Consider the following 72,089-nt stretch of genomic DNA (forward strand, 5'->3'; position numbering starts at 1 on the left):
AGTGATGTTGGAAATGCTTTGGGTGTTAAATAAAAAATTAACATTAATATATTTTCAATGGTATTTTATACATAACAAATGACAAGTTTATATCCTTAATCATTTCTATCCCTGAAAAAAGGAATTAGGTATGACTTATTGGCAGTTGTGTCATTGAATGGGGTAACAAGGGCTGGAGTCCAAGAGCTGTTGGTGAATGAGCATCCATATAACTATGCAGTGCAGTTAACGGACCCTTATTTTTATCTCTGACCAAGGATATTACTGAAAGCTGTGCTGGCTTTGAGGCCTCCAACATCTCTTTTTTTTCTTAAAATTTTTAAGCTTTGAGGATTCCTTAGTGAGATGGCAAAAGTGTTTAAGTGTCATTAAAGAGAAATAGGGCTCACTTCCCTAGGCTTCACTGCTTCTCAACTTTTCAAGTACATTCTCTCTTTGTACTCCCTGTGCATGAGATAGAATTAATTATTAAGAATTTTCTTGAGTCTCCAGACAGCCCACATACCTATATAATTTGAGAGAAAGATTATCACTTACATAAGCAAATTCCAGGTGGAGTAGGGTGGGCACTAGCTGGAGCAGGCTGGGTTGAAAGAGGCAGAAGTTTGGGCTCTTAATAGGGTTGCGAAGGGACTTGGTAAATTCACCTTGTGTGGACTTGGGTTTGTGAGTTTTGAGTGTCCCTGTGGCTGTTGGACAGATATAGGGCAAAGTGGATGTTGGAGAACAGCCTGAGAGGTGTCGCTGATCCCATTTTAACAATGGAGTCAGACTCCTTGCTATCTGGAGCCCCTCTGATGTCTATATAAAGACTCTGCTTGCCATTGCCAATGCAGGAGATCAGGTTCAATCCCTTGGTCAGGAAGATCCTCTCAAGTTGGAAATGGCAACCTGCTCCAGTATTCTTGCCTTGGAAAGAATGATGGGCTGTAGCCCTTCCTTTTTTCCCCAAAATTTATACACTTCTTGGTAGGTTATAGAAAATACGATACTCCACCACTTAACAAAGTTGGAGTTACCAAAGATAAAGAGAATCTAAGGAATGATTCGAAATTAAGATACTGTGCAAAAGACCATATCTCTCTAAGTACAAGATGAAGCAAACTGACAATGGCAACAAGTATTTACTGAGTGAGAACCTGGAGAATTCCATGGACAGAGGACCCAGGCAGGCTACAGTCCATGGGATTGCAAAGCCATGACTGAGCGACTCACACTGCCACTCACTTTTCATTTTCACTTACAAACTTTGCCAGTCATATGATAACTATTTTGTATGAATTCATCTATTTAATTCTTATAACAAGTTTTAGCATTTTTATTGCTAAAGAAAATAAAATCTTTTCATTTCCTTCATTACCGATCAATAAACCAAGGGGAAAGGGCTTTCCTGATCACATTAGTGGTAAAGAACCCTCCTGCCAATGGGGAAATATAAGAGATGTGGGTTCGATCCCTGGGTCAAGAAGATCCCCTGGAGAAGGAAATGGCAACCTACTCCAGTATTCTTGCCTGGGAAGTCCCATGGACAGAGGAGCATGGCAGTCTACAGTCCATGGTGTTGCAAAGAGTCAGATACAACTGAAGTGACTTATCATGCATGCAAACCAAGGGGAAACGGTTCAATAAATCTCCAAATATATACAACTATTAAATACAAGTCAAATTCTGAAGAAGAATGCATGGTTTCATCCTTTTTGTCTCAGATGGCAGTAAATACCATTGTTATGTTCGTTTCCTTGAGCTTTCCTCCATATCACCCCAATGAGACAATGGGAAACTGGGTGAGAAGAAATCCCTGACCTTTCACTCAGCCCTCCTTTCACAGAACTGGCTGCTATAGGACACAGGACCCCTACAGTCCCTGCTGCTTCTGCCAGGACCAGGCTGTGCAGCTCATGGGACCTTAACATGTGGTGCCTGAAGAATAGCTAAGACACTCATGATCCAGAGCCCTCACTGCAACCAATTCCCCTGAGACTGCCACCTCTTGTACAGACTCAGAGCATTCGCTGTCAGTTCCCCAGAGAAGCTGCACTTCGAGCAGCTGCGCCACCCAGGCAGGGCGGTTTGTGTTCAGGGCTGTATCACTGTGCGAGGATCATGTGTCTCTTGAACACAGTAATAGACTCCAGCATCCTCAGCCTGCACACTGCTGATCGTAAGTGTGAAATCTGTCTCTGACCCACTGTCAGTGAACCTGTCTGGGACCCCAGTGTTACGATTGGAAACCTGATAGATCAGACTCTGTGGTGATTGGCCTGGTTTATGTTGAAGCCAACGCAAATAGGTTTTTCCATCACTATATTTCAGACTCTGAGTAGACTTGCAGGAGATGGAGACCGTCTCTCCAGGGATGACAGACAGGGAGAGGGGAGTCTGGGTCAGCACAACATCCCCACTGGATCCTAAAGAAATGATAGAAAATTATCAAGTTACATGCAAATATTATGAGCTCTACTTATCATTTCCAATTTCTTATTTATGTTAGCTAAAATATGACTTCTTTTTCCTCTCATTATCAATACTTTTCATCCATACAAAAAAAGGTACAATCACGATAATGAACCTGACATCCGTGAAGTGTACAGAAGCCACTAAACATCCCCTACATCATCCTCACTTCCTCTGTCACCGTCCTGACCAGAATCCAGGTCCTTCTTCCTTCTGGAACTTTCCTCACTCTCTCAGATCTAAACATCCTATGTTCGTCTGCATGACAAGCCATACACATCGAACACACAGATAGAACGCACGTGGAGAGCTGAGATGCCCCCAGAACTGAGGCCCCCATCCTCTTCTCATGCCCCCTCTGTCCTTACCTGGGACCCAGAGCAGGAGGAGCCCCAGGAGCTGAGCAGGGAATCTCATGTTCAGAAGTTTGAACTGAGGAGTCCTGATAAGTCAGAGCAAGATCAGAGCTGAGCTTTTATCTCAGACTTGCAAGGGAAGGTCCTCCCTGGGGAACCACATGCAAATCCCCTGGTGGGGCAGCGGTGTAGACAGAGCCAGAGGAGGGTGGGAGGGATCAAGCTCAAGCAAAGTGAAATAAAGCTCTTGTGTGTTTAGATGAATACCATTAGCTAAAGTTTATACTGCTTGGAACAGTAGGAAGAATAATCTCACTGAGAAAATGCAGGACACAGTGTACAAGGCCTGGAGCTCTAAGAAAGCACTGAAGACCCTGACATGTAGACAGGTGTATCCAGGGTCAGTATTCGGAAGGGGACCAGCATCTTGCTTTTCTTCCCAGGTGATCTAGATAACAGAACAGCTAGTACTGACCTTCAGAAATTTCTCCAAACAAGAGTATGAAGGTTGAGCTGGTTCAAGATCTGTCCAATAACTTTGGTCTCAGGTTACCTGTTAAAGAATATTGAAATCAGGTGTTAGGACTGCTCTTTTCCTGGCACCTAGTGAATTAAATTTCAAAGACAATTAAGTCAAATGAAATTGACAGGGGAAAAATGATATAGCTTGTGCAGAAAGTTGATAGTTCAGTTTAAGATAAGGAAAAATGTGTAAGAATTTTATGTAAAATGAAATGTCAAATGAAATATCAAAAACCCAGCAGCTTCAACCTAGTGCATATGCTATCACGATTCTATCTGAGTCTGTCTTTGTCTCTGTTTCTGTCTCTCTCTCTCTGTCTGTCTCTGGATATATCTATATGTATATATGTTGCTATTTTTCTTTAGTTGCTGAGATGTATCAAACCCTTTGCAACATCGAGAACTGCAGCCCACCCACCAGGCTCCTCTGTTCATGGGATTTCGCACTCAAGAATACTGGAGTGGGATGCCATTTCCTTCTTCAGGGGATCTTCCCAACCAGGAAGCCACATATATATATGTATGTATATATATACATATGTATATACATATATATGTATGTATGTACATGTGTGTATATATATATATATATATATATATATATATATATAATCAAAGAAGTTCTTGAAGAAAAAGTTCACTTGAGATGATGGGACAACATGAAAAATGTATGACCGTGTTTTCTTTTATTCCCAGTGGTGCTTAAAGAGAGCTCTTCCTCTGTTAACTCCCATTAGGTAGAACCAGTTTCCGCAGGATTTCCTGGTTTGTCAGTTCTGTGTGAAAAACTAAGGTTCTCACTGCCTGTATGTTGGAAGCCACAGTCATGAGCCTGCATTTCAAAAGGGGATGGTGTTTGTGAGAAGAGCGATGACTGGATTCCTTATTTGAATGTCTCAGGGAGGCCTGTGTCTATCACTGTCACCTTTCTGGGCTTTTATTTCAGTCCAGTTCTTATGGAATCAGGCTCCAGGCCACCAGTGCTTAGGGGGTCAGTCTGTCACACCAGCTTTTATTAAATAGGAAAACTACAGGACTATTCTCATGGGTCAGCCTGATGCAGGTCATGGTGAACTGAACTGTTCCTTAAAAATAATGACAATGTCAAATTCCTTTTGTACTGAAAACAGAATCTTGGCAATTATAAAAGTAGACTTTGCTTTCTTAGACTTTGGGCAATTTAAATCCAAAATCAGACTAACCTAATCAAGAGAAATGAACTAATAGAATATCCTGCAAGATTCCATAATAATATTTGGTCTGTATATTCTTTGAGAAATACTCAAGAATAAAATTTTGATAACTGAGCAAAAATGATGCTTGCCTTTCAACTCTGAACTTTATGGTAATAATCTCACTCACTCAAAAAAAACCACGGTGTAGAGGGAGATAAAGAATTTTATATGTTCTATAGTTCACTGAAGTGTGACTCACCCTTTTACTTATTTATTACTTCTTTAAGTTTTTGCTTTCTTTGATCTTGTCTTTTTTAAAAAAAATTCTCCTGGGTTTTCTTCCTGCTTTCTGAAGCTACCAAGACTAATAGGGGTTTCTAGCAGGCGGCAGGCAGGCTGCTGTTCTGAAAATTCCAGCCCTCTAATTAACGATGCAGTGAACGAAGTCAAAAGATAAGCATCTGAAAGAAAAGCAAACCAATACAAAACAAAGGGAAGAAGCTATTAGAAATATTAATACTAGTTTTATATGAGTCCTTTAGCATCTATTAAAGTCAGAATTGCTTTTGTGTACTATTACTGGCTGAATTCTGTTCCCCTAAAAATTATAGTGACATTTTAGACTCGAGGACCTCTGAACACGACATTATTTAGAAAATAGCCAGTATTGATATCATTTGGTGATCATGGTGTGGTCATACTGTGCTATGGTGGGCCTTTAATATAAGCGGCCTTCTAAGGGAGGAGAAAGGACACAAAGACAGAGATTCAGAGAAGAGACCATGTGAGGACAGACGCAGTGACTGGACTTATGGTGCCAATGGTTAAGGAAAACCTGGGGCTCAAGAAAGGGAAGAAAGGTGAGGAGAGCCTTCACCTCAGAGGGTAGCTGCCCTGGACAACACTTGGTTTCATTACTCAGGGCTTCAGTCCTGACAGAATACCTTTCTGTTGTTTTAGCCCATCAATCTCTAGTACTTTCTTATAGAAGTCTTAAGAAACAAATAAATTCAGTCCTGAGAATAGAAACATAAATTGTGGGGAAAAGAATTAAAGTGAGAATTCTGTGGTATTTTCTTTTATGACAAATCAAGTGTTCAGAAACTCCTTTTACAAAATATTCTTTAAGATGGGTTAATTTCAGAGAGAATTTGTCTTTTTTGTGAACTTACTAGAAAACTTTTAAAGGTCTCTATTAATACTTATCTCATAGACAACTATCCTAAAATCTACAGAAAATGTAAAATCTCTTAGAAATTGATCCTCTGTCAGGAAAAAAGTCTTTAAAACATTCCTCTCCTACTTCAGACAGAAAGTATAAGATTTCTCATTTTAAAAAACACTCTCTGCCTCACGTATATTAGCAAACCAGGCTGAGGCCTGTTAACAAAACTAAATAGCAGCCCACACTAGTCACTTCACACCACGCAGCAACAAGGAGAGTTTGTCAGGGTTGAATGTATAAGCTCTATGAGTTCCAGGTGAGGGGCAGGCCTCTGTGAGCCTCCAATCTTGACTGTAGTCAACTGGATGAGGAAGGCCTCAGGCAGGCAGGTTCACTGCACTTTTGACTCTTGTCAAATACTATTAGTTTCAGTTCCTCAAAATCAGAAGCCACTGTGTGATATGCATGACCTTGGAGACTGTGCTGTTGGTGTTTGAATTTGTGTTCCTGCTGTCATTTTCTGTGGAATGGTGACTGTAACATTGTGACACCCTCTGTGTAGCGTTTTCTGTGGAACTGGCCACCCTCTCAGACAAGCCCATGCTGTCATGGGCAAGGTTAGAGACACATAGAGGCCTGTTCACCTCCTGGATCCAAACCCAGATCCCTCATGTGAACAGGTGAGAGATTGTCATTGAGGAGGAGTTGGGAGCAGTCCACCCAGCAGAGGGCGCTCCCTGCTGCAGATCTGCTGGGCTAGATCCTGCACCCAAAGGCTTTTGTGATGTCTAGGGAGCTGATTGCCTTTTAAACTTGAAAGCAAATTTGTCACCCACAGTCTTTGGAAAAGCGTTTTAGTTTCTAGGAAATAAAGACAAGTCTATGTGAATGTATTTATCCTCTGACTGTTGCAGGAAGGGGGACCCCTTCCAGGGCCCAAAACTGGGCTCTTGTCTAACACTTGGAAATGAATTGTTTGAGGAGACACATGTGCTGACAAAGCAAGAGATTTTATTGGGAAAGGGCACCTGGGTGGAAAGCAGTAGGGTAAGGGAACCCAGGAGAACCGCTCTTGCGCGTGGCTCACAGTCTCATGTTCTATGGTAATGGGATTAGTTTCCAGGTAGTCTTTGGCCAATCATTCTAATTCAGAGTCTTTCCTGGTGGCGCACACATCACTCAGCCAAGATGGATGCTAGTGAGAGGGATTCTGGGAAGTGGATGGACATGGGGTGTCTCCTTTCGACCTTTTCGAACTCTTCCGGTTGGTGGTGGCTTATTAGTTCCGTATTTCTTATCGGGATCTCCTGTCATAAAACAACTCATGCAAATGATTACTATGGTGCCTGGCCAGGGTGGGCGGTTTCAATCAGTGTGCTTCCCCTAACATGACTGTATAAGCTTTCTCAAAACACAGGTGAAACAGGTTTGATCCATGCCCATTTGTTTCACATCATTAAAACCTTGCTTTTCATGGTCGTGAGAGAATCGGTATCTAAATGTTTGACTCATTTTTGTTTCCTTTCTCTTAAAATAAGTAAAAAATTCTGTCGATCTACACAACTGATCAATACGATGAGAGAGGAAATCGTGTGCTGGAGATGGAGCCTTTGTCTGTAATAGTTTTACTCTGCACTGTATCCCGCTCACCCGTAGACAAACTGGACAAAGTAAGACAATAATTTCACTGCATTGCCCGCCCAAGCTTTCTCTGCCATATAAGCTCTTCATGGCCTCTGGGATCTTCACTCAAAACTCACCCTTGTACTCAAAATATATTCTCCTACAAAAGCACAGATTCTCTGAATGTTTAATATTTTTCCACTGTCTACATGTGTTTTTTTCTTTGGCCTCTAAGAATGTGTAGTTCACTTGAGAAATGGGGAGTGGAGAACACTGGAAGATTTTAGGCAACAAATCACAGATTCTAGTCCCTTAAGTTTTAGTTGAAGCTGTCTTTGAATGAGAATTTGTATGGTATACCAAGATTGCAAAGGACGTAATTTTCTCCAATTTTTCATCCAGATAAGCAGGTGTACCTGAAAAAAAAGGAAACTATAAGCTGAGAATTCTCAAATTTAATGCTTTTTTTTAAGCTACTCATGATTTCAGGAGTTTACAAATCCTAACACAGAAGGGATATTCAAGATATTGTAGGGGAAAAAATCAAGTTAAATCACTTAAACTGATATTTAAAATCAACTGAATTCTCTATAACCATTTCTTTTCATCTCCCATTAACTCAAATATAGGGTTTTGAACAGGAAAGACACAGGGATGAATAAAGTATTTTGTGGCCATTCCTTATCTTAAAATGAAAATACTTTGCCTTCATGAGTAAGTGAGAGTGGTTTTTCTCTGCCGTGAAGTTCGTGTCTACCTAGTCACTTTGACCAAGACCAGGACTGAAGTTCAAACGCTCTCTGAAGCATTAGCTGACCCCATCTTTTGGTGCTTCCGGAAATTTGCATGTTGGCTTCTTTAAAACAGTTACCAGACCAAGGAGAGAATAAGAATCAGATATTAAAAATAAGTACATATGTTGAATATTAAATAGGAGAACATTTGCACTCCCTGGAGGAGTTAAGAAGGTATAAGATTAAGGAAGAACTATAGTGTATGATAAATTGCTGGAAACTTCCTCGTGCAGATGTTACTCACATTCCATAACCTTATCCTAGACCATCAGAAACCTGATCCCACAGGTTGTTTCTCTGTTCTGGTATCCCCACAGCCTATGTGAATTATAAAACCAGTTATTAGAATGTATAAAAATCTATTATTTCAGGTAATTCCCCGCAAATAATTTATTATTTTATAAGGAGGACAATTTGTTTATTCTATTATATAAATATACCAAATAATTACTGGTCACAATCAACCTAAACATACAAAACCTCTTTGTTTGAAAGAGACAATAATGTTTCAAGATTCAGTCAAATCATTTCTCTTGATATAAACTAAAGTTCTGGACTTCCCTGGTGGCTCAGTCAGTAAAGAAACCAGCTTCAATGCAGGAGATTCAGGATCAACCCCTGGGTCAGGAAGATTGCGGAGGAAGGCATGGTAAGCCCCTCCAGTATTCTTGCCTGATGAATCCCATGGACAGAGGAGTCTGGTGGGCTACAGCCCATAGGCTCACAAGAGTCGGACATGACTGAAGCGACTGAGCACTCATGCACAAGCTAAACTACTAGTGTTGGTCGCCACACTTCTAGTGTTGGGAGTTCATGACACTTAGAACATGGAGAAAAAAGAGAGAAAGAGAAGCAGGTGAGAAAATATGTCTATGTTAAAGAATTGCAGAAATAAAAGAAAACAGAGATTTAGAGAGAGCACGAGAGAGAGAGAGGAGACAAAAAGTGAATTTCCAGCCTCGCAGCATCAAAATATTCAAGGTCATAGGTAAATAAAGAGAAACTTAGGAATGAAACACCCAACGTGTATTAGAAAATGGACTTGACTGCCTCCTGGTGTGCTTTTGACACAAGGACCAGGTGACAGTAGATACACGTGAAGATAATTCCAATTTAAACCCTCCTAACTGGAGCACCAGTTCAGAAATTGTGTCAAAACAAAGTCGTCTGCAGTGAGTTGGGAATCTTTTCAGGCTGCTTGGTGATTTTCTGGTCGTTGTGTAGTTGATGATCTCCCTTGGTTGGACGTACTGCCCAGATTATATTTCTGGACAAGAACACTTGATACCAAATTGCACAGAAAGTTTTCCCCTAATGGTAAGAGAGTTTTCAAGGGTGTCATAAACAAGACTGGGATGTGCATCATTTTCCAGGGTTCTGAACGTGTGTCTTTTTCTTAAAGGAATTGTCTGACAGCCTCTGTGACTTTTGGACACTACATAGTCTATATGTAGGAGGACTGGTCTGGCTCATGGACCAGGTGACATTGACTCTGCCAGATTTCAGAGGGCTGTGCAGTAGGTTCAGCCTGCGGTGCGAGCAGCCCTGCCTCTGGGCCAGTGCGGACAGAGAGAGCTGATCAAAGACATCAGCCATCTGGACATAACCGACACTCAGAGATCAGCCTGCTGAGCAACAGGAAACTCATCAGGGAACCTAGTGGATGCTCCAGGGGGGACATGGCAGCCCTTCCCTGGAGGGACTGTGGGACGTGAGGCTGCCTTAATCAGAAGGAAGGAAGAGGCTGTGGGAGGCTGTCCTAGTGATGCTCTGATCTCTGTTTACAAAAAGAGGACTCAATGCCTGTGACCAAGGTGCTCATGGTCTCTTTCTCGAGGCTCCAAGGCCATTTCCACTAGAGCCCATCCTGGTGTCAGCTCATCCTCTGGACACTGCAGCTGCTCCTGCCACCATGAGAAGCTGAGTCTCTCTATGGTAAGTTTGTGTTTGGATCTTTATACACCATTCAAGGTCCAGTGAGTTTCCTGCTCAGAGAAAAACATGTAGCATCTCCAGGCTCCTCATTGATGATGGTAATAAGAAGTCAACTGAATTGGTATAAAACTGTTCCTCCTGTGAATATGTGTAGAAATACCTCCTGAAGTCCAGCGGTTCTCTGCATGTGTTACAGATTCTCTGTGTATACCATTTCTTAAAATTTCTATTATAATCAAGAATCCAGCTTTAATTGCACTTACTATGAAATCCATTGTGTGGAAAGGAATGACCTCTAATAAGTCTTATCCCTTTAACCATAAACAGTATTATGTAGTCCAGGTGGATTTGAAATTATTTAATGCAATCCACGCCATGTCAGAGAATGTGACTAGCATGCCTGTGATAAACTCAGATGTATTTTTAGAGCATTTCTAAAAATGGGATCATTTGAAGTATTCATATTCTATACAACTATCACTAGAAACAGGAATCAGATGTACTTTTAGAAAATGAACATTCATGTGAACCCAAAGTATTTATTGTTTGAATTTTTTGTTTTTATGACAATATACTACCAAGTTTCTAACCTCCTGATAAAGTGATCCTGATAGAAATGTGAAATAAATTGTAAAAATAAATCTCCACACTGTTGCTGTTGCTGCTGCTGCTAAGTCGCTTCAGTCCTGTCTGACTCTGTGACCCCATAGACGGCAGCCCACCAGGCTCCCCCGTCCCTGGGATTCTCCAGGCAAGAACACTGGAGTGGGTTGCCATTTCCTTCTCCAATTCATGAAAGTGAAAGTGAAGTTGCTCAGTTGTGTCCGAATCTTCGCGACCCCATGGGCTGTAGCCTACCAGGCTCCTCCATCCATGGGATTTTCCAGGCAAGAGTACTGGAGTGGGGTGCCATTTCCTTCTCCAAAATCTCCATGAATGTTGGACAATTTGGAAATCTAGCCACTGAAAAACTTACCAGTATAGAAAATGTAATGTGGAAAATTCATATTTGTATAGTATCAGGGGAAAATGGAAAGTGTAAGAATTGGTTGACTTGAAATACTCCTTTCTTGTTGAGCCAATGTTTACCCAACACTTTGCTCTTATATTGTTTTCCAAAATTTGATGTGGACAGAAGTTCTGACTTGGGTCAAGTGCACCAACCCAGCTGGAAACCATAAATCCACCTGAGGTTTGAGGCCTCATAAGGTAACTTCCATGAGAGAGGAGAGTCCTGAAATCTGAGTCAGCAGGCAGGCTAGGGGTGCTGGGTCAGAAAATAGAAAGCTCCTACTTTTTCAGACATTTTCTTTTTCTTTACTCAAGGCTGCTGTGTGCATCTTTAATACTTGTCTGACTGCTGGAAGTTGGTCTCCATCTCCTCGGCCTCTGCTGGACCACGTTCAGGAGCAAGTATGTCTGGAGACTGCTCGGCTGAGTTAAGGTGACAGTGACTAGGTGACATGACCTTGGGTCTCTGCCCAGGAACATCACTGAGCCCTTGATGATGGAAGATCTCAATCCCTGGCCACACACTTATTTCCTGTGACATGTGCAGTGGCCGAGACACAGCAGGGGCTTCCCAGGTGGCACTAGTGGTCAAGAACTAGTGCCTGCCAATGCAGCAGACATAAGAGACGTGGTTTCAATCCCTGGGTTGGGAAGATCTCCTGGAGGAGGGCATGGCAAACCACTCCAGTATTCTTGCCTGGAGAATCCCACGGACAGAGGAGCCTGGAAGGCTACAGTCCACAGGGTCGCACACAGTCGGACATGACTGAAGCGACTTAGCAGCAGCATACACAACCCAGGAAACCAGGCAAATGGCCCTTCCTCCCCGTGATTCCAAAAGGAACATACTGGGTTTTCTCTCTGGGTTCTTCTTATCAGTCCTCCACAGCACCACCATTTTTAATCCCACTGAATAGAAGCCAAAGAGCAGTATGCTCAGCTGTGTGTGTCGACTCGATTCCATTCATGTTTCCATTCCTGCAGTCTCCCAACAGCTTAAAATTCTTAACTTTTGAGAAAAAGAACTTAGCATATTATTCTGTATCCTTCCAATGTTCCTTGGTGTAAATTCTATACCCTACCCCGTCTAGTTTATGTTATTAAAAAAAATTTTTTTAACCCAGGTTAAGGAATTCTAATCCTCATATTTTTTTTTCTCTGAAAGTTAATTGAAACAATTAATGTTAGCATTAGGATATTGTGCTTGCTATCATTTCAAAAAAATTTGAACATTCATAACTCAAAATTTTCACTAAATTTTCCCCATTAATTCTGTCTGGGAACTCCTTGTAGAGACTGTGATCTGACACATGATGAAGAAATAGGAAGATATATAGGAAAAAGAAGATTCAGAAAGTGCATAAAGTGGAAAAAACTACTTTTTAATATTATGACATTTTATCTCCCTAAAAATCCCACCACCTGTTCTGCTACAAATCTGCCTCATTGTCTCGCTGATATACGAACTGTATTGATTCTACATGTCACTGTACACAAGGGGGAAAGTATGATGCCTCTCACTCACCTCTCCCTCCTCAGGTCTGTTGGTTCAGAGGGCACTTAGACCCCCCATTGTCCTGCTGGTGCTGTCAATCAAGAACCCCCATGGCCTTAACCTGTGTTGTCTGAAGTTGAGCAAAGACACTTCATCACCTTCCTGAGTCCTCAGACATATTCTGTTCCCTTGGTTCTCCAGCATCTTCCTCCTACACAGACTCAGAGACTCTGCCCGCCTGCTCACCACACAGTCAACACATGTGAGCAGCTGGGCCACCAGGAGAGGGGGGCTTATGTTCGGGGCTGAATCACTGTGGAAGGAGTTTCTTTACTTTCCTGCAATAATAAACTCCAGCAACCTCAGCCTCCACCCTGCTGGTTTTGAGGGTGAAGTCTGTCCCTGACCCACTGCCGGTGAACCTGTCTCAGACTCCAGAGGCCTGGTTAGAAGTTCCATAGATCAGGAGCTGTGGAGACTGGCTGGGCTTCTGCACATACCTGTGCAAAAGATTGTCTCCATATCTATTTTGAACGCTCTGACTGGCTCTGCAGGAGATGGAGGCCGTCTCTCCAGGGATGACAGGGAGCGTGGAGTCTGGGTCAGAACAATAGCCCCATTGGATCCTAAAAGAATTAGAGAAAAGTACAAGATTTCAGACAAAATTGAGAAGTTATTTTCACAATTTCCCAGTTTACTTCAGGCTAAATTATTATTTCTTTTTAATTCTGATTAATATCCCAAATATCTAGTTTCAAAATAATCCAAGATTCACAATGTAAAAAGAGATTTCTAGGAGTCATGCACAGTTGCCAACATTTTGTATCTGTCAGTGTTTGCCAGAGCACACCTACTTGTTTCCTCTGTATTTATCCTGATTCTCATATTGCTGGATATCACATGCCCTTAACAGAGAGTGAGGTGTGTATCTAACATGGGGGCAAAGACACATGGAGAGCAGTGCTGCCCCCAGAGCTCACCCCCCATCTTCCTTTTCATGCCCCTCCATCCTTACCTGAGACCCAGAGCAGGAGGAGCCCCAGTAGGTGAGCAGGGAACCTCATGTTCAGAAGTTTGAACTGAGGAGTCCTGAAAGTCAGAGCAAGACCAGAGCTGAGCTTGTATCTCAGACTTGCAAGGGAAGGTCCTCCCTGGGGAACCACATGCAAATCACCCGGTGGGGGCAGTAGCATGGATAGAGCCAGGGGGAGCGGAGACTCGTGAGAGCAAAGGGAGAAAAAGTGTCTCTGTGTGGAAGAAAGACCTTCAATCTCAATATGGATGCAATTCACAATTTTTAAGAGTAAATGGCACAGTTAAATGTGTCTTTGCATTTACCCTCCCTCTTTAGTTTCTTACAACTTTTGAATTCATGTTGTTGTAGTTCAGTTGCTGAATGGTGTCTGACTCTTTGCAACCATATGAACTGCAGCAAGCTGGGCTTCCCTGTCTTTCACTATCTCCCAGAGTTTGCTCAAACTCATGTCATTGAGCCAATGATACCATCCAACCATCTGTCGCCACCTTTTCCTCTTGCTCTCAGTCTTTCCCAGCATCAAGATCTTTTCCAATGAGTCAGCTCTTCCAGTCAGGTGGCCAACGTATTGTAGCTTCAGCATCAGTCCTTCCAATGAATAGTCAGGGTTCATTTCCTTTAGCATTGATCTGGTTACATCTTCTTGCTGTCCAAGGGACTCTCAAGAGTCTTCTCCAGAACCACAGTTCAAAAGCATCAGTTCTTTGGCGCTAAGCCTTCTTTACGATCCAAATCTCACATCTGTACATCATATTACACTTCTGCTTAAGAATGCTGAGCTTCCCTGAATATGTGCTGATTTTTGTTCTTTTCAAAATATTTGCTTTAAACTCTGGATTTGTTCTTTTTCAATTTAATTGTGATATTAAAAAACATACAGGAAGAATGGGCAGATATATTAAGTACACAACACATGAAGGTTGACATATATCACTATCTGGATAAAAATATAAACCATGTCACACTCTACAGATGCCTCACTCTTACACTTTGAAAATCACTAACTACTCCAGCCAAGGACACGGGCATTCTGAGAGTTAGGGGAGAAGATGTCTACCTTCAAGGAAACCTGAGGTCATGGTAGTCTAGGACAGAAGCAGGAGCTGAGATGGGTGGAGCACACAGAAGTCAGGAGCACGATTCAAAGCCAGGAAGTTCAGAAGCAGATTTAAGTTAACAAACTTAGAAGCTGTGGCTACATGATACCCACATGAAGTTTAAATTTCATCATGGTATTTGTTTCTAATATGAGGATAATTTCCAGATTTTAAGAGAATATACACCAGGATGATTAAGATTCTCCAGACTTGGAATTTCCACCAGAGAGACTGAGGGAAAGAGTTTTCTCAGAACCACAGACCAGTCCCTCCCTGGGGCCCTGACCCTGTCTATGAACAAATGTCTTTGAGTCTAGTGGTGAAGTCACAGTGGGCCAGGCCTGTGCTCCTGGGGCTAGAGGGCAGATGGCCGGTCCTCTAGGATCAGTGATGCTGAGAACTAAGGGAGAGTCAGCATGGAGCTGTCTGTGAGCATCTCAACCAGCGGTGCAGACCCCAGGGAGCTCATGACAGAGACTCCTGGGCTCGGGACCTGAGGCTATTCCCTGGGAGTCCTTCCAGGGCTCCCCATCATTTCCTCCTCCCCAAGCTTGTCCTGCACTGAGAGGAGCAGCTGCTCTGACCCTGATTCCCTGGAGGAAGCAGCTGCTCAGCTGAGCCCACAGGGGAGGGGTGTGTTTAGGAACGTAATGTACAGTTCCCATTGAAGGCTCTGTGCACAGAAGTCACATTCAGGGTCCCCAGTCTCCACAGTGGTGAGTGTGAGTATGAAATCCATCCCAGATCCATGGCCACTGAGCCAGGATGGGACCCCAGGAGCCTGGGGGACCCCTGTGTCAGTGGGTGAGGAGAGTGTGTGGTTTGTTCTGGAAGGAGGGAGGACAGGTGTGTTCATTTCTATGGATGAGATGGGATGGCCTTGCAGGAGATGGAGATGCCTCTTTCCACGACTGCAGACCAGAGGGAGGGGACGGAGTCAGCACAGCAGCCCCAGGAGGAACTGGGGAAGAGGGGAACTTAGCGTGAATACAAATACGGAAGAGTAGTTATGAAGGAAAAAAGTGAACGTGCCTTATTCAGGTAGGTTGTTTTTTACCTATATATAGTTCCATGTAAAATTTTATACAGTTTTAAGTATATGTAACCTGAACAATGACTGAAATATCCTTAGGGTGCAGCTAAACCTAAGGATGTGGGCATGATGCAATTATAACCTGGTGTGATGTTAACATTTTGCAGAGTATCTACCACTGACTGGACCCAAAGCAACCAAGCGCTGGAAGAAGATCAGTCAAGTCTCTTGTTAATGCAGGTATCTAATTCTTCTTGGTCATTTCTAAAAGTTTGTGGCTTCATGAAACTATTCTGCATCTTATCACTTAATATGATAAGCATACAAAAGTAATTTCCCTCATAGCTACAGATCCTTTGGCTCTGTCTCAATGTCTATTTTATTCCACCTATGTTGATTACCTTCTCTCAAACTGAGTATTTTTGCCCTTGATAATATATGCCTCAGTGTTTTAATAAAAGTGAGGCTGTAGCGTATACACTTAATGTAAATGTAAATTAATGGACATAATTTCCCTAAAAATATTAAAGATGATTTTAGACTCTGGAATGATTTTTGTCACTCATAAATAATTTACTTTTGATTCTGGCAAAACGTTAGGTGTTTATCACTTTCATCCAATCAGGGAGACATGACTTTGAGGCTGGCCCTCAGCCTGGTGATTCCTTGCTCTTCCTGGTTCATTTCCTCTCCCAGGTGTGGCCCTTCCCCCATTCTACCTGAGGACTTTGTGCTAATCAGGATCCAACCTTCTCTGTGGTCCTTGGAGACTAATTTTATTGCTGAGAAAAATGTGCCCAGTGTGGAGACTGGGGACCCTGCACGTGACTTCGGTGCACAGAACCTTCAACGGGAACTGTACATTACGTTCCTAAACACACCCCTCCCCTGTGGGCTCAGCTGAGCAGCTGCTTCCTCCAGGGAATCAGGGTCAGAGCAGCTGCTCCTCTCAGTGCAGGAGAAGCTTGGGGAGGAGGAAATGATGGGGAGCCCTGGAAGGAGGTGGGAATAGCCTCCCTGTACTTTCCTACACATACCCCTCCCCTGGGGGCTCAGCTGAGCAGCTGTTTCCTCCAGGGAATCAGGGTCAGAGATACTGTTGAAAGCTGTGTTTGACTTGAGGCCTCCACCTTCTCCTTTCTTTGAGGTGTTCGGTTTGTGAGCAGCTGTTACTGAGACAGAAATGTGTTTAAGGGACATTAAAGAGGGTTAATGGAGAAGGCAATGGCAACCCACTCCAGTACTCTTGCCTTGAAAATCCCATGGATGGAGGAGCCTGGTAGGCTGCAGTCCAGGGGGTTCCGAAGAGTTGGACACAACTGAGTGACTTCACTTTCACTTTTCAGTTTCATGCATTGGAGAAGGAAATGGCAACCGACTCCAGTGTTCTTGCCTGGAGAATCCCAGGGATGGCGGAGCCTGGTGGGCTGCCGTCTATGGGGTCGCACAGAGTCGGACACGACTGAAGCGACTTAGCAGCAACAGCAGCAGCAAAGAGGGTTAAATTAGGCTCAGGTCCCTAGGCGTCACTATTTCTTAGCTTTTCAGTACATTCTCTCTTTACCAGTATGCTGTCAATCTCTGGAAATGAGATAGAATTAATTATTAAGAATTATCTTGAGCTTCCAGACAGTCCCCACATCTAGATTTTTTGAGAAAGATTATCACTGACATAAGGAAATTCCAGGTGGAGTAAGATGGGCACAAGTGGGGCCAGGATGGATGGAGAGAAGCAGAAGTTTGGGCTTTTGTAGGGCTGTGGAGGGACCTTGTATGGACCTGGGTTTGTGAGTTTTGAGTTTCCCTGTGGCAGTTGCACACATATGAGGCAAAATGGAAAAAAGGAGAATAGACTGAGAGGTGTTGATGAACAAATATTAAAAATGGGATCAAACTCCCTCTTACCTGGAGCCCCTTTGATGTCTATGTAAGGACTCCACCTGCCAATGTCAGTGCAGGAAGCATGGGTTCGATCCCTGCTAAGGGGAAGATCCTCTGGAGAAGGGAATGACAACCCACTCTAGTATTCTTATCTGGGAAATCCCTTGGACAGAGGAGCCTAGTAGGCTGTAGTTCATGGTGTCACAAACAGTCAGACATGACTGACCAACTAAACCTCACAACAAATATATATATTTCTTTTTCCAAATGTGTACACTTCTTTTTAGGTTGTAGGAAATAAGCTATTCCACCACTTGACAAAGTGGGAGTTTCAGAAGATAATGACAATCTATGGAATGATCTGAAATAAAAATATGATGGGAAAGATTGTATCTACATAATTACAAGATGAAGCAAATTGACATTGATAACAAGTATTTACTGAGTGAGAGCCTGGAGAACTCCATGGACAGAGGGGCCGGGCAGGTTACAGTTCATGGGGTTGCAAAGAATCAGACACGAATGAGCGACTAACACTTTCACTCATGTTTCACTTTCATTTATAAACTTAATTAGTCATACGGTACTTTGTATGTATTCATTTATTTAATTCTTATAACAGGCTTTAGCATCAGTTCAGTTAAGTTCAGTCATTCAGTTGTGTCTGACTCTTTTCGACCCCATGAATTGCAGCACACCAGGCCTCCCTGTCTATCACCAACTCCCGGAGTTCACTCAGACTCATGTCCATCCAGTCAGTGATGCCATCCAGCCATCTCATCCTCTGTGGTCCCCTTCTCTTCCTGCCCCCAATCCCTCCCAGCATCAGAGTCTTTTCCAGTGAGTCAACTCTTCACATGAGGTGGCCAAAGTACTGGAGTTTCAGCTTCAGCATCATTCCCTCCAAAGAAATCCCAGGGATGATCTCCTTCAGAATGGACTGGTTGGATCTCCTTGCAGTCCAAAGGACTCTCAAGAGTCTTCTCCAACACCACAGTTCAAAAGCATCAATTGTTCGGCTCTCAGCTTTCTTCACTGTCCAACTCTCACACCCATACATGACCACAGGAAAAACCATAGCCTTGACTAGACGGACCTTTTTTGGCAAAGTAATGTCTCTGCTTTTGAATATGCTATCTAGGTTGGTCATAACTTTCCTTCCAAGGAGTAAGTGTCTTTTAATTTCATGGCTGCAATCATCATCTGCAGTGATTTTGGAGCCCAAAAAGATAAAGTCTGACACTGTTTCCACCGTTTCCCCATCTATTTCCCATGAAGTGATGGGACCGGATGCCATGATCTTAGTTTTCTGAATGTTGAGCTTTAAGCCAACTTTTTTACTCTCCTCTTTCACTTTCATCAAGAGGCTTTTGAGTTCCTCTTCACTTTCTGCCATAAGGGTGGTGTCATCTGCATATCTGAGCTTATGATATTTCTCCCAGCAATCTTGATTCCAGCTTGTGCTTCTTCCAGCCCAGCGTTTCTCATGATGTACTCTGCCTAGAAGTTAAATAAGCAGGGTGACAATATACAGCCTTGACGTACTCCTTTTCCTATTTGGAACCAGTCTGTTGTTCCATGTCCAGTTCTATCTGTTGCTTCCTGACCTGCATACAGATTTCTCAAAAGGCAGGTCAGGTGCTCTGGTATTCCCATCTCTTTCAGAATTTTCCATAGTTTATTGTGATCCACACAGTCAAAGGCTTTGGCATAGTCAATAAAGCAGAAATAGATGTTTTTTTTGAACACTCTTGCTTTTTCCATGATCCAGAGGATGTTGGCAATTTGATCTCTGGTTCCTCTGCCTTTTCTAAAACCAGCTTGAACATCAGGAAGTTCACGGTTCATGTATTGCTGAAGCCTGGCTTGGAGAATTTTGAGCAAACTTTACTATCGTGTGAGATGAGTGCAATTGTGTGGTAGTTTGAGCACTCTTTGGCATTGCCTTTCTTTGGGATTGGAATGAAAACTGACCTTTTCTAGTCCTGTGGCCACTGCTGAGTTTTCCAAATTTGCTGGCATATTGAGTGCAGCACTTTCACAGCATCATCTTTCGGGATTTGGAATAGCTCAACTGGAATTCCATCACCTCCACTAGCTTTGTTCGTAGTGATGCTTTCTAAGGCCCACTTGACTTCACATTCCAGGATGTCTGGCTCTAGGTCAGTGATCACACCATCGTGATTATCTGGGTCGTGAAGATCTTTTTTGTACAGTTCTTCTGTGTATTCTTGCCAGATGTCTTCTTAATATCTTCTGCTTCTGTTAGGTCCATACCATTTCTGTCCTTTATTGAGCCCACCTTTGCATGAAATGTTCCCTTGGTATCTCTAATTTTCTTGAAGAGATCTCTAGTCTTTCCCATTCTGTTGTTTTCCTCTATTTCTTTGCATTGATTGCTGAGGAAGGCTTTCTTATCTCTTCTTGCTATTCTTTAACTATGCTTTAGCATAGTTACTCTTATTTCCCTTCAGTAAGGATCAATAAACCAAGGAAAAGAGGCTTTCAGGTGGCACTAGTAGTAAAGAAACCGCTTGCCAATGTGGAGATGTAGGAGATGTGGGTTTGATCCCTAAGCCTACGTCTTCTGCTGGAGAAGGAAATGGAACCCACTCCAGTATTCTTGCCTGGTGAATTACATGGGCAGAGGAACCTCGTGGGCTTTCAGTCCATGGGGTCGCACAGAGTCAGACACCACTGAGCAACTAACACTTCACACTTAAAGTCAAAAGTGATTCCTATAATTTTGAAAAAGATATTCAAGACACTCTGGAAAAGAAAACATCAAATTAAATCACATATACTGATATCTGAACCAACTAAATTCTCAGTAACTACTTCTTTTCCTCTCTGGTTAACACAAATGGAAAATTCAGAATAGAAAAGACACAAGAGATGAATGAAGTATTTAGTGGCCCTTCCTTATCTTACAATAAAAATACACGGCTGCATAGGTAAGTGAGAACAGTGATTTTCTGCCTTAAGGAAGCATTGGCCTCACAGGAGTGAACTCATGTACTTAGTTACTTTTGGCCAGAAGCCAGGGATCCCCAAAGTCCAAATGCACTTTGAAGTACTAGCTGTCCCATCTTTCAGTGCTTCCAGAAATTTGCATATTTATCCTTCTAGAGCAAGGCCTGATCAATCAGAGAATAAGAGTCAGATATTAAAAATAAATACATGAATAAAAAATAAATGCTCTCACTAGGAATACTTATCCTAGTCAATTACGAATACTTTCCCCCCATAGATTGGCTGTCTATTCTGGAATCCTTACAGCCTTATGTGAAGTCTGAAGCTGTTTATTAGAATGTTTAGAAATCTATTATTCCAGGTAATAGCACCAAATATTTTATTATATTATAAATATAAAGAGGAATCGCCTCTTGGCCTTTTGGCTAAGATCAAGTGTATAAATAAAAGAGGAAACATCTTTGGTTCTATTGTGTTTCTTTATGAGTAGGTTTCTTACTTGTCATTATCTCCATAAATCACAAATTCTATGACCTGTTTGATGAAGTTATCAATAAGATTGTGCCTCAAATGAAACAAAAATCTACTTGGAATTCAAGGGATCATTGTCAACACACCATGAATGTGAATTTCACAGGATGCAAATATTTAACTTTTAACATTAGAAAACTTGTTTCCACTCATTCCCTCTGGATTCCTACAGACTTAGAAATATTTTAAAGACAACATATTAATTTGATGGGAGTTTTAGATACAAGGAATAAAAAGAAAATTCCCCTAGATGGAGCAAGTACTATATTTAGTCCTACACACTAATGTTAGGATGGAATATAATCAGATTCCTGTCAGTTTATTTAAGTTACATGTCTATTCTGTGTAAATGCTTATAATGCCTGTATGTGTGTCCAAGGGAGTCACAGACCCACTGTTGGACTTGAATTCATGATATATAATATGTGCCAAACATCAATATAGCAAATAGGTACATATGCATCTGCATATAGATTATATAGGACTATTTTTCATAAATCAGTAGCTTGCATATGTGGCTGCATTTGAGAAATGCTCTGAGCAGATGAAGGTACCTAGAGGAGCTAGGGCAGCCCAGCCTCACCCATCTGCTCTCCTGGTTGGTTTATGTTTGGGTGTGTAATACTGTGGGAGGTCTACTGTTATCCTGTTTACAGTAATAAGTTGCAAAATCATCAGCCTCCAGGCTGCTGGTGGTGAAGGTATAATCTGTCCCAGATCCACTGCCACTGAAATGGGATGGGACCCCTGTGTACACACTGGTTCTGTCATAGATGAGGAACTTAGGAGCTTTCCCTGGTTTCTCTTGTTACCACTGTAAATTATTTCTAACGCTTTGACTGGCCCGACAAGTGATGGAGACTCTGTCTCCTAGAGATGCAGACAGGGAAGATAGAGACTGAATCATCTGGAGGTCACACCTGGCAGATGAGATTGGAAACACAAAAACATATCTCCACAGGATTAATCAAGTTATAAGAGGACTTCCCTGAAGGGCCAGGCAGTACTGACCACACTGGACTGAACAAACCCCCAGTGTTCTCCCTCCTTTCCTGGGAGCCAGAGCAGCAGGAGACCGAGGAGCTGCCTGGGGGCCCTCATGTTCACTGTGCATTCTGATCAGGACACGGACTCCTGCCCAGGCTGTGACCAGACTATGAGGAAGTGTCCAGGGCAGTGGGCTGTGCTCTGAAAACATGTAAATCAGCAGGGAGTGGCAGGGCTGGACGAGGCTGCAGGGCTGGCTGAGCTCAGTAACAGCTTAGGGGCTGGGAGTGCCCGGGTCTGGGTCCCACAGGCAGCACACACTTGCCTCAGAGAATTACTTCCCCCTGGGGGTCACAGGACACAGTCAGTCCATTGTCCAGTGAGTACAGGTTTCTTTTGATTTCTTCAGGATCCATGACATGCTTTCTTGGTCTCTCTCCTTCTAAGACAGGGTCTGGATCAGGTACGACACTCAAAGGAATTAAACAGGCTCCTTTTATTTGATACCAGTGGATATTATTGGAGCCACAGAGGCTTCCTCTTGCTGGATTCCCTGATATTCTTGGTGGGAGAAATTGTCATCACCACCAGTCAGAGAGGCAGTGAGGTAGAAGAGCAGTAAAATGTGTGTGTCACAATTGGTTAGTAAGCGCCCAGATTCCAAGCATCTCCATTGCTTCCTGTTATCCCAGCTGAGCACTGTGACCTCCATACTGACTGCTCTGTCCCAACATGTCCTCCAAGGCCACCAAGGCAGGGACTTAGTCCCTCCATACCTGACAATTTTCAGCTATGTTCTAACTCTGAACACCTTTATACACATCCATGCTCTGTGTGGCCTAACCTCCTTGAAGGACTGTTCATGTCTTTCTTTCCCTTTAACCCAAGCTACTGCCTTCAAGGGGGCTTCCCTGGTGGTTCAGAGGTTAAAACTTCTGCCTGCAATGTGGGAGACCTGGGTTCAATCCCTGGGTTGGGAAGATCCTTAGAGAAGGAAATGGCAACCCACTCCAGTATTCTTGACTGGAGAATCCCATAGGTGGAGGACCTATGGTCCTCTCCCGGCCAATGATTGATTTTATGTCTCTGAATCCATTTGTTTCCAGCTCTGCGTGTTTCCCCCACCCCCACGTCCTAAGAGCTGGCAGCTCTCAGGGCAGGTACAGGGTGATGGGGCTCAAGAAGTGGGAGGAAGACAACCTTGGGAAGGTGAAGATGGAAGCCTTGCACACGAGACTGGAGCCACACAGTGTGGGCAGGGCATGGACACAGGCCTGATGGGAGCCCAGGATGGGATGTTGCAGCAAAAGTGGTGGGTGTCCATCCTGGGGGTGGAGCCACTGCTGGATCAGAGCAGGGTGTTGAGCTGGAAGGAGCTGAGGAAGCCATTCATATATCCAGGGACGCCAGTCCTGGTCATCTCACCAACAGTTACCAATTCTTTCTCCAGTTAGAAAGAATGTCCCTGGGGTTGGAGTTTGACCAGGATGAACTCAAAAGCCAGGATCAGTCCAAATCCAGGAAGATCAGCGCTCTCCAAAGTAGGATGAAGACCGAGGCCACATCCTCTGGAGTTGCTGTGAGCTGCAGAGAGGACAGGCAGGAGGAAATGGTGGATGAAGATGAAACCACCTCTGCCATCAGTGTTACGAGACGAGGGAGTCCCCAAACCCTCCTGTTGTGGCTGCAAAGACAGAGAAGCTGTGTCTACAACACACAGCGGGAAGCCAGTCTGCTCACAGTGGTTTTTGTGTTTTCTATGTCCTTGAGGACTCGGAGATCAGTTGTTACATAGACCACTGTTAGATCAGAAAAGTGTTACTTGGTAGAGTTTAGTACCTTTTATTCCCTAGGAATTGTTCTCTAAAATTCCCATGAAAGCACTACTCGGTCTCTACAGATGATGAAAATCTTATAGTGTAGAATATGGAAGGGATTTTGAAATGTATGTTAATACAGCATGTAGACCATTTCTGTTACCAAATTCGCCAGTATTCTATTTGTTAGATAATGCTTGAGAGACTATGTTTGAGTGTGTGAATGTGAGGGTTGAGTGTGTGTACGTTCTCTCATCCTTTTTTTCTTCTTCTCCCATTCCTGAACAAAATAATATTCAAAGTTTCATCACAAAGATTATTTACAGATTTAATTTATGCTTCAGGTTAAGGGGTTTTAATTATTTCAATTTAAACTTTTGGAAAATTTTATGAAATTATGAACTTTCATGTCAGAATTGTGCTGAGTTAGACAATCTGAGGCCTACAATTGTTATGTTTATCCAGTTTTAAAACCTGATTTATTTTAAACAACGATTCCTTAATATTTCCTGTGATTTGATGGTTTTTGGGGTGAAATGTGTTATTTTCAACTTTCTACCCATTTATATTGATTCAAGTTCAAAGAATCAAAACTTAAAAATTTTAAGTTCAAATGATCAGAAAAGTCCAGAGCTTAGGCCTTAGGAAGGCTTCACACATTTACTCATGTACCATGCACATGCAGGCTCCATGCACAGCAGGGCAGAAGTGGGGATTGAGCAGAAGGGGGAGGCCGCTATGGCTGTGACCAGAGTTTCTGCCACATTTTTAGCTTCACTGTGGATTGAAATTAGATGGGAAGGACAGATTCCAAAGTTATCTTTACAAGTGGGTTGTGATTAAATTGTACCTGAGGATGTCCATGAAGTCCAGTTTCAAATCTTTAGCCAACAAGGTCAGCATCAGCAGCTCTGGAAATATGGTCTCCTGAGATTGATCCTGCTTAGAAGGTAGAGATGGGCTCTGAGGACACAACCATCTCAACGGGGCGGGGCCAACGTCACCCTTATAGCCACAGTGCGCAGGACACACGGAGGGTTTCTGCACCACTCAGCATAGCTGCAGCTCTTCCCCAGGTCACATCTGAATCCGTTCAAGCATTGAGGGCTTCATGTTGAAAATGGGACAGTATCATTGTTAACTTTCTTAGTATTTCCTACATCTAGCCAAGGACATGTGTTTATTGTGGTGTTTGTCTGCCATCTAGTGGCAGTTTGTGACATAATACCTTGAAAGAGTTCTGTCCTTACTTGATTGCATACATTGGCAAAGCAGCAGAGTGAAGACATAGGATCTAAGACATCCCTGGTATAGTCTGTATTCACCTACGATGCACCTGAAATTGATCATATCTCCAGTACTGTCTCATTGTGTTGTTAACTGTCTTTGTCTCTGTCACAGTGTAGGCTGAGGAAACCTTGATGATCTGAACATTCTACACTGAATTCCACTACACAAGCCTTATTGAACAATACACTAAGTAGACCTGACCAGCAAGAAATTGCTAAGACTCAGGTTGACTTGCAAAAATATATGTCTTCCACAAGGTGAAATGTAAGTCTCCAAAATTCATGAGCCTGCCACATTACTATGTTGGGGATCCACATGTCTAAGGCATGCTGGCTTATCCTTTTAGATACCAACAAGCTATATCTTGTTCCTAGGGCCACTAACAGTGAAATACAGTATTTTTGATGCTTCTGTGGAGTGTTGAGACAACACATGACCTCAATGAGTACATCACTCCATCCCATCCATCTGCTGCTGCGAGTGCTGCTCCATCACGTGGGTGCAGGGCAGGAAAGGACTCTGCATCAGGCTCAGGCAGCACTGTGATTGGCTCCACCATTTGGACCACATCACGTGGTGAGGCTGCATCTGTGTTAGACAACGATGCTGTGTGCACAGTCTGAAAATTGCTGGTATATAGTCACATCATAGATTTCTAGGGTTCTAGTAAAAAACCATACTGTGATCAAAAACAAACAGAAAAACTAGCATTGATAAAAAATCAGATCCCAGAATGTCAGAGACCTCTATACACTAGTCTATAAAACAATAAGTAGCTATGTGATTGAGCTGCCTGTTAAAACCTTTGAATTTCAGATCCAACAGAGTCTCAGTATGGATGGGTCTCAGTGGCAATCTATCTTAGGCTGGAGGTGGTTCTTATAGGATTGGATCTAAGCAAATTCAACAGGCGCACTTCATCTTAATGGACAGGTATCTCAGGTTCCCCTATCACCTTATATTTGGGCTTTATGGGAGTGGTGAATCAGCTAATTCCACACGGGAAAACAAAGTGAAAAGTATCCAGGCTTTCTCCAAGGCTAAGTTGACATCATGTGTTGGTTTGAACAAAGATGTATAATTTCCAAGCTACAGCCCAATTAATGGCAGGTGTGAAACAAGATGTTAAGCTAGCAGGTATTTCAACAGTGCACATAGACATCATCTTAAACTGGACAGAGAAGTGGCCCAAGATAAGAGTTTACAGCAATTTCAGGGTAGCTGGTTAATCAAAGAGAAGATTGGCAGATCAGAGATCAGCAGTCTGGGGAAAAGGAATGTAGATAAACCCAAGGAAGTGGGCATGATGTAATTGCAACTCATTTAATCAACGTTCTACAGAGCAGCGACCACAGACCAGACACCTAATAACCAAGCACTGAAAGGTTTTTACATCTCTGAGCAGATGAGTTCTTACATCTCAGGCAGCTCAGTCACTGGCCCCAGAACAGGACATAACTATCACAGTATTTGCTCTTCATGTCCATGAACACAGAGGTCCAGGTGACATGGATGGAGGCTGTGCAAACATCCAACAACAGGAGCCCACATCCACTATGTACACCACCTCCACATGCCCCGCCCCCACCATATCCATTGTGTCTGCCACCCCTATCAGTACAGATCCAAAACTGTCACCTATCAATGTTCTCAGCTTTAGGGATCAACACCAGCAGCCACATGGTGGTACTTTGTTTCCGTATCACTTCCTCCTTGAGGAGTTGTGATGCATCATTCCTGGGATTAGCTGTAATCTGTGTAGAGTTTACCCTTCCCTGCCCTTCTAGCCTCAGCCAGTATTACGGTCTACAGATTCACAGAACCTGTGGTTTGCCCATAAGAGAGGCCATTGGATCAAGGAACTTATTTTGTGAAGAAAGTCATAGGTAACAATAGACATGTATTCAGAGCACCCCTTAATCCTCCCAAACACGTGATGCCTGAGATGTAGACAAGACACTCATGGTCCAGAGCCCTCACTGCAAACTATTCCTCTGAGATCTCCACCGTCTTCTTCTTACACAGACTCAGAGCATCTGCTGTCAGTTCCCCAGAAAAGCTGTACTTTGACCAGCTGAGCCACCCAGGGAAGGAGGTTTGTGTTCAGGGCTGTATCACTGTGGGAGGATCATATGTATGCTGAAAACAGTAATAGATGCCAGCATCCTCAGTCTGCACTCTGCTGATTCTAAGTGTGAAATCTGTCCCTGACCCACTGCCAGTGAACCTGTCTGAGACCCCAGTGTCACAGTTGGAAACCTGATAGATAAGTCACTGTGGAAACTGGCCTGGTTTATGTTGAAACCAGTTCAAATAGGTTTTTCCATCACTATGCAGGAGGCTCTGACTTGACTTGCAGGAGATGGAGGCCATCTCTCCAGGGATGACAGACAGGGAGAGTGGAGTCTGGGTCAGCACTACATCCCCACTGGATCCTAAAAGAAACAGAGAATTAGAAAGTTACAAAGCAACTGTTTAAGAAAGCAACCATTTTCATTATTTCCATTTTCTTATTTATTTTAGCTGAAATGTTAGTACTACTTTGTTTTACTCTCATTTTCTGTGATTTTGAGTCATACAGCAAAATTGTACAATAACAATAGTTAATCTGACATCTGTAAAGTTTAAAGAGACCACTAAACATCACCCACGCCATCCCCACCTCCCTGTCACCAACTTGACCAGAACACAGGACTTTCTTCCTTCTGGAACCTTCCTCACTCTAACAGATCTAAGCATCCCATGCCCATCTGCAGGACAAGTCACACACATCTAATATGCAGAGAACACACACGGAGAGCAGTGCTGCCCTAGAGCTCACTCCCATCCTCCTTCTCATGCCCCTCCATCCTTACCTGGGACCCAGAGCAGGAGGAGCCCCAGGAGTTGAGCAGGGAACTTCATGTTCAGAAGTGTGAACTGAGGAGTCCTGATAAGTCAGAGCAAGACCAGAGCTGAGCCTTTATCTCAGACTTGCAAGGGAAGGTCCTCCTTGGGGAACAACATGCATAATTTCCATGTGGGGGCAGCAGTGTGGACAGAACCAAGACGAGGGTGGGAGGGGTCAGCTTGAGCGTAGTGAAATAAAGGTCTTCTGTGTTGATATGTAAGCTATGTGCTGTATCCCGCTCACCCATAGATGAACTGGACAAAGTAAGACAATAAATTCACTGCAGTGCTTGCCCAGGCTTTCTATGCCCTCTAAGATCTTCAACTCCTTCAGGATCTTCACTCAACACTCACTCTTGTACTCAAAAAATGTTTTCCTAAACAGGCACAGCTCCTCTGAAGGTTTAATAATATTTCCACTGAACACATGGGAAGTTTTTCCTGCTTTGGCCCTATAAGAATGTCTAGTTCACTGAGAAATAGGGAGTGGAGAACATGGGAAGAATCTGGGAACAAATCCAGATTCTAGTCCCTTAAGTTCTAGTTGATGCTGCTGCCTTTGAATGAGAATTTGTATGGTATACCAGGATTGCAAAGGAAATAATTTTCTCCAATTTTTCATCTCGGTAAGGAGGTGTATCTGAAAAAAAAAATGGAAACTATGAACAGAATTCTCAAATTTAATGCTTTTTCTTACATAGTCCATGATTTCAGGAATTTAAAAGTTCTTATAATTATATGAAAGGAATAGTCAATGCACTATGAAAAAAACATCAAATTGAATGACTTAAACTGATATCTAAAATCAACTAAATTCTCTGTAACCATTTCTTTTCATCTCCCATTAACTCAGATGAAAGGTTCAGAACAGGAAAAACATAAGGGATGGATAAAGTATTTTTTGCCTTTCCTTATCTTATAAAAGAGAAATACACTGCCTTCATGAGTAAGTGAGAATGGTGATTTTCTGCCTTAAGGAAGCACTGGGCTCATAGGAGTGAACTTCGCATCTCAGTCACTTTTGAGCAGAATCCAGGGATGACCTGAAGTCCAAACACTCTCTGACACATCAGCTGAACCCATTTTTCAGTGCATCCAGAAATTTTCAGGTTGGCTTCTGTAAAACAGTGATTAGACCAAGCAGATAATAAGAATCAGACATTAAAAATAAATACATACATTAAAAATAGATAATATCTGAGCTCCCTGGAAGAGATAAGAAGATATTATAAGTTTAAGAAAAAACTATAGACCTTGATAAATTGCTAGCAACTTCCTTGTACAGATGTTACTCACATTACATACCATTTTCCCAGTCAGTCAGAAACATCTTGAACCCAAGATTGCCTCTCTATCCTGGAATCCTCACAGCCTATGTGAAATATAAAACCAGTTATTAGAATGTATAGAAATCTATTATTTCACATAATTGTGTCAAAATAATATTATTATTTTATAAATATAAAGAGAAATACAAATAACCTTATATATGCAGATGACACCACCCTTATGGCACATAACGAAGAGGAACTAAAGAGCTTCTTGATGAAGGTGAAAGAGGAGAGTGAAAAATCTGGCTTAAAGCTCAACATTCAGAAAACTAAGATAATGGCATCTGGCCTCATCACTTCATGGCAAACAGATGGGGAAACAATGGAAACAGTGAAAAACGTATTTTCTTGGGCTCCAAAATCAGTGCAGATGGTGACTTCAGCCATGAAATTAAGATGCTTGATCCTTGGAAGAAAAGTTATGACAAACATGCTGCTGTTGCTGCTGCTGCTAAGTCACTTCGGTCGTGTCTGACTCTGTGCGACCCCATAGATGGCAGCCCACCAGGCTCCCCCATCCCTGGGATTCTCCAGGCAAGAATACTGGAGTGGGTTGCCATTTCCTTCTCCAATGCATGAAAGTGAAAAGTGAAAGTGAAGTTGCTCAGTCATGTCCGACTTGTAGCTACCCCATGAATGGCAGCCTACCAGGCTCCTCCATCCATGGGATTTTCCAGGCAGAAGTACTGGAGTGGGGTGCCATTGCCTTCTCCCTATGACAAACCTAGACAACATAAAAAGCAGAGACATTACTTTGCTGACAAAGGTCCATCTAGTCAAGGCTATGGTTTTCCAGTAGTCATGTATGAATGTGAGAGTTGGACCATGAAGAAGGCCAAGCAATGAAGAATTGATGCTTTTGAACTGTGGTGTTGGAGAAGACTCTTGAGAGTTCCTTGGACTGCAAGGAGATCAAACCAGTCAATCTTAAAGGAAATCAATCCTGAATATTCATTGGAAGGACTGATACTGAAGCTGAAATTCCAATACTTTGGCCACCTGATGCAAAGAGCTGACTCATTAGAAAAAACCCTAATACTGAGAAAGATTGAAGGCAGGAGGAGAAGGGAACTGCAGAGGATGAGATGGTTGGATGGGATCATCAACCCAATGGACATGAGTTTGAGCAAATTCTGGGAGATGGTGAAGGACAGGGAAGACTGGCATGCTGCAGTCTGTGGGGAGGCAAAGAGTCGGACATAACTGAGTGACTGAGCAACAACAAAGAGGAGAAATCTTTAATTCTCTTATAACAATATAGCAAATAAATGCTTGTCACAATAACCTTAAGCATACAACACCTTTTTGTTTGAAACATACAATAATGTTTCAAGATTGCGTACAATCATTTGTCTTGGTATAAACTAAATTTCTGGGCTTCCCTGGTGGCTCAGTTGATAAACATACTGCCTGCAATGCAGGAGACTCAGGTTCAATCCCTGGGCTGGAAAGACCCCCTGGAGGACAGCATGGCAACCCATTCCAGTATTTGTGCCTAGAGAATCCCATGAACAGGGAAGCCTGGCAGGTTACAGTCCATAGTGTCAAAAACAGTCTGACAGTACTAAAGTGACTGAGCATGCATGCACAAGCTAAACTTGTGGTGTTGGTGACCACACTTCTAGTGTTGGGAGTTCACTAAACTCAGAACATATATAAAAAAAAAAAGAAGAGATAATGAGAAACATGTGAGAAAATATATCTGTGTTAAAGACTTGCAGAGATAAAAAAAAAAAAGAGAGAGAGAGAGATATTTAGAGAGAGAATAAGAGGAGGAGAGAGGAGTCATGATATGAATTTCCAGCCTCTCAGCATCAAAATCTTTAAGGTGGGGGGGGGGCGGTCCTAAGATGGCAGAGGAATAGGATGGGGAGATCACCTACTCCCCCACAAATTCATCAAAATATCATTTGAATGCTGAGCAAATTCTACACAACAACTTCTGAATGCTGGCAGAGGATACCAGGCACCTAGAAAAGCAGCCCATTCTCTTCGAAAGGAAGTAGGATAAAATATAAAAATAAAAAGAGAGACAAAAGAGTTAGGGATGGAGACCCGTTCGGGGGAGGGAGTCATGAAGGAGGAGAAGTTTCTAAACACCAGGAAACCCTCTCACCAGCGGGTCTGTGGGGAGTTTTGGAATCTCAGAGTGCAACATAACTGGGAGGAAAAAAAAACAAAACCCACAAATTACACACCTAACCGCAATTCCCAGAAGAGAAGTAGCCCAGATGCTCACATCCGCCATCAGCGAGCAGGGGCTGAACAGGGAGGCGCGAGCTGCATGCTTAGGGTAAGGACTGGGCCTGAATGCCCTGAGGACAATCTGAGGAAGCTAATGTGAGATAGCAATCCAAACTGTGGGATAGCCAATGAGAAAAAAAGAGAGAGAGAGAGAGAACTTTCCCGCAGAAAGCTCTAACCTAAGGCACTGCCGGGCCCGCTAGCAGAACAAAGGACTGAGCAAATACCAGAGGAGAGCTACCCGGCTGCGGACTGGCCCATCCCCCAGCTGGAGGCAGGGAGGCAGGCAGGCAGCAGCCAGAGCCGGAAGGCAAGGGGCAATCTCGGCCCCAGAGACGGCATCCTCCACCAAACTGTGAGCAGGCTCTCAGTTACTAACCAAGTCTTCCTGAGATCCTGGACGGTTGACATCCACCAGGAGGGTTGCAGTCAGAGATCAGCCCCCCAGAGGAGACACATGGCACACCTGATATGGCACTCTTGCTGCACACCCAAGAAACCGAGGGTCTGGGACTGGGGAGGTGATAAGATGCACCACTCAGCTGGGAGAGCACACTCGCCAAGCACCTGGTTGCCTGAGCTGCTCGGACCTGGGAAGGGCACAAAACGCAGGCAAACCAAGTCTGTGCCTTTGTGGAGTACCCGAGAACCTGAACCTGAGTGGCTTAGACCTGGGAAGTGCATGCAACCCAGGGCCCGCTTTAGACAGTTCCTCTGCAGAGCAACCTGGAGCCTGAGCAGTGTAGACTGGGAAAGCACACACACCGTGAGTGGGGGCAAACCCAGTGTGGCCCAGACACTGTGAGCACTCTCCACACACACCAGTGATATTTGTTTGTGGTGTTCCTCCCTACCCACAGCACAACTAAACAAGTCAACCTAAATAAGTGACCACCTTCGCCCCCTTGTGTCAGGTTAGAAATTAGACACTGAAGAGACTTGCAAACAGAGGAAGCCAAAATAAACAAAGAAGAGTGAACCGTTTTGGAAGTGACAGGTGCAACAGATTAAAACCCTGTAGTTAGCACTGACTACATTGGAAGGGGCCGATAGACCTTGAGAAGAAGTATAAGCTGGAACAAGGAACTATCTGAAACTGAACTGACCCCACACTGCCCTCAACAGCTTCAGAGAAATTCCTAGATATATTTTGCTATTATCATTTAAAATTTTTTAAATTTAAAAAATGTTTAAGTTCTCTACTACTCCTTTAATTTTCATTTTTATAACCTACTATTACCTTGCAAAAGAGAAAGACCCTATTTTTAAAGCAAATTTCATATATATATATATATTTTATAATTTTTGTGATTTTGTTTCATTTCTTTAATATTGTATTTTTGAGAGTCTAACAGAGATTTTTAATCTCTGCTTTTTGGTTTTTGTTATCAATTTTGTACCTTTAAGAATCCAATCTTCAATACCCATTTTTACTTAGGAGTGTGATTACTGGCTTGATTGTGCTCTCCCCCTTTTGACTCTCCTTTTTCTCTCCCAGGTCACCTCTATCTCCTCCCTCCCCCTTCCCTTCTCTACTTAACTGTGTGAATCTCTCTGGGTGTTCCAGCCTGTGGAGAACACTTAGGGAACTGATTACTGGCTAGATCTGTCTTTCTCCTTTTGACTCCCCCTCTTCTTCTCTTAGTCAACTCTATCTCCTTCCTCCCTCTTCTCTTCTCTATGGAACTCTGTGAACCTCTCTGAGTGTTCCAGACTGTGGAGAGCACATAGGGAATTGATTACTGGCTAGACTGCTCTCTCCCCTTTTGATTCTCCCTATTCTGCTGGTCACCTCTATTTCCCTCCCCCCTCTTCTCTTCTCCATGTAATTCAGTGAACCTCTCTGGGTGTCCCCCACTTTGGAGAATTTTTCACCATTAACCTAGATGTTTTATCATTGGTGCTGTATGGATGGAGAAATTTTGAGGCTACTGTAAGAATAAGACTGAAAGCCAGAGGCAGGAGGCTTAAATCCCAAACTTGAGAACACCAGAGAACTCCTGACTCCAGGGAACATTAAGCAATAAGAGCTCATCCAAAAGTCTCCATACCTACACTGAAACCAAGCTCCACCCAAGAGCCAACAAGTTTCAGAGCAAAACATATCAACCTAATTCTCCAACAACACAGGAACATAACTCTGTGCATTAAAATATAGGCGGCCAAAAGTCACACCAAACCCATAGACACCTCAAAACTCACTACTGAACTTCATTGCACTCTAGAGAGAGGAGATCCAGCTCCACCCAGTAGAACACCAATGCAGGCTTCCCTAACCAGGAACCCTTGACAAGCCACTCGTCCAACTCCATCCACAGGGAGGAACCTCCAAAATGATGAGGAACCACAAACTTCCAGCATACAGAAAGGCCATCCCCAACACAGCAATCTAAACAAGATGAAAAGGCAGAAAAATATTCAGCAGGTAAAGGAACATGATAAATGCCCACCAAACCAAACAAAAGAGGAAGAGATAAGGAGTCTACCTGAAAAAGAATTCATAATAATGATAGTAAAAGTGATCCAAAATCTTGAAAACAAAATGGAGTTATGGATAAATAGTCTGAAGACAAGGATTGAGAAGATGCAAGAAATGTTTAACAAGGACCTAGAAGAAATAAAAAAGAGTCAATCAATAATGCATAATGCAATAACTGAGATAAAAAACACTCTGGAGGGAAACAACAGTAGCATAACTGAGGCAGAAGATAGGATAAGTGAGGTGGAAAATAGAATGATATAAATAAGTGAAGCAGAGAGGGGAAAAAAATAATTAGAAGAAATGAGGACAACCTCAGGGACCTCTGGGACAATGTCAAAAGCCCCAACATTCAAATCATAGGAGTGCCAGAAGAAGACAATAAGAAAGGCTGTGAGAAAATACTTGAGGAGATAATAGTTGAAAACTTACCTAAAATGGGGAAGGAAATAGCCACCCAAGTTCAAGAAACCCAGAGAGTCCCAAACAGGATAAACCCAAGGTGAAACACCCCAAGACACATATTAATCAAATTAACAAAGATCAAACACAAAGAGCAAATATTAAAAGGAGCAAAGGAAAAGCAACAAATAACACACAAGGGGATTCCCATAAGGATAACAGCTGATCTTTCAATAGAAACTCTTCAGGCCAGAAGAGAATGGCAGGACATACTTAAAGTGATGAAAGAGAAAAACCTACAACCCAGATTACTGTACTCAGCAAGGATCTCATTCAAATATGAAGGAGAAATCAAAACTTACAGACAGGCAAAAGCTGAGAGAATTCAGCACCACCAAACCAACTCTTCAACAAATGCTAAAGGATCTTTTCTGGATAGGAAACATAGAAAAGGTTTATAAACTCGAACCCAAAACAACAAAGTAAACGGCAACGGGATCATACTTATCAGTAATTACCTTAAATGTAAATGGGTTGAATGACCCAACCAAAAGACAAAGACTGGCAGAATGGATACAAAAACAAGACCCCTATATATGCTGTCTACAAGAGACTCATCTCAAACCAAGGGACACCTACAGACTAAAAGTGAAGGGCTGGAAAAAGATATTTCACATAAATGGAGACCAAAAGAAAGCAGGAATAGTAATACTCATTCAGATAAAATAGACTTTGAAAATAAAGGCTATGAAAAGAGACAAAGAAGGACACTACATAATGATCAAAGGATCAATCCAAGAAGAAGATATAACAATTATAAATATATAAGCCCCCAACATAGGAGCACTGCAATATGTAAGGCAAATGCTAACAAGTATGAAAGGGGAAATTAACAGTAACACAATAGTAGTGGGAGACTTTAATACCCCACTCACATCTATGGATAGATCAACTAAACAGAAAATTAGCAAGGAAACACAAACTTTAAATGATACAATGGACCATTTAGACCTAATTGCTATCTATAGGACATCTAACCCCCAAACAATGAATTTCACCTTATTCTCAAGTGTACATGGAAACTTCTTCAGAATAGATCACACCCTGGGCCATAAATCTAGCCTTGGTAAATTCAAAGAAATTGAAATCATTCCAGGTATCTTTTCTGATCACAATGCAGTAAGATTAGATGTCAACTACAGGGGAAAAAAAAAAAAAACTATGAAAAATACAAACATATGGGGGCTAAACAACACGCTTCTGAATAACAAACAAATCACAGAAGAAATCACAAAAGAAATCAAAATATGCATAGAAATGAATGAAAATGAACACACAACAACCCAAAACCTATGGGATTCAGTAAAAGCAGTGCTAAGGGGAAGGTTCATAGCAATACAAGCTTATCTCAAGAAACAAGAGAAAAACCAAATAAATAACCTAACTCTACAGTTAAGCAACTAGAAAAAGAAGAAATGAAGAACCAAGTTTTAGTAGAAGGAAAGAAATCATAAAAGTAATGGCAGAAATAAATGAAAAAGAAACAAAGGAGACCATAGCAAAAATCAACGAAGATAAAAGCTGGTTCTTTGAGAAGATAAATAAAATAGACAAACCATTAGCCAGACTCATCAAGAAAAAAAGGGAGAAGAATCAAATCAACAAAATTAGAAATGAAAATGGAAAAATCACAACAGAAAACACAGAACTACAAAGGATCATAAGAGACTACTATCAGCAACTATATGCCAATAAAATGGACAACTTGGAAGAAATGGACAAATTCTTAGAAAAGTATAACTTTCCAAAACTGAATCAGGAAGAAATAGAAAATCTTAACAGACCAATCACAATTGAAACTCTAATCAGAAATCTTCAAACAAACAAAAGCCCAGGACCAGATGGCTTCCCAGCTGAATTTTACCAAAAATTTAGAGAAGAGCTAACACCCATCTTACTCAAACACCTCCAGAAAGTTGCAGAGGAAGGTAAACTTCCAAACTCATTCTATGAGGCCACCATCACCCTAATACCAAAACCAGACAAAGATGCCACAAAAAAAAAGAAAACTGTAAGTCAATATCACTGATAAGCATAGATGAAAAAATCCTTAACAAAATTCTATCAAACAGAATCCAACAACTATTAAAAAGATCATACATCATGACCAAGTGGGCTTTATCCCAGGAATGCAAGGATTCTTCAATGTTCACAAATCAATCAATATGATACACCACATTAACAAATGATTATCTCAATAGATGCAGAGAAAGCCTTTGACAAAATTCAACATCCATTTATGAGAAAAAACCGTCCAGAAAACAGGCATAGAAGGAACATACCTAAACATAATAAAAGCCATATATGATAAACCCATAGCAAACATTATCCTCAATGGTGAAAAATTGAAAGCATTTCCCCTAAAGTCAGGAACAAGACAAGGGTGCCCACTCTCACCACTACCATTCAACATAGTTTTGGAAGTTTTAGCCACAGCAATCAGAGAAGAAAAGAAATAAAAGGAATCCAGATTGGAAAAGAAGTGAAACTCTCACTGTTTGCAGATTACATGATCTTCTACATAGAAAACCCTAAAGACTCCACCAGAAAATTACTAGAGCTAATTAATGAATATAGTAAAGTTTCAGGATATAAAACTAACACACAGAAATCCCTTGCTTTCCTATACACTCACAATGAGAAAACAGAAAGAGAAATTAAGGAAACAATTCCATTCATCATTGCAACGAAAAGAATAAAATACTTAGGAATAAATCTACCTAAAGAAACAAAAGACCTGTGTATAGAAAACTATAAAACACTATGAAAGAAATCAAAGATGACACAAATAGATGGAGAAATATATCATGTTCATGGATCGGAAGAATCAATATAGTGAAAATGAGTATACTACCCAAAGCAATCTATAGATTCAATGCAATCCCTATCAAGCTACCAACAGTACTTTTCAGAGAACTAGAACAAATAATATCACAATTTGTATGGAAATACAAAAAACCTCAAATAGCCAAAGCACCTTGAGAAAGAAGAATGGAATGGGAGGAATCAACCTGCCTGACTTCAAACTATACTACAAAGCTACAGTCATCAAGACAGTATGGTACTGGCACAAAGACAAAAATATAGATCAATGGAACAAAATAGAAAGCCCAGAGATAAATCCACACACCTATGGACACCTTATCTTTGACAAAGAAGGCAAGAATATACAATGTAGAAAAGACAATCTCTTTAACAAGTGGTGCTGGGAAAACTGGTCAACCACTTGTAAAAGAATGAAACTAGAACACTTTCTGACACCATACATAAAAATAAACTCAAAACGGATTAAAGATCTAAATGTAAGACCAGAAACTATAAAACTCCTAGAGGAAAACATAGGCAAAACACTCTCTGACATAAATCACAGCAGGATCCTCTATGACCCACCTCCCAGAGTAATGGAAATAAAAGCAAAAATAAACAAATGAGACCTAATTAAACTTAAAGCTTTTGCACAATGAAGGAAGCTATAAGCAAGGTGAAAACACAGCCTTCAGAATGGGACAAAATAACAGCAAATGAAGCAACTGACAAAGGACTAATCTCAAAAATATACAAGCAGCTCCTGCAGCTCAATTCCAGAAAAATAAACGACCCAATCAAAAAATGGGCCAAAGAACTAAACAGACATTTCTCCAAAAAAGACATACAGATGGCTAACAAACACATGAAAAGATGCTCAACATCACTCATTATCTGCTGCTGCTGCTGCTAAGTCGCCTCAGTCGTGTCTGACTCTGTGCAACCCCACAGACGGCAGCACACCAGGCTCCTCTGTCCCTGGGATTCTCCAGGCAAGAACACTGGAGTGGGTTGCCATTGCCTTCTCCAATGCATGAAAGTGAAAAGTGAAAGTGAAGTTGCTCAGTCATGTCCGACTTGTAGCTACCCCATGAATGGCAGCCTACCAGGCTCCTCCATCCATGGGATTTTCCAGGCAAGAGTACTGGAGTGGGTTGCCATTGCCTTCTGAGAGAAATGCAAATCAAAACCACAATGAGGTACCATCTCATGCCAATCAGAATGGCTGCTATCAAAAAGTCTACAAACAATAAATGCTGGAGAGGGTGTGGAGAAAAGGGAACCCTCTTATACTGTTGGTAGGAATGCAAACTAGTACAGCCACTGTGGAGAACAGTGTGGAGATTTCTTAAAAATCTGGAAATAGAACTGCCATCAGTTCAGTTCAGTTCAGTTGCTCAGTCGTGTCTGACTCTTTGTGACACCATGAATTGCAGCATGCCAGGCCTCCCTGTCCATCACCAACTCCCAGCATTCACCCAAACTCACGTCCATCGAGTCGGTGATGCCATCCAGCCATCTCATCCTCTGTCATCCCCTTCTCCTCCTGCCCCCAATCCCTCCCAGCATTAGAGTCTTTTCCAATGAGTCAACTCTTAGCATGAGGTGGCCAAAGTACTGGAGTTTCAGCTTTAGCGTCATTCCTTCCCAAGAACACCCAGGACTGATCTCCTTTAGAATGGACTGGTTGGATCTCCTTGCAGTCCAAGGGACTCTCAAGAGTCTTCTCCAGCACCACAGTTCAAAAGCATCAATTCTTCAGCACTCAGCCTTCTTCGCAGTCCAACTCTCACATCCATACAAGACCATTGGAAAAACCATAGCTTTGACTAGATGAACCTTTGTTGGCAAAGTAATGTCTCTGATTTTTAATATGCTATCTGATTTGGTCATAACTTTCCTTCCAAGGAGTAAGCGTCTTTTAATTTCATGGCTGCAATCACCATCTGCAGTGATTTTGGAGCCGAAAAAAAATAAAGTCTGACACTCTTTCCACTGCTTCCCCATCTATTTGCCATGAAGTGATGGGACCAGATGCCATGATCTTAGTTTTCTGAACGTTGAGCTTTAAGCCAACTTTTTCACTCTCCTCTTTCACTTTCATCAAGAGGCTTTTGAGTTCCTCTTCACTTTCTGCCATAAGGGTGGTGTCATCTGCATGTCTGAGGTTATTGATACTTCTCCTGGCAATCTTGATTCCAGATTGTGCTTCTTCCAGCCCAGCATTTGTCATGATGTACTCTGCATATAAATTAAATAAGCAGGGTGACAATATACAGCCTTGACGTACTCCTTTTCCTATTTGGAACCAGTCTGTTGTTCCATGTCCAGTTCTAAAAACTGCCATATGACCCAGCAATCCCACTGCTGGGCATACACACCAAGGAAACCAGAATTGAAAGAGACATGTGTACCCCAATGTTCATTGCAGCACTGTTTACAGTAGCCAGGACATGGAAGCAACCTAGATGTCCATCGGCTGATGAATGGATAAGAAAGCTGTGGTATATATACACAGTGGAATATTACTCAGCTATTTTAAAAAATGCATTTGAATCAGTTCTAATGAGATGGATGAAACTGGAGCCTGTTATACAGAGTGAAGTAAGCCAGAAAGAAAAACACCAATACATGTATTTGGATATTAGAAAGATGGTAATGATGACCCTATGTGCGAGACAGTAAAAGAGACACAGATGTAAAGAACAGACTTTTGGACTCTGGGAGAAGGCGAGGGTGGGATGATTTGAGAGAATAGCATTGAAACATGTATATTATCATATGTGAAATAGATCGCCAGTCCAGGTTCGATGCATGAGACAGGCTGCTCAGGGCTAGTGCACTGGGATGACCCTGAGGGTGGAATGGGGAGGGTAATGGGAGGAGGGTTCAGGATGGGGAACATATGTACACCCATGGCTAATTCATGTCAATGTATGGCAAAAACCACTACAAAATTGTAAAGTAATTAGCCTCCAATTAAAATAAATTAATTAATTAAAAAAATCTTTAAGGTGATAGGCAAATAAGGAAAGCCTTTTGAACAAAACATGCAACGTGTGTGGACTTGACTTCCCCTTGGTGTGCTTTTGACACAAGGACCAGGTAACAGTAGGTACAGGCATAGATAATTTCAGTGTAACCCTTGTAACTGGAGCACCAGTTCAGAAATTGTGTCAAAGCAGTCACCTGCTATGAGTTAGGAATTTTCTGGGGCTGCTTGGTGATATTTTGGTTTTTGTGTGGTGGTACATCCCTTGGTTGGACATACTGCCCAGATTATATTTCTGGACATGAACAGCTGACACCAAATTGCATGAAAAGTTGCCCCAATGGTAAGAGAGGTCTCATGTGTCCCATAAATAGGACTGGGATATATATCACTTTTGAGGGTGTTGAATATGTGTTTTTTTTCTTGAAGGAATTGTCTGACAGCCTCTATGACTTCTGGACACTACATAGTCCACACGTAGGAGGGCTGGTCTGGCTCATGGACCAGGTGACATGGAATCTGCCAGATTTGAGTGGGGCCAGAAAAGCAGAGGGCTGTGCAGTAAGTTCAGCTGTGGTGCAAGCAGCCCTGCCTCCTGGGCCAATGAGGACACAGAGAGCTGATCAAAGACATCAACTATCTGGACATAACTGACACTCAGAGATCAGCCTGCTGAGCAACAAGAAATATACTAGGGAAACCAGTGGATGCTCCAGGGGGACATGGCAGCCCTTTCCTGGAGGGACTGTGGGGCATAAGCTGCCTTAGTCAGAAGGAAGGAAGAGGCTGTGGGAGGCTGTCCTAGTGATGCCCTGACCTCTGTTTACCAAGAAGAGGACTCAGTGCCTGTGGTTGAGGGCCTCAAGGTTTCTTTCTCAAGGCTCCAAAGCCGTTTCCTCTTGAGCCCATACTGGCGTCAGCTCATCTTCTGGACACCACAGCTGATCCTGCTCCTGAGAAGCTGAGTCTTTATACACTGTTCAGGGTCCAGTGAGTTTCCTGCTCAGAGAAATACATTCAGCATATCCAGGCTCCTCATTGATGATGGTAGCAAGAAGTCAATTGAATTTGGGATAAAACTGTTCCTGCTTGATGAAAGTGAAAGAGGAGAGTGAAAAAGTTGGCTTAAAACTCAACATTCAGAAAATGAAGACCATGGCATCTGGTCCCATCACTTCATGGCAAATAGATGGGGAAACAGTGGAAACAGTGGCTGACTTTATTTTTCTGGGCTCCACAATTACTGCAGATGGTGACTGCAGTCATGAAATTAAAAGATGCTTACTCCTTGGAAGGAAAGTTATGACCAACCTAGATAGCATGTTAAAAAGCAGAAACACTACTTTGTCAACAAAGGTCCGTCTAGTCAAGGCTATGATTTTTCCAGTGGTCATGTATGGATGTGAAAGTTGGACTATAAAGAAAGCTGAGCACTGAAGAATTGATGCTTTTGAACTGTGGTGTTGGAGAAGACTCTTGGACTGCAAGGAGACCCAACCAGTCCATCCTAAAGGAGATCAATCCTGGGTGTTCATTGGTAGGACTGATGTTGAAGCTGAAACTCCAATACTTTGGCCACCTGATGCAAAAAGCTGACTCATTTGAAAAGACCCTGATGCTGGGAAAGATTGAGGGCAGGAGGAGAAGGGGACGACAGAGGATGAGATGGTTGGATGGCATCACCGACTCAATGGACATGGGTTTGGGTGGACTATGGGAGTTGGTGATGGACAGGGAAGCCTGGTATGCTGCGGTTCATGGGGTCTCAAAGAGTCGGACATGACTGAGTGACTGAACTGAACTGTGAATACATGTAGAAATACCTCCAGAAGTCCAGCGATTCTTTGCTTGTGTTATAAATTCTCTATGTAAACCATTTCTTAAATTATTATAATTAAGAATCCAGTTTTAATTGCACTTGCTACTAAACAGATTATTCTGGAAAGGATGACCTCTAATAAGTTTTACCCCCTTAACCAGAAACAGTATTCTACTGCCCAGGTGGACTTGAAATTATTTAATGCAATTCACTCCATGTCAGAGAATGTGATTAGCACGCCTATGATACATTCAGAAGTAAAAAGAGCATTTCTAAAAATAAGATGTATTTGAAGCATTTACATTCTACTCAGCTATCACTAGAAACAGAAGTCAGATCCACATTTAGGAATGACACTTGTGTGAACCCAAGGTATTTATTTATTGTTTGAATTTTTTGTTTTTATGACAATATGTTACCAACTTTCTAAGCTCCAAAGTGATTCTGATTAAAATATGGCATAAATCTCCATGAATGTTGGACAATTTGGAAATCCAGCCACTGAAAAAGTTACCAATAACCAAAATGTAAAATGGAAAATTCATATTTGTATAGCATCAGGGGAAAATGGAAAATGAGAATTAAATGACTTGAAATAGCAAAGTCAAAACATTCCTTTCTTGTTGAGCCAGTGTTTACCCAACATTTTGCTCTTATATCATTTTCCAAAACTGCATGTGGACAGAAGCTCTGACTTGGCTCAAGTGGACCAACCCATCTGGAAACAGTAAATCCACCTGAGGTTTGTGGCCCCATAACGTAACTTCCGTCACAGGGGAGTTGGCTGAAGTCTGAGTCAGCAGGCAGGCTAGGTTTGCTGGGTCAGAAAACAGAAACCTACTTATTCAGACTTTTTCTTTTTCTTTTCTCAAGTCCTTAATACTTGTCCAAATGCTGGAAGTTGGTCTCCATCTCCTTGGCATTTCCTGGGTTTTGAACTCTTAAGACATTCCCTGTCACTGTTGGTAGCACCTCCCCAGTCCAAACATATGGCCTCTGCTGGACCACATGCAGGAGCAAGTGTGTCTTTGAGATTCTCCTTGGCTGAGTAAAGTTGACAGTGACTAGGTGACATGACTTTAGGTCTCTGCACAGGAACATCACTGAGCCCTTGAAGATGGAAGCTTTCAAGCCCTGGCCACACACACACATTTCCTGTGACATGTGCAGTGGCACAGACACAACCTGGGAAACCAGGCAGATGGCCCTTTCTCCTTGTAATTCCATAAGGAACATACTGGGTTTTCTCTCTGGGTTCTTCTTATCAGCACCACTGTTTTCTTTTTCTTTTTTTTAATTTAATTTTATTTTTTAACTTTACAATATTGTATTGGTTCTGCCATATATCGAAATGAATCCGCCACAGGCATACATGTGTTCCCCATCCTGAACCCTCCTCCCTCCTCCGTCCCCATACCATCCCTCTGGGTCATCCCAGTGCATCAGCCCCAAGCATCCAGTATCATGCATCGAACCTGGACTGGCGACTCGTTTCATATATGATATTATACATATTTCAATGCCATTCTCCCAAATCATCCCACCCTCTCCCTCTCCCACAGAGTCCAAAAGACTGTTCTATACATCAGTGTCTCTTTCGCTGTCTCGTATACAGGGTCATCATTACCATCTTTTTAAATTCCATATATATGCGTTAGTATACTGTATTGGTGTTTTTCTTTCTGGCTTACTTCACTCTGTATAATAGGCTCCAGTTTCATCCACCTCATTAGAACTGATTCAAATGTATTCTTTTTAATGGCTGAGTAATACTCCATTGTGTATATGTACCATAGCTTTCTTATCCATTCATCTGCTGATGGACATCTAGGTTGCTTCCATGTCCTGGCTATTATAAACAGTGCTGCGATGAACATTGGGGTACACGTGTCTCTTTCCCTTCTGGTTTCCTCAGTGTGTATGCCCAGCAGTGGGATTGCTGGATCATAAGGCAGTTCTATTTCCAGTTTTTTAAGGAATCTCCACACTGTTCTCCATAGTGGCTGTACTAGTTTGCATTCCCACAAACAGTGTAAGAGGGTTCCCTTTTCTCCACACCCTCACCAGCATTTATTGCTTATAGACTTTTGGATTGCAGCCATTCTGACTGGCGTGAAATGGTACCTCATAGTGGTTTTGATTTGCATTTCTCTGATAATGAGTGATGTTGAGCATCTTTTCATGTGTTTGTTAGCCATCTGTATGTCTTCTTTGGAGAAATGTCTATTTAGTTCTTTGGCCCATTTTTTGATTGGGTCATTTATTTTTCTGGAATTGAGTTGTAGGAGTTGCTTGTATATTTTTGAGATTAGTTGTTTGTCAGTTGCTTCATTTGCTATTATTTTCTCCCATTCTGAAGGCTGTCTTTTCACCTTGCTTATAGTTTCCTTTGTTGTGCAGAAGCTTTTAAGTTTAATTAGGTCCCATTTGTTTATATTTGCTTTTATTTCCAATATTCATAGAGGATCCTGCTGTGATGTATGTCGGAGAGTGTTTTGCCTATGTTCTCCTCTAGGAGTTTTATAGTTTCTGGTCTTACGTTTAGATCTTTAATCCATTTTGAGTTTATTTTTGTGTATGGTGTTAGAAAGTGGTCTAGTTTCATTCTTTTACAAGTGGTTGACCAGTTTTCCCAGCACCACTTGTTAAAGAGATTGTCTTAATCCATTGTATATTCTTGCCTCCTTTGTCAAAGATAAGGTGTCCATATGTGCATGGATTTATCTCTGGGCTTTCTATTTTGTTCCATTGATCTATATTTCTGTCTTTGTGCCAGTACCATACTGTCTTGATGACTGTGGCTTTGTAGTAGAGCCTCAAGTCAGGTGGGTTGAGTCCTCCAGTTCCATTCTTCTTTCTCAAGATAGCTTTGGCTATTCAAGGTTTTTGTATTTCCATACAAATTGTGAAATTATTTGTTCTAGCTCTGTGAAGAATACCGTTGGTAGCTTGATAGGGATTGCATTGAATCTATAAATTGCTTTGGGTAGTATACTCATTTTCACTATATTGATTCTTCCAATCCATGAACATGGTATATTTCTCCATCTATTAGTGTCCTCTTTGATTTCTTTCACCAGTGTTTTATAGCACCACTGTTTTTTATCCCACCAAATCAAAGCCAAAGAGCAGTATGTTCAGTTGCGTGTGTTGACTTGGTTCCCTTCACATTTCTATTCCTGCAGTCTTCCCACACCTTAAAATTCCTAAGTTTTGAGAAAAAGAGTGTGTCATATTCTTCTGAATCCTTCCAGTGTTCTCTGGTGTAAATTATATGCCCTATGGCTTCCAGTTTATGTTATTCTTAAAAAGGTTAAATCCCAGCTTTAGGAATTCTAATACTCATATTTGTGTTTCTCTGAAAGGTAACTGAGAGAAATCAGAGATGTTTGCATTGTGATATTGTGTCTGTCATCATTTCAAAACAAAAAATTTTGGACATTCATACTGAAAACTTTCACTAAATTTCCCCCACTAATTCCATCTGGGGGCTGCTTGTGGAGACTGTGATCTGACATATGTTGAAGGAATAGGAAGATACATAGTAAAAAGGATATTCAGAAAGTGTAAAAAGTGGGAAAAAAACTTTTTTAATATTATGACCTTCTATCTTCTTAAAAGTATACCCAAACTAGTAATCCAAGCATGTATTTTGCTAAAAATCTGCCTCATTGTCCCACTGATATACTGACTGTATTTATTCTACATGTCACTGTACACAAGGGGAGAGAAGTAGGATGAGCTCTCACTCACCTCTCCCTCTTCAGATCTGTTTGCTCAGAGGGCACTTAGACCCTCCATTCTCCTACTGGTCCTATCACTCAAGGCTGTTCAGCTAATGGTCCTTAACCTGTGGTGTCTGAGGTGCAGCTGAGGCTCTCATGGTCCAGAGTCCTCAGCTTCATCTTACTCCCCTGACCTCCAACATGTTTTCCTACACAGTCAGAGACTCTGCCTACCTGCTCCCTAGTCAACACATGTGAGCAGCTGGGCCACCAGGAGAGGGGGGTTTATGTTCAGGGCTGTACCACTGTGGGAGGTGCTTGTATACTCTGTTGGCAGTAATAAACTCCAGCATCCTCAGCCTCCACCCTGCTGATTTTAAAGGTGAAATCTGTCCCTGACCCACTGCCAGTGAACCTATTTGGGACCCCAGAGGCTCTATTGGAAACCAAATAGATCAGAAGCTGTGGAGACTGGCTAGGCTTCTGCAAGTGCCAACTCAAATAAGTGTCTCCATAACTATCTTCGAGGCTCTGACTGGCTCTGCTGGAGATGGACGCCGTCTCTCCAGGGAAGACAGACAGGGAGAGTGGAGTCTGGGTCAGCACAATGTCCCCACTGGATCCTAAAATAATGAGATAATAGTACAAGATTTCAGACAATCTTGAGAGTTATATACAGAAATTTTCCATTTATTGTTTATTTCATTCTAAACTATTTGTGATTCTGATTAATAGCCAACATATCAAATTTCAAAATGAATCAGAGATTTACAAAGAAAAAGAGGTCTCTAGAGCTCATTCCCACTTTCCCACTCTTTCTCTGTCACAACCAGAGCATACATACTTCTTCCCTCTACATCCATCCTCATTCTCATGTTGATAAGCATCACATGCCCTTTACAGAGGATAAGGTGTGCATCTAACATATGGACAAACACACATGAAAAGCAGTGATGCCCCAGAGCTCACCACTCTTTGCATCCTCCTTCTCATCCCCCCTCCATCCTCACCTGGACCCAGAGCAGGAGGAGCTCCAGGAGCTGAGCAGGGAACCTCATGTTCAGAAGTTTGAACTGATCCTGATAAGTCAGAGCAAGACCAGAGCTGAGCTTTTATCTCAGACTTGCAAGGGAAGGTCCTCCCTGGGGAGCCACATGCAAATCCCTTGGTGGGGGCAGATATGTGGACAGAACCCAAGGAGGTGGGGAGACTGATGTGAGTAAAGAAAGTAAAACCTTTGACCTAGTACAGATGAAATTTATGCTGCATGAGTAGTAAAGAGACATACTTAAATGTTTCTTTCTACTTTCTCTCCCTATTTTATAGTTTTTTTTAGAACTTTACCAGTCTTACTATACTTCTCTTTAATAAGGCTGAGTTTCCATGATTATGTGGTGATTTTCCTTCTTCATAATGTTTATTTAAGAGACTCTGGATTTGTTGTTTTTCAATTTAATAGCAATTAAAAAATCAGGGATACTTAAAGGGGATATATCTTAATTGCCCAACAAATGAAGGTTTACATGTGTCACTATCAGGACAAATACACAGAATGCATCACATTCTCGGATGCTGTACTCTTACAGTTTTCAAGTTAATAACTCTTCCCAATCAAAGAAATGTCATTCTGAGAGTTAGAGGAGAAGTATATCTATCTTCAGGTAAAACTGGGTTTAGAGCAGCCCAGGATAGAGAGCCAGAGCTGAGATGGATGGAGCACATAGACAGCATGAGGAAGACTTGAATCAGGAAATTCAGAAACAGGTTTAGTTGAATGTTTTTGGAAACTCTGACTATATGACATCCACATGAAATGTAAATTTCATAGTGGTTTTGTATTTCTAATATACAGATATGTTTTGAGGTTTAAAAGAGTACATATCAGAATGATTGGGCTTCCTACGTGGCTCAGTGGACACAGGTCAGGAAGATTCCCTGGAGGAGGAAGCAACCCACTCCAGTTTTCTTGCCTCATAAATCCCATGGACAGAGGAGCCTGGAGAGCTACAGTCCATAGGGTTGCAAAGAGTCCGACATTACTTATCAATGAGCCAACAAACAATCAGAATGCTTAAGCTTATCAACACAAGGGTTTTCTACCAGAGAGAATGGGGGAAAGACAGTTTTCTTAGAACCACAGAGCAGACACTCCCTGGGACCCTGACCCTGTCTATGAACAAACATCTCTGATTTTGGTAGTGAAGTCAGCATGGGACAGCTCTGTGCTTCTGTGGCCTGGAGAGCAGGTGGCCAGTCCTTCAGGGTCAGTGATGCTGAGAGCTGGGGGAAAGTCAGCATGGAGCCAGGGATCCAGACCCTGGGGAGCTCATGACAGGGACTCCTAGGCTCGGGACCTGAGGCTATTCCCACCTCCTTCCATGGCTCCCCATCATTTCCTCCTCCCCTAGTTTGTTCTCCACTGAGAGGAGCAGCTGCTCTGACCCCGATTCCCTGGGGGAAGCAGCTGCTCAGCTGAGCACAAGGGCTGAGCCCACGGGGGAGGGGTGTGTTTAGGGCCATGACACGTGTGGTCCCACGTCGGGAGCTGCGTTAGGCATTACTGACATTACTGAGGCACGGCCCTAAACCCCATCCCTTTGTTCTGTAGGCACGGACCCGGAATGAAGGAGTTAGGCTTTGTGATTCTGACTTGTTTTTTCCTTTCCTTGGCTGAGTTGACTGAAGAGAATATTAAGGTGCTTATTGTTTTTGAGAGGAGCACGAGAAGGCATAAAGCCTTCTGCAGCTGTGCTCAAAGAATAATTCATAAAGTTAATCACTGACATTTGTTCAAGGACTTTTACAAAAAAGTGTTCCAGGGTGAGCACACAGGCCGCAGCTTGAGGCCATGGGAGGGATTGCTATCTGAAGCCCATTTGTAAGAAAAGTGTTTATGGCAAAGGAGTTTGCTGAATTGAGGGCTTAGGAATAATTAAAATAGTTATAAGCTAAAGATTTAAGGATTGCTGTAATGTTAGCATATTCTACTATAGCTTATAGAAATTAGGAACTTCAGAGATATTATTAGCAAGAAGCCCTTTCTAAGAAATAGTGAGCTTAGGATACTAGGGGCAAACAGGACTTAGAAAGATAAGAATTAAACTGAGGAATGTGGTATGCAGCCCAGAATTAGCATGAGTTACAGTGTATTCACAAGGACACATGAGAAAAAGTAGATAAGAGAATCACTGAGGAAGGAAGTCCTTTTGAGGGGCAACAACGATTTTTGGAGAAAAATAAATCTGGGTCAATGGGAACTAAAAATATCAAACCTCTGACCTAATGCTTTTGTAAAAGTATAAAAGAGAATCATAAGCTTGAAATAAACAGGCAGTCCAAGAAAAATGAGAGGCTGCCTCAGTTTCTCGCTGAGGCAAGGAATCCCTTCAGGTTGAATCCCTGGCTGCTGGAGCTGGACTCCGGCAGTCCCAGTGAGGGTTCTGTGCACAGAAGTCACATGCAGGGTCCTACCTCTGATTACAGGAGGTGACAGCAGGTGTGAGTAAATGTGAGTCTGATCTCTAGGTCTACGAAGCCAGGAGCGCCGGCTTAGGGAGAACCTTTGGTTTTGCTCTTTCTCACACCTCGTGTAGGGGACGCTTGATCTCTGTCCTCCCTATGACTGTCACTAACCAGATCACCCTCCGGAGACCTCGTCCTCACTCCTCTCCTTTACTGGATGGACCTTCTCACTCACAATTCTTTCTAACGTATATGTTCATTGTCAACTACGTCCCCAGACTCACACTGTCCTTGGGACAGGATGTGATAGAAGGAACAGGTATGTAATCAAGTGCCCATTGCTCAGGTCATTGAGAGTCTTTCCCAAGTGTATGTGCCCTATTGTCATGGAATCTGCTGTGAAATTATTCATGCTGCAAAACGTAAATGTTGAATAGAATTAAGAAGCATTAATAAAAATAATAATAATAAAATTAATAATGATACTCAGAATGGGTCTGGACTCTGGGACTTTATTACCAGAGATCTACACACTGAGCTTCTTTGAGATCCCTTTGAGCAGGTGCATTTTATGTGACTACTTTTTGAAAAGCACACTAAGGGTTTTCCCCAATGACAGTATCATTTCTAGGACAATGTGTAGCTCTTCTTTGCACATTTTCAAACATCTTTTTTTCCTGATGCCCATAAATATAAGTGCTCATGACAAAGTTCTCTATGGTGTCACATAGTATGCTCAGCTTGTAATAAGAAAGCACCTCCATAGTTACAAATCCTTAGAATCTTGTCTTGATTGTGGTTTTCATTCACTGGTGTTGAGTGCCTTTCCTAAACCTGCCTATTTTTTCCCCTTGATATTGTAGGCCTCAGTGTTTTAATGAAAGCAAGACTATATTTGTTATATTTGTACTTAGGTAGATTAACATATATATTTACCCCAAAAATGTTTTAGATGATTTAATATTCTGGAATGATTTTATCACTCAGAAAGTGTTTAGGTTTGGTTCTGGCAGCTGAAGTGCTAGGTGTTTATCACTTCCATTCAATCAGGGAGGCACGACTTTGAGACTGGTCCTCAGCCTGGTGATTCCTTGCTCTTCCTGGTTCATTCTCTCTCCCAGGTGTGGTCCTTCCCCCTTTCTACCTGAAGGCTTTGTACTAATCAGTATCCAACCTTCTCTGGGTTCCTTGGAGACTTATTTTTATCTCTGACCATAGACATTACAGAAACCTCTGCTTGGCTTTGAAGCCTCTACCATCTATTTTCTTTTAGATTTTCAGCTTATGAGCAGCTGCTTCTGAGATAGGAAAAGAGTTACGGACACTAAAGAGAGCTAAATACTGTTTACCCATACAGGCTTCACTACTTCTTTTCTCAGCTCTTCAAATACCTGCTCTCTTTGTATGTCTGCATTCATTCTATGGAGATGAAATGGAATTAAATAATAGGTATTGGGCTTCCCTGGTGGTCTAGTGGTTGGGAATTCACCTACCAACATAGGGGACAGGGGTTTGATTCCTGGTCCAGGAAGATCCCACAGGCTGAGAAGCAACTAAGCCTGCAGGCCACAACTGCTGAACCTGTGCTCTAGAGCCTGGGAGCCACAACTACCAAGCCCATGCACGTAGAGGCCATGCTCAGTAGGAAGAGAAGCCATCACAGTGGGAAGCCCATGCACTGCAATGAACAGTAGTCCCAACGTTCCTCCTAAACTGCCACCTCCTAGGTCATGGATTTGTCCCTCCACACCTGAAAATGTAGGCTATCTTTCTAGCTCTACAGGCCTTTATACACATCCTTGCTATCTGGAAGCCATTTATATGTCCAGTGATGCCAGTTCTGGCTATCTCACCAACAGTCACTGCTTCTTTCTCTAATTAGAGAGAATGTCCCCTGGAGTTAGAGCCTGGATTAGGATAAACCAAAAAGCCAGGATCAGCCCAAATCCAGGAAGATCAGTTCTCTCCAAAGTAGGATGAAGACCAAGACCACATCCCCTGGAGCTGTTGTGAGCTGCAGAGAGGACAGGTAGGAGGAGATACAGGGATGAAGATGAAGCCAGCTCTGTCATAAAGTAGAACAAGACCAAGGAGTCCCCAAGCCTTCCTGTGGTGGCTGCAAAGACAGAGAATCTATGTCTACAACACACACTGGGAAGCAGTCTGTGCATGACGGAACTGCCATAATCTGTGGTCTTGAGGATTCATGGATCAGATGTCATATAGACAAGTGTTGATCAGAAAACTGTAACTTGATACCTTGTAATATCTTTTTACCCCAAATGTATTTTTAAAGCCTGTGTTCAATATAATACTCTGTCTATAAGGCAATGAAAATCTCATAATTCATGATGTGGAATAGATTATGAAATGCAATAAACAATGTGGCTAATTAAACCAGTGGATGTCTATAGCTAGTTTGCCTTATTTCGTTTAGTAAAATGAGGCACAAGAGAGATAGAGTGTGTGTTTTCTAATCTCTTCCTTCTTCTGCACCCAGTCCTGAACAAGATCGTGTTCTGTGTCAAACTTGCTACAAAGATAATTTATAAATTAAATTTATACTCCAGGTTAATGGCTTTGAATTATTTGAATTTAAATATTGTTGAAAATTTTATGAAGTTACAAACTGTCATGCCAGAATAGTGCTGATTTAGACAATATATGACCTACAATTTTTGTTTATCCAGTTTTAAGAAGAAATTTATTTAAAGTAATGATTCGTTTATGTTTCCTGTGACTTCAGAGTTTAAAGTGAAAAAATAAAACATTGTTTCCAATTCCACTACCAATTTAAATTTGTTTAAGATGAAAGAATCATTTGGCCAATTTTCAGTTCAAGTGATCGGAAAGCTCAATTTACACTGCATTAAATAATGGATAGTAATAGTCATAATAACTGTAAACAGCATTAGGTTACTTAAGGAAAGGAAAGATCCAGAGCTTTGGCTTCAGGAAGGCTTCACAGAGTCACTCGTGCACAAAGCACATGCAGGGCTGAGCTAGAGATCCATAAACATGAGGAGAAGGGGGAGCCTGCTGTGAAAGTAGCCAAGAGCTTCTGACACATTTTTAATTTCACTCTGCATCGAGGTTAACTGGGATAGGAAGGAGAGAACCAAAAATCACCTTTAAAATGTAGGTTGTGACATAATGGGCCCTGAGAATGTCAATGAAATCCATTTGCTAATCTTTTAGCCAACAAGGTCAGCTTTAGCAGTTGTGAATATATGACCTCCTGAGATTGATTCTGCTCAGAAAAGGGTAGAGATGGGCTCTGGAGACACAGCCATCTTAGGAGACAGGGGGCAAGGCCACCTTTCCAGGCATAGAGCAGATGGAGGGTTTCTCCACCATTCAGCACAGCTGTGACTCCTCCCCAGGGGTCCCCAACACATTTGAACCTATTCAAATCTAAGGGGCTTCTGTTGGAAATGGGACAATATCACTATTAGTTTATCAATATTTCTTGAAAAGTGAAGATGTTAGTCACTCAGTCGTGTCTGACTCTTTGTGACTCCACAGACTGTAGACAGCCAGCGTTGTCTGTTAGAATTTCCCAGGCAAGAATACTGGAGTGGGTTGCCATTTCCTTTTCCAGGGGATCTTCCCAGGGATTGAACCTGGCTCTCCTACATTGCAGGCAGATTCTTTACCATCTAAGCCATCTTGGAAGTCCCAGTATTTCCTAGATCAGGCCTATGACATTTGTTTATTGTGGTCTTTTGTCTGCCATCTAATGGAAGTTTTGTGATATAATAACTTATAGGATTTTTGATGTGGGGTATTTTGGAGTTAGGCAGTGAGGTTTTCACTGCTACTCATGAAACTGATACTATTACATCCATCACTAAGCCGTGTTCTGTAGGAAATGTAACTTTATTCATATACAAGAAACTGCTTATGTTTTTTTTTTAATTTAAATGTATTTATTTAATTGGAGGCCAATTACTTTACAATATTGTATTGGTACTGCCACACATCAACATGAATCCGCCACAGGTGTACACATGTTCCCCATCCTGAACCCCCCTCCCACCTCCCTCCCCGTACCATCCCTCCAGGTCCAGAAACAATGAGAGTGTTTAACCTGATATCTACCCTCTTCAGTTCAGTTCAGTTCAGTTCAGTCACTCAGTCATGCCCGACTCTGTGACCCCATAGACTGAAGCACGCCATGCTTGCTTGTCCGTTACCAACTCCCAGAGCTTGCTCAAACTCATGTCCATCGAGTTGGTGATGCCATCCAACCATCTCATCCTCTGTCATCCCCTTCTCCTCCCACCTTCAATCTTTCTCAGCATCAGGGTCTTTTCCAATGAGTCACTTCTTCATATCAAGTGGCCAAAGTATTGGAGTTTCAGCTTCAGCATCAGTCCTTCCAATGAATATTCAGGACTGATTCCTTAGGATTGACTGGTTGGATCTCCTTGTAGTCCAAGGGGCTCTCAAGAGTCTTCTCCAACACCACAGTTCAAAAGCATTAATTCTTCAACACTCAGCTTTCTTTAAAAAAAAAAAATTTTATTGAAGGATAATTGCTTTATAGAATTTTGCTGTTTTCTGTCAAACTTCAACATGAATCAGCCGTAGGTATACATATATCCCCTCCCTTTTGAAACTCCCTCCCACTTCCCTCCCCTTCCCACTTCTCTAGGTTGATATAGAGCCCCAGATTGAGTTTCCTGAGCCATACAGAAAATTCCCATTGGCTATCTATTTTACATATGGTAATGTAAGTTTCTGTTACTCTTTCCATATATCTCACCCTCTCCTCCCCTCTCCCCATGTCCATAAGTCTATTCTCTATGTCTGCTTCTCCATTGTTGCCCTGTAAATAAATTCTTCAATACCACTTTGCTAAATCCTGTATATATGCGTTACAATACAATATTTATTTTTCTCTTTCTGACTCACTTCACTCTGTATAATAGATCCTAGGTTCATCCACCTCATTAGAACTGACTCAAATGCTTTCCTTTTTATGGTTGAGTAATATTCCATTGTGTACATATACCACAACTTCTTTATCCATTCATATGTCGAAGGAAATCTAGGTTGCTTCCAAGTTCTAGCTAATGTAAACAGTGCTGCAATGAACAATGGGATACATGTGTCTCTTTCAATTTTGGTTTCCTCAGGGTATATGCCTAGGAGTGGGATTGCTGGGTCATATGGTGGTTTTATTCCTATTTTTTAAAGGAATTTCCATACTGTCTTCCATAGTGGCTGTGTCAATTTACACTCCCACCATAAGTGCAAGAGTGTTCCCTTTTCTCCACACTCTCTCCAGCATTTATTGATTGTAGACTTTTTGATGACAGCCATTCTGACTGGTGTGAGATGATATCTCATTGTAGTTTTGATTTGCATTTCTCTAATAATGAGCAATGTTGAGCATCTTTTCATGTGTTTGTTAGCCATCTGTAAGTCTTCTTTGGAGAAATGTCTGTTTAGGTCTTTTCCCCACTTTTTGATTGGTGGTTTGTTTTTCTGGTATTGAGTTGTATGAGCTGCTTATATATTTTGGAAATTAATCCTTTGCCAGTTATTTCATTTGCTATTATTTTCTCCCATTCTGAGGGTAGTCTTTTCACCTTGCTTGTGGTATCCTTTGCTGTGCAAAAGTTTAATCAGGTCCCATTTGTTTACTTTTGTTTTTATTCCATTACTCTAGGAGGTGGGTCGGAGAAGGCAATGTCAACCCACTCCAGTACTCTTGCCTGGAAAATCCCATGGATGGAGGAGCCTGGTAGGCTGCAGTCCATGGGGTCGCTAGAGTCGAACATGACTGAGCAACTTCACTTTCCCTTTTCGTTTTCATGCATTGGAGAAGGAAATGGCAACCCACTCCATTGTTCTTGCCTGGAGAATCCCAGGAATGGGGGAGCCTAGTGGGCTGCCGTCTATGGGGTCTCACAGAGTCGGACAGGACTGAAGTGACTTAGCAGCAGCAGCAGCAGGAGGAGGTGGGTTTTAGAAGATCGTGCTTTGATTTATGTCATTGAGTGTTCTGCCTATGTTTTCCTCTAACAGTTTTATAGCTTCTGGTCTTACATTTAGGTTTTTAATTCATTTTGAGTTTATCTTTGGGTATGGTATTAGGAAGTGATCTAATTTCATTCTTTTACATGTAGCTGTCCAGTTTTCCCAGCACCATTTATTGAAGAGGCTGCCTTCGCCCCATTGTACATTCTTGCCTCCTTTGTCAAAAATAAGGTACCCATAGGTGCATGCGTTTATTTCTGGGCTTTCTATCTTGTTCCATTGGTCTATATTTCTGTCTTTGTCCCAGTACCATACTTGATGACTGTGGCTTTGTAGTATAATCTGAAGTCAGGAAGGTTGATTCCTCCAGTTTCATTCTTCTTTCTCAAGACTGCTTTGGCTATTCAGGGTCTTTTGTGTTTCCATATGAATTGTGAAATTTTTTGTTCTAGTTCTGTGAAAAATGCCATTGGTAATTTGATAGGAATCACATTAAATCTGTAGATTGCGTTTAGTAATAAAGTCATTTTCACGATATTGATTCTTCTTACCCAGGAACATGGAATGTCTCTCCATCTGTTTATGTCGTCTTTGATTTCTTTCATTAGTGTCTTATAATTTTCTGTGTACAGTTCTTTTGTCTCCTTAAGTAAGTTTATTCCAAGATATTTAATTATTTTTGTTGCAATGGTGAATGGGATTGATTCTTTAATTTCTCTGTCTGATTTTTCATTGTTAGTATATAGAAATGCAAGTGATTTCTGTGTATTGATTTTGTATCCTGCAACTTTGCTAAATTCACTGATGAGCTCTAGTAGTTTTCTGATACTATCTTTAGGGTTTTCTACTTACAATATCATGTCATCTGCCAACAGTGAGAGCTCTACTTCTTTTCTGATCTGAATTCCTTTTATTTCTTTTTCTTCTCTGATTGCTATAGCTAGGAATTTCAGAACTATGTTGAATAATAGTGGTGAAAGTGGACACCCTGTCTTGTTCCTGATCTCAGGGGGAATGCCTTCAGTTTTTCACCATTGAGAACAATGTTTGCTGTAGGCTTATCATATATGGCATTTACTATGTTGAGGTAGGTTCCTTCTGTGCCCATTTTTTGAAGAGTTTTAATCATAAATGGGTGCTAAATTTTGTCAAAGGCTTTTTCTGCATCTATTGAGATGATCATATGGTTTTTAACTTTCAATTTGTTAATATGGTATATCACATTGATTGATTTGTATATTTTGAAGAATCCTTGCATCCCTGGAATAAGCCCAACTTGATCATGGTGTATGAGCTTTTTGATGTGTTGCTGAATTTTTTTTGCTAAAATTTTGTTGAGGATTTTTGCATCTATGTTCATCAGTGATATTGGTCTATAGTTTTCTTTTTTGGGCTTGTCTTTGTCTGGTTTTGGTATCAGGGTGATGGTGGCCTTGTAGAATGAATTTGGAAGTGTTCCTTCCTCTGCAATTTTTTGAAAGAGTTTTACAAGGATAAGCATTAACTCTTCTCTAAATGTTTGATAGAATTCTCCTGTGAAGCCATCTGGTCCTGGGCTTTTGTTTTTTGGGAGATTTTGGATCACAAATTCAATTTTAGTGCTTGTAATTGGGTTGCTCATAATTCCTATTTCTTCCTGGTTCAGTCTTGAAGATTGAACTTTTCTAAGAATCTGTGCATTTCTTCCAGGTTATCTATTTTATTGCCATATAGTTGTTCATAATAGTCTCTTACAATCCTTTGTGTTTCTGTATCATCTGTTGTGACCTCTTCTTTTCCATTTCTAATTTTGTTGATTTGATTCTTCTCTCTTTTTTTCTTGATGAGTCTGGCTAAAGGTTTGTCAATTTTGTTTATCTTCTTAAAGAACCATCTGAAACTCCAATATTTTGGCCACCTGATGCGAAGATTTGACTCATTGGAAAAGATTCTGATGCTGGGAGGGATTGGGGGCAAGAGGAGAAGGGGACGACAGAGGATGAGATGGCTGGATGGCATCACCGACTTGATGCACATGAGTTTGAGTGAACTCCGGGAGTTGGTGATGGACAGGGAGGCCTGGCATGCTGCAATTCATGGGGTCACAAAGAGTTGGACACGACTGAGCAACTGAACTGAACTGAACTGATTATTTCTTTCATTTCTTTTTCATTTATTTCTGCTTGGATCTTTATGATTTCTTTCCTTCTTCTAATTTTGAGGGTTTTTTTTTTTTTTTGCTCTTTTCCCAGTTGTTTTAGGTGTAAAGTTAGGTTGTCTATTTGATGTTTTTCTTGTTTCTTGAGGTAAGATTGTATTGCTATAAACTTCCCTCTGAGAATTGCTTTTGCTGCATCTCATAGGTTTTGAGTTGTTGTGTTTTCATTGTGATTTGTTTCTAGAAATTTTTTGATTTCCCTTTTGATTTCTTCAGTAACCTGTTGGTTATTTAGAAACATGTTGCTTAATCTCCATGTGTTTGTGTTTCTTACACTTTTTTTCTTGTGATTGATATTTAGTCTCATAGTCTTGTGGTCAGAGAAGCTGCTTGATACAATTTTAATTTTCTTAAATTTACTGAGGTTCGATTTGTGACCCAAGATGTGGTCTATCCTGGAGAATGTTCCATGTGCACTTGAGAAGAAGGTGTATTCTTCTGCATTTGGATGGAATGTCCCAAAGATATCAGTGAGATCCATCTAATCTAATGTATCATTTAAGACACATTTCCTTATTAATTTTCTGTTTTGACGATCTGTCCATTGGTGTGAGTGGAGTGTTAAAGTCTCCAACTATTATTGTGTTACTGTCAATTTCTCCTTTTATGTCTGTTAGTGTTTGTCTTATGTATTGGGGTGCTCCTATGTTGGGTGCATAGATATTTACAATTGTTATGTCTTCCTCTTGGACTGATCCCTTGATTATAATGTATTGTCCTTCCTTATCTCTTGTGATCTTCTTTATTTTAAGATCTATTTTGTCTGATATGAGGACTGCTACTCAGGTCTATTTTGTCTGATATGAGGACCGCTACTCCAGTTTTCTTTTGCTTCCCATTTTCATGGAATATATTTTTCCATCCTCTTACTTTCAGTTTATATGTGTCTTGAGGTCTGAAGTGGGTCTTGTTTTTGTATCCATTCAGCCAGACTGTGTCTTTTGGTTGGAGCATTTACTCCATTTACATTTAAAGTAATTATTGATATATATGTTCCTTTTGCCATTTTCTTAATTGTTTGGGGTTAATTTTGTAGCTCTTTTTTCTTCTCTTGTATTTCTTGGCTACATAAGTCCCCTTATCATTTGTTGTAAAGCTGGTTTGATAGTACTGAATTCTCTTAACTTTTGCTTGTCTGAAAAGCTTTTTATTTCTCCATCAATTTTGAATGAGATCCTTGCCAGGTACAGTAATCTTGGTTGTAGATTTTTCCCTTTCAGTAGTTTAAATATATCCTGCCATTCTCTTCTGGCCTGCAGAGTTTCTGCTGAAAGATCAGTTGTTAAGTGTATGGGGTTTCCCTGTATGTTACTTGTTGCTTCTCTCTTGCTACTTTTAATTTCTTGCTTTGTGTGTAGTCTTTTTTAGTTTGATTAGTATGTGTCTTGGCAAGTTTCTCCTTGGGATTATCCTGTATGGGACTCTTTGTGCCTATTGGACTTGATTGACTATTTTCTTCTCCATGTTGGGGAAATTTTCAACTATAATCTCTTCAAAAATTTTCTCATACCCTTTCTTTTTCTCTTCTTCTTCTGGGACCCCTATAATTTGAATGTTGGTGCATTTGATATGGTCCCAGAGGTGTCTGAGATTGTCCTCAGCTCTTTTCATTCTTTTTCTTTATTTTGCTCTTCAGAGGTTATTTCCACCAGTTTATCTTCTAGCTCACTGATTCCTTCTTCTGCTTCAGATATTCTGCTATTGATTCCTTCTAGAGTATTTTTAATTTCAGTAATTGTGCTGTTTGCCTCTGTATGTTTATTCTTTAATTCTTCTAGGTCTTTGTTAACTGATTCTTTCATTTTCTCCATTTTGTTTTCAAGGTTTTTGATCATCTTTACTATCATTATTCTGGATTCTTTTTCAGGTAGTTTGCCTATTTCCTCTTCATTTATTTGGACCCCTGTGTTTCTAGTTTGTTCCTTCATTTGTACAGTATTTATCTGCCTTCTCATTACTTTTTTTTAGTTATTGTGTTTGAGATCTCCTTTCCCCAAGCTTCAAAGAAAGTTGAATTCTTTCTTTGAAGAAAGTTGAATTCTTTTTTCCTTTTGGTTTCTGCCCTCCTAAGGTTGGTCCAGTGGTTTGTGTGAGCTTTGTATAGGGTGAGATTTGTGCTGAGTTTTTGTTTGTTTGTTTGTTTGTTTTTCCTCTGATGTGCAAGGCTGAGTGAGGTGGTAATCCTGTCTGCTGATGATTGGGTTTGTATTTTTGTTTTGTTGTTTAGATGAAGCATCCTGTACAGGGCACTACTGGTGGTTTGGTGATGCCAGGTCTTGTATTCAAGTGGTTTCCTTTGTGTGAGTTCTCACTATTTGATACTCCCTAGGGTTAGTTCTCTGGTAGTCTAGGGTCTTGGAGTCAGTGCTCCCACTCCAAAGGCTCAGGGCTTGACCTCTGGTCAGGAACAAAGATTCCACAAATGGTTTGTTATGGCATTAAGTGAGATTAAAACAAATATTGAAAAATGAGAAATCAAAGATGAACCCCAGACAAATGGCAGTTACAAAATCAGGCAAATAATAATTAAAATAATGGAATATACACATATACATATACACCCATGAGCAAAGTGAAAACAGTCCAACAAAAATAAAGTACAATAGATTGACCCAGTGAACAAAGGAAATCAAAAATTATATTTACCAGTTAAGAACAAAACTAACTTAAGCACAGACTGGGGAAAAAAAAACAAAACAAAACAAAGAAAGCAAGGTGCCAAGTGGGAAATAAAGCAATGAAAACAAAACTAACAAATATGTTGAGAGGAAAGGAGAGAAAGAAAAGAAAGAAAGAATAGATATGCAAAGTTAAATAAAGGTAGATGAAGATTTATATACATTAAAGATTAACTGCAAGGGGAAAAGAACAATAGGAAAAGCAAACAAAGGAATAAATGTAGAAAAAATATAATAGGTTTAAAAAATTAAAATTAAAGAAAGAGAAAAGAAAAAAAAAAAAAACAGAAGAAGTAGAAGAAAAAAAGAAACTCCATAGACGTGCAAAAGCCCAACGTAGAGGCAGAGGTTTATAACAACAATAGAAAGTGTGACTAAATATTCACATATACATGTACACTCATAAGCAAAAATCAAAACAGTCCAACAAAAACAAAGTACAATAGATTGACCTGGCAAACAAAGGAAGCCAAAAATTATGTCTATCAGAACAAAACTAATTAAAGCACAAACTGGAAAACAAAACTAAAGAAAGGTGCCAATTGAGGAATAAGGCAATAAAAATAAAACTAACAATTATGTTGAGAGGAAAGGAGAGAAAGAAAAAAAAGAAAGGATATACAAAGTTAAATACAGGTAGATAAAGAAGATTTATATATGTGAAAGATTAACTGTAAGGGGAAAAGAACTAGGAAAAGCAAACAAAGGAATAAAAGGGAAAAAAATAATAATAGGTTTAAAAAATTTTAAATTAAAAAAAGAGAAGAGAAAAAAAAAGAGAGAGAGAAACTCCACAGAACTGCAAAAGCCCAACATAGAGGCAGAGGTTTATGACAATAAAAAATGTGACTGAGAAAAAAAGCTCAAAAGCTTAATTGGATTTCTTATAAACGGCAATTTTATAAACGTTTATTGCCAATAAACAGAAAAGGCAATGGCACCCCACTCCAGTACTCTTGCCTGGAAAATCCCATGGACGGAGGAGCCTGGTAGGCTGCAGTCCATGGGGTCGCTGAGGGTCGGACACGACTGAACGACTTCCCTTTCACTTTTCACTTTCATGCATTGGAGAAGGAAATGGCAACCCACTCCAGTGTTCTGGCCTGGAGAATCCCAGGGACGGGGGAGCCTGGTGGGCTGCCATTTATGGGGTCACACAGAGTTGGACACGACTGAAGCGACTTAGCAGCAGTAGCAGTAGCAGCAGCAGTGCCAATAAAATTGACCACTACAACAGAGGGGGGGCGGGGGAGGAAAGAAAAAGGAAAAAAAAATCCAAAAGAATCTACAGAAAAAAAAAAATAAATAATAAATGTTTTTCTTGAGTTACTGCTGTCAGAGTACTTTCCCTTGCATGGAATCACAGTCCTCACCTCACCTCACCTCCCTAGGGTGCCCTCCAACACTGTGCTGATCTCTGGACCTGCTGTGAGGGCACCTCAGATTCTAATCTGGTCCTATTCCTGTGTGTTCTTGCCTCCAATATCCACAGCTATCAGAACTAGTGCATTTTCTTTTGTGGGAGCTCTCAATGGTCTTTTATATATTCCATAGACACAGAGTCTGCTTAGTTGATCATGTGGATTTAACCTGCAGCTTGTACAGCTGGTGGGAAGATTTTGGGTCTTCTTCCTTAGCCAAACTGCCCCTGAGTTTCAATTGTGCTTTTATTTCCACCTCTAAATGTGAGTAGTCCACTGGGGTTTAGCTCCTGAGGCTGCCCTGAAGGGCTTGGGTTTGACCCTGGGAAGGCCAGGTGTGGAGGTGGTGTAGCTGCTTGGATCGCAGGGGTTCTGGCAGCATTAGGTTCTGAGGGGGGTTGATGGCTAGGGCAGCAGGAAATATAGTGCTCTAGAAGGGTATGACAACCAGTAATGGCCAATATGCTCTAGTATTCTTGCCTGGAGAACTCCTTCTCTGACAGAGAAGCCTGGCAGGCCACAGTCTAGAGGGTTAAAAAGAGTTGGACATGACCGAAGCAACCCTCTGTGCATAGATGGAAGGCTTTTTTTAACCTGTGACAGCTCTGTCCCAGTGAGAGTTGAGCTTGAAGGTGGCGCAGCTGCTTGCCTTGCGGGGACCCTGGCGGCGCCAAGTGTGCAGGGACACGGACTGCCTCTGCCGCAGGAGTTATGGCCTTATCAGAGTATTTTTTTAAGCCTCTTGTAGCTGGTGATCAAAAAGCATCTTTGCCCAGTCTTTCTCTGTAATTCCACCTGTTCAGCCACTTAGAGGGCTCCCTTGCCTGGGGTCCTTCTCTGTTGTTCAATGCTCCAGGCACATAAAGGGGCTCCCCTGGCTGGGGTCCTGCTCTAGTTCAGTGTGTCAGGTGTTTGATGGGCCAGTCTCTCTATTGTCCAGCTACAGATGCTGGCATTTGGGGAGAGAGAATATGGTGATGGCTCCACCCTGCTACACATGACTCAGCAGTATCACCTTGCTTCCTTGGCTACCCAGCTTTCCTCCACAGGCATTTTCCACTACAGTCTCCTCCCTTACATCCCCTTGATCGGTCTCTCAGTCAACAGCAGCCCTTGCCCTGGGATTGCTCCACAATCCCTAAACTCCAGCTCCCAGCCGCTGTGCCTTCCAGGAGACCAGTGTGCCTGTCCAACGTATGTATGGCTGCGGCAAGGACTGTCTGATTCTCATCCCATTTAGGCTGCCACAGATCAGCTGTTTCACTCTCAGCCTTAAATGTTTCTCCTCTGACTTAGACAATTGCCCCGCTGTGGGGATCAGACCCCTGCTCCAGTTCCCCCACCTGCTGAGGCAGGTCCAGTCCTACCAACACTCCTTTTTCTTTCCCTAGTTCCTTCATCCTACCAAGTTTTGCGTGATTCTATATAATCTTTTCCCCTGGCCAGGTACTCCTGTCCACTCTCAGCTGGTGTTCTGTATACACTTCTGTGTCTGAAGGTGTATTCCTGATGTATCCATGGAGAGTGATGTACTCCATATCCACCTACTCCTCCACCATCTTGTTCTCCAATACTCCTCAGCATTCTTTATAGTCCAACTCTCACATCCATACTCGACTACTTGAAAAACCATAGCTTTGACTAGACGGATTTTTATTGGCAAAGTAATGTCTCTCTCTGCTTTTTAATATGCTGTCTAGGTGGGTCATAGCTTTTCTTCCAAGGAGCAAGAGTCTTTTAATTTCAGGGCTGCAGTCACCATCTGCAGTGATTTTGGAGGCCCCCCCAAAATAAAATCTCTCACTGTTTCCATTATTTCTCCATCTATTTGGCATGAAGTGATGGGACCAGATGCCATGATCTAAGTTTTCTGAATGTTAAGTTTTAAGCCAACTTTTTTACTTTCCTCTTTCACTTTCATTAAGAGGCTCTTTAATTCTTCACTTTCTGCCATAAGGGTGGTGTCATCTACATATCTGAGGTTATTGATATTTCTCCCAGCAATCTTAATTCCAGCTTGTTCTTCATCCAGCCCAGCATTTTGCATGATGTACTCTGCATATAAGTTAAACAAGCAGGGTGACAATATACAGCCTTGATGTAGTCCTTTCCCAATTTGGAACCAGTCTGTTGTTCCAAGTCCAGTTCTAACTGCTGCTTCTTGACTTGCATACTAATTTCTCAGGAGGCAGGTCAGGTGGTCCGGTATTTCCATCTCTTTAAGAATTTTCCATAGTTTGTTGTTATTACTTTGCCAACAAAGGTTCGTCTAGTCAAGGCTATCGTTTTTCCTGTGGTCATGTATGGATGTGAGAGTTGGACTGTGAAGAAGGCTGAGCGCTGAAGAACTGATGCTTTTGAACTGTGGTGTTGGAGAAGACTCTTGAGAGTCCCTTGGACTGCAAGGAGATCCAACCAGTCCATTCTGAAGGAGATCAGCCCTGGGATTTCTTTGGAAGGAATGATGCTAAAGCTGAAACTCCAGTACTTTGGCCACCTCATGTGAAGAGTTGACTCATTGGAAAAGATTCTGATGCTGGGAGGGATTGAGGGCAGGAGGAGAAGGGGATGACAGAGGATGAGATGGCTGGATGGTATCACTGACTCGATGGACGTGAGTCTGGGTGAACTCTGGGAGTTGGTGATGGACAGGGAGGCCTGGTGTGCTGCAATTCATGGGGTCACAAAGAGTCGGACACGACTGAATGACTGAACTGAACTGAACTGAACTGAACCTTCATAATGAATGTTAAAGTGGATGATAGGATACTGTTAATTGCATGCATTATATTGTTTATCACATCTCTAGAACTTATTCCTCTTTCAGAGTGAAACTTTACACACATTACTGGGAAGAGTTTTGTCCCAAGTTGATCACATACACAGCTGAGAAGCAGAGTGAAGGCACATCATCTGAGAGACACCTGGTGTAGTTTGCATTCATCTAAGATGAATCTACAGTTTATCACATCTTCAGTCTTGGCCTAGGACAGTGTTAACTACGGGGCTTTCTGTCACAGTTTCAGCAGTTCAGTTCAGTCACTCAGTTTTGTCCGACTCTTTGCGATCCCATGAATCGCAGCACACCAGGCCTCCCTGTCCATCATCAACTCCTGGCGTTCACTCAAACTCATGGCCATCGAGTCGGTGATGCCATCCAGCCATCTCATCCTCTGTCGTCCCCTTCTCCTCCTGCCTACAATCCCTCCCAACATCAGAGTCTTTTCCAATGAGTCAACTCTTCCCATGAGGTGGCCAAAGTATTGGAGTTTCAGCTTCAGTATCAGTCCTTCCAATGAATACCCAGGACTGGTCTCCTTTAGGATGGACTGGTTGGATCTCCTTGCAGTCCAAGGGACTCTCAAGAGTCTTCTCCAGCACCACAGTGCAAAAGCACCAATTCTTCTGTGCTCAGCTTTCTTTTTTTTTTTTCTTTCTAATTTTATTTTATTTTTAAACTTTACATAATTGTATTAGTTTTGCCAAATATCAAAATGAATCCGCCACAGGTATACATGTGTTCCCCATCCCGAACCCTCCTCCCTCCTCCCTCCCCATACCATCCCTCTGGGCCGTCCCAGTGCACCAGCCCCAAGCATCCAGCATCGTGCATCGAACCTGGACTGGCAGCTCGTTTCCTACATGATATTTTACATGTTTCATTGCCATTCTCCCAAATCTTCCCACCCTCTCCCTCTCCCACAGAGTCCATAAGACTGTTCTATACATCAGTGTCTCTTTTGCTGTCTCGTACACCGGGTTATTGTTACCATCTTTCTAAATACCATATATATGCGTTAGTATACTGTATTTATGTTTTTCCTTCTGGCTTACTTCACTCTGTATAATCAGCTTTCTTTATAGTCCAACTCTCACATCCATGCATGACCACTGGAAAAACCATAGCCTTGACTAGATGGACCTTTGTTGGCAAAGTGATGTCTCTGCTTTTTAATATGCTGTTTAGGTTGGTCATAGCTTTTCTTCCAAGGAGTAAGTGTCTTTTAATTTCATGGCTGCAATCACCATCTGCAGTGATTTTGGAGCCCAAAAAAATAAAGTCTGACACCGTTTCCACTGTTTCCCCATCTATTTGCCATGAAGTGATGGGACCAGATGCCATGATCTTCGTTTTCTGAATGTTGAGTTTTAAGCCAACTTTTTCACTCTCCTTTTTTACTTTAATCAAAGGCTCTTTAGTTCTTCACTTTCTGCCATAAGCGTGGTACTGCATATCTGAGGTTATTGATATTTCTCCTGGTTATCTTGATTCCAGCTTGTGCTTCATCCAGCCTGGCATTTGCATGATGTACTCTGCATATAAGTTAAATAAACAGGGTGACAATATACAACCTTGACATACTCCTTTACCTATTTGGAACCAGTCTGTTGTTCCATGTCCAGTTATAACTGTTGCTTCTTGACCTACATACAGATTTCTCAGGAGGCAGGTCAGGGGGTCTGATATTCCCATTTCTTTAAGAATTTTCCACAGTTTGTTTTGATCCACATGGTCAAAGTTTGGACTATCACAAATAATGCTATGGGTATCATTGTGCATTTCTTTCAGGGCACAGCTGTATATGCTTCTAAGTGGAAAGGCTGAACCACAGAGGATGTCAATGTTCAGAGTCAGTTCTCCAAATTGTTTTATCACCCTGTATTCCCAAACACAATGTGCAAGCATTCTAGTTGCTTCATTCCCTTCACTCTACTTAGTGTTGTTAGTCTTTTCAGTTTTAGTCATCCTACAAATGACTACAGTTTTAGTCTACCTACATTTGGTGGTAATATTTGTGATTCTCATTTGTAGTTCTCTGATGACTACTGATGCTCAGCACTTTTTTGTATCCATTTTGGCCACTTGCATGTGATTTACTAGGTTCTGCGTCTTGAAAAGAGGTTCATTCTACTCCACTTTGCAAGTTCACCTTTCTCACTAGAAACTTTCAACATATGCACTGGTCTCTCTCCAAATACTCTCTTCTGTTCCACTGGACAATTTGCATGAACTTTCACCTCTACTACACCCCCAGTATCCAGAAATGAAAGTCTTTAATCGAGTTCTTTAACTTTACAGAGTTGTTCTAAGCCCTTGATATTTCCACATAAAATTTAGACTCAGCTTAAAACTGTCTGTTTAAAAAATAGTTGGAATTTTGTTTTGGATTATATTTAACAAATGTATCAATTTGCAAATAATTGGCATCTTGAAAATACTGTGACTTTCAATCCTTGAATAGATTCCGGTCTTCCATTTACTTACATTTTCTTTGAATAATATTCTGGAACTTTCAGTATATTTCCTTAAATATTCAGTGAATATCCACCACTGTAAGTGAAGTGTTTTATCACAATTTTTCAGAATTTGTACCAGTTATATAGAAATTAAATTTATTTTTGTGGACTGACTTTGAATATGGGGCTTCTCCAGCTCGGTGGTAAAGAATCTGCCTGGTGGGCTACAGTCCATAGGGTCGCAAGAATTGGACACAACTTAGCAACTAAACCATCACCACAGACTTGGAATACTTTTGATTTCCTAATTCTTTTATTAATTGTAGCAGTTTCTCTGTAGCTTACTTTGAATTTTCTCTGCACACAGTCTTGCCTGTGAGTTATGCTACTTTTACCTCTCCCTGTCCATTCTTTCTTTGTTCTCACTTGTGGTTGCTGCTCTCTGCACATGCCAGGGACTTGAGAAGCATCCACTCGTGAGGGTCTGATCTTATGCTGTTCTTGATGACGTTGTACCTGACTCAGGCAGTGCATCTTGTCTGAAGAAAAATCAAGGAATCTGAGTCCAAACCCTGTCAATAAGTAAATATTCAGAACTTAAGGATTGCCAAATAGAAGTAGAGATGTGAAAACTGAGCAGTCACCATAGCACTGCCTATAAGGGAAGCAGCTGGTATGTCAAATAAACACTGGAAGGTCTCACAGAGGTTTTTGTATCATGTTGAATCACTGGATTCCCGCTATTATGCTAGCACTAGGAATGAACTGCAGCATCTTCAGGCTCCAGGCTGCTGATGGTGAGAGTAAAGTCTGTCCCTGACCCAACTGTCACCGAACCGGGCTGGGATGCCAGAGGCCCTGCTGGAGGCAGCATAGATGAAGAATCTGGGGGCCTGCCCAGGCTTCTGCTGGTACCAGTCTTAAGTAGCTACTAATACTTTGACTGGCCCTGCAGGTGAGGGTGGCTATTTCCCCTGGAGTCAAAGACAGGGAGGCTGGAGACTGCGTTAACATAATTTCTCCCATGGTATCTGAAATTGGGAAAACAAAACAGAGAAGTCACCTTAGAATCTAGATCATATCTAATGTCCCTCATTAGACTCGGGATCATTGATCTACATGTGTGTGTGCTCAGTTGTTTCAGTTGTGTCCAACTCTTTGTGACACTATGGACTGTAACCCATCAGAGATCAGATCAGATCAGTCGTTCAGTCGTGTCCGACTCTTTGCGACCCCATGAATCGCAGCACGCCAGGCCTCCCTGTCCATCACCAACTCCCGGAGTTCACTCAGACTCATGTCCATCGAGTCAGTGATGCCATCCAGCCATCTCATCCTCTGTCGTCCCCTTCTCCTTCTGCCCCCAATCCCTCCAAGCATCAGAGTCTTTTCCAATGAGTCAACTCTTCGCATGAGGTGGCCAAAGTACTGGAGTCATCAAGCTCCCCTATATATGGGATTCTCCAGGTAAGAATACTGGAGTGGGTTGCCATTTCCTCCTCCAGGGGATCTTCCTAACCCAGGGATCAAACCTCAGTCTCCTGCACTGCAGGTGGATTCTTTACTACCGAGCCACCGGGGAAGCCCCTCATTGATCTACATCAAACTTTAATTCTTGCACTTGTGCAGGAAAGCTCCCAGGAGGATTAAACAACATGGACAAAGTTTTCAGGGACCTTCAGAATTGTCTTGAGTTCCTCTCACCTGAGAACCACAGTAACAGGAGGAAGAGAAGCTGAGCTGGGGCTTCCATGATCTAATCAGATGCAGATCATCTCAGAGCACTGACTCAGGCATAGATATGGGGTCTAGGCAACAGGGTGGGAGGAAAATGCAAGGCAGCTGGAATGGGCAGCTGGGCTTCCAGATGCAGAAAACATGTGGCTCCTCTTCTCTACACTTGAGCAGTCCACCCCCAAGTGGTCATGTCAGAGGAAGATATCAGCCTGAAGAAAGAATTTTTCTCCTGTGGTCACATAGAAATTTCTGTATGTGGTCACATACAGATTTCATTCCTGAATTCTCCAGTCTCACCTATTCCCTAGACTCAGCCCGATGGTATTTGGCATAATCCTACTGGAAATAGAATAGAAGCCAGTGCCCCATTTCTATCTTTCTACCCCAATGTGCCTAGAAGTCTCCTTTGGTCCATGGTCAGATCATGTTGAAATGAAACTTGATCATAGTTTTATGTTTCAGGTTTATCTTTTATCTGATGCTTAGCAATCATCCTCAAGGACTCAGAAGCCATCATGGTTAAAATCAGTGAAAAGTGACATCCACTTGGGCCCAGCACACCGGGTAAAGGGATGATGAGCAGGTCTTTCACATTCTCATCAATACAAATAACCAGTAATTATGGGATGTGATGGATGCATTTACTAAATTCACTGTGGTCATCGTTTTCAAATACATATGTGTTTAAAATCACCACATTGTAGAACCTAAACTTATCCACAACATTATATGTCATGTTATCTCAACAAACCCAGAAAAGAATCATCCAAAGAAAAATCAGTAGTCATTCATGATACAACCAACAAACAAGGAACAATGAAAAATTCCATTAATCTGATAAAGTTTCTACAACGATCCTACAGCAAACATTACACTCAGTGATAAAATATTGAAAACTTAACCCTCCAGACTGGACAAAAGAGAGGGCTATTTACTCTCACCTGTGCTGTGTGCTCTGTCGTGTCTGACTCTTTCACGATCCCACAGACTGTAGCCCGCCAGGCTCCTCTGTCCATGGCACTTCCCAGACAATAATACTGGAGAGGGTTGCCATTTCCTCCTCCAGGGCATCTTCACAACCCAGGGATTACTGCATCTCCTGCATTGGCAGGCAGATTCTTTACCACTGAGCCACCTGGAAGGCCCTTACTCTCACCACTTACGTTCAAAATTATACCTGAATTTTCCTAGCAGATAAAATAAGGTAGACAGCAAAATAAAAGGCACAAGTTTGGAAAGAAAGAAGACAACTATCTTATGATAACAAAATATGGACATAAATTGTTAGTGAATATAAAATAGATCACTATAAATGACAATGTAGCCAAGTCTCTGGATTCAGTGTCTATATATATATATTTATTCTGGATTAAAGAATATTTAAGTAAATGGAAATGTTTCCATGTTCATAGAGAAACTCAATATAATTTTCTTTTCCAAAAAATTGGTGTATAGAAACAGAGCAATTCAATTAAAATAACCAAGGATTAGTTTAAAAGTTAACTCTAGAATTGTATGTGGAAAGTCAAGTGACTTATAATACTCAAAAGAATCTAAAAGAAGAAAATAAAGTAAAAAATTAATACAACTAGATTTACAGACTTATAATATCTATAGTAAGTGACACAATGTTTACAATGGCCTATTCATAAATGGGAAGCTGCTCACTTGTGTCTGACTCTTTACGATCCCATGGAATCTAGCTTACCAGGCTTCTCCATCCATGGAATTTTCCAGACAAGCATACCAGGGTGCATTGCCATTTCCTTCTCCAGAGGATCTTCCTGACCCAGGAATAGAATCCAGGTCTCCTGCATCGCAGGCAGACGCTTTACCATCTGAGCCACTAGGGAAGCATAATTGTCAAATTTCGAAAATAACAAAAATATCCTTTAGTAGGCTTATGAATAAACTGTGGTATATAAAGACCATGAAATATTACTTGGCACTAAAAAGTAATGGTTTAACAGCCATGAAAAGACATGGAGAAAACTTAAATTCATATTACTATGCAAAGGAAGCCATCTGAAAAGACTATGTATTGGATGATTTCATATACATGACATTCTGGAAAAGGCAAAACTATGGAGACAGTGAAAAGATCTGTGATTATCAGAAGCTGTTCAGAAAGATAACAGGTGGAGAATGGAGGAACTTGAGGGCAGTGAAACTAGTCTGATGATACCATGATGATAGACACATGTCATTATACATTTGCCCAAAATCATAGAATATACGACCCCAACAGTGAACCATAAACTATGAAATTTGGGTGACAATGATATGCCAATGTACATTCATCAATATTATGAAATGTACCACTGCGGGTGGGTGGGGGAGGACTGAATGGATAAAATCAGAGATGTTGTGCATGTGTGGAGCAGGGTATTTATGGGAAATGTTTGTACATTTGCTAATTTTTATAGGCACCATTAACGCTCTATATTGTCACCCTGCTTATTTAGCTTATATGCAGAGTACATCATGAGAAATGCTGGGCTGGATGAAACACAAGCTGGAATCAAGACTGCTAGGAGAAATATCAATAACCTCAGATATGCAGATGACACCGCCCTTATGGCAGAAAGTGAAGAAGAGCTAAACAGCCTCTTGATGAAGGTGAAAGAGGAGAGTGAAAAAGTTGGCTTAAAGCTCAATATTCAGAAAACTAAGATCATGGCATCTGGTGTTATCACTTCCTGGGAAATAGATGGGGAAACAGTGGCTGACTTTATTATTGGGGGCTCCAAAAATCACTGCAGATGGTGACTGAAGCCATGAAATTAAAAGACACTTACTTTTGGAAGGAAAGTTATGACCGACCTAGACAGCATATTAAAAACAGAGACATTACTTTGCCAACAAAGGTCCATCTAGTCAAGGCTATGGTTTTTGCAGTAGTCATATATGAATGTGAGAGTTGGACTATAAAGAAAGCTGAGTGCCGAAGAATTGATGCTTTTGAACTGTGGTGTTGGAGAAGACTCTTTGAAAGTCCCTTGGACTGCAAGGAGATCCAACCAGTCAATCCTAAAATAAATATTCTTGGAAGGACTGATGTTGAAGCTGAAACTCCAATACTTTGGCCACCTGATGCTGGGAAAGATTGAAGGCGGGAGGAGAAGGGGACGACAGAGGATTAGATGGTTGGATGGCATCACCGACTCAATGGACATGAGTTTAAGTAAACTCTGGGAATTAGTGATGGACAGGGAGGCCTGGAGTGCTGCAGTCCATGGGGTTGCAAAGAGTTGGACATGACTGAGTGAGTGAACTGAACTGAACTGATTGGAACCTAAAATATCTCTTAGAAATAATGTTTACCAAAAAAATTCTTTCTTGGACTATCTAGGGTAACTTCACCCCATAGGTATGAACCCTGATGCCACAATCTCACAAAAAGCAGGTGTAACCATCTCTGACTTTAAGTCAACAGAGACTTTTTCA

General features: G+C 41.7%; 2 long non-coding RNA genes across 4 annotated transcripts; one reads left to right on the forward strand and one right to left on the reverse strand.

Annotated features, from left to right (window-relative positions):
* Nucleotides 1-2,287: 2,287 nt before the first annotated feature.
* On the reverse strand, nt 2,288-2,910 carry LOC147363179 (uncharacterized). The gene is made up of 2 exons (XR_015136817.1): nt 2,823-2,910; nt 2,288-2,408 (listed from the first exon to the last, which is right to left on the reverse strand). It is a non-coding gene; the product is annotated as an uncharacterized LOC147363179 (long non-coding RNA).
* Nucleotides 2,911-15,012: 12,102 nt separating this feature from the next.
* On the forward strand, nt 15,013-42,808 carry LOC147363180 (uncharacterized). 3 transcript variants are annotated; one of them, XR_015136820.1, is made up of 3 exons: nt 15,013-15,704; nt 15,864-15,936; nt 40,807-42,808. It is a non-coding gene; the product is annotated as an uncharacterized LOC147363180 (long non-coding RNA). The 3 variants fall into 3 exon arrangements; XR_015136818.1 differs by lacking the exon at nt 40,807-42,808 and adding an exon at nt 23,519-24,400; XR_015136819.1 differs by lacking the exon at nt 40,807-42,808 and adding an exon at nt 23,175-24,047.
* Nucleotides 42,809-72,089: the final 29,281 nt, after the last annotated feature.

The sequence above is a fragment of the Bos grunniens genome, chromosome 11 (genome assembly GCF_055505025.1).
Source record: "Bos grunniens cultivar Pamir isolate PY7600 chromosome 11, Bosgru_T2T1.0, whole genome shotgun sequence".
NCBI lineage: Eukaryota > Metazoa > Chordata > Mammalia > Artiodactyla > Bovidae > Bos > Bos grunniens.